Genomic DNA, 72089 nt, shown 5'->3' with positions numbered 1-72089 from the left:
TATGTATAGGAATGCAGAAATTAAAAAGGAGGTAAAGTCACCAAATATTCATCCACCTAAACTTGGTGCCAGTGAAGAATGAGCTTACTTTCTTGATGTTTTTGCTGTGGTGGATACAGCTGGTCATGCATACAACCTAAATGATGCCTCTCAGATCTGAGCTTGGCTGCTGCTAAGACTGATCCTTCAGTCAATTTTTTAAAGTAGGGAGTACATGAGCTGAGTCCATTTTCAAATTTGGACACAGCAGGCCTCTCCAAACTTTGTGTAAGTTAGTCACTATGTGTATTATCCTAAAAGTTTTAAGAGCACCAGAAGTGGCCTCTGGATTACCAATACATGATCTCATATTTTATTAATAAGAAGTGGGAGCATATTCCCTTAGTTTTTTTTCTTTAAGGCTTGCTTGTTAGAAACGATACCTGTTTTTTATTGTATTAACTACTGTTTATTGCTTAAGTCATTGAGAATAAGTAAGCACATGCAGTCATTGATACTATGCAGTATAAAGAAAAACGTCTATTTCCTTATTATTGCCTATTAATTTTACATAAAATTGGCTACTGGTCCCTTTATTTATTTCACAAGCTTGACAATCACAAACTCATCTTTCAAAACCCTTATATGTGGCAAGACCATGTAAATTACCATGTATGTGAGCTACTTTTCAGAGTATGAGCAATATAAGGAGCAATAAAACATAATATTTGAAATATAAATTTATTGATCTATAAATATATTGACTTGTATTCTTTGAAATAAAATATATTTTTATGCAAAACCTATTTTCAAAATTAAAATTGTCCTATATATATGATATATAAGGTGTATATATTATACATACCCACACAGGTATATTATACATTAAAACAAAACTCAAATTTAAAAACCTAGTTTATAACAATTTTCCAAATATTAAGACATGACATAAGGAAAATTATTGTCTTCACATACAGTCTTATGGCTTAATTAGTCTCTTACTTATATTTGTCTATAATACATTTTCACTGGTATTTTTCTAAAGACCATATTTTTATACAAAGTTTCTCTTTTTAAAACATTTTGTCTGAATAGTCTTCAAAATTGCATTTTAGGTTAGTTTGCAATTGTGGAATCTTCAGTTGACTCTTCTTTGCCCAACCGTAATACTTTCTTTTAAAATTTTTCTAATGTTTATTTTTCAGAGAGAGAGAGAGAAAGACAGAGAGACAGAGTACGAGCGGGGTAGGGGCAGAGAGAGAGGGAAGCACAGATTCTGAAGCAGGCTCCAGGCTCTGAGCTGTCAACACAGAGCCCAACGCGGGTCTCAAACCCACAAACTGTGAGATCATGACGTAAGCTGAAGTCAGACATTTAACAGACTGAGCCACCCAGGTGCTCCATGACCATAATACTTTAATTGAAGAAACAATTTATTTATAGGTATTGAGGTAAGTTCAGAGCAAATTCTGCTAAATTTTATTGATGGATATTATCATTTTTTTTTTAATTTTAGTATTGAAATATAAAAATATTTTAGCCCCAACATTCTTACAGTTATTTCTTTTTTTCATTCCACAAAACTTCAAAAACAATTTTTTATAATGAAAGAAACATTACAACTTCTGTCTATATTTAAGATATTTTGAATTTTTGCCAAACTTAAAAACCATAAAAATCACAGGAGTTCTCAACTTAATTCCATTCTGGCATAGACTATAAATGCATCCAATGAAAATGGGTGCTGTATCCAAACATTTATCCCACAAGTTAAGATATTAATAAAAAATAAATAATTTAAGCAGAAAATCTTGTATATGGTTGCTGATTTTCTCATTTTGCTTTGCATAAATAAACATTAATGTGTTCTCGTTTGCAAACTTTGTTTCAACAAACATAATTCTCTAAAGCTGACAAGCTAAAAAAATTTGGGTGCTGCATTCATTAACTATTTTGCTAAAATTTTCCAACTCATTTTAAACAGAAATTCTAAACTTGGAAGACAGAAAATGAGTATCATTGTAGAACATACTTAAGTGTGTTGAACAAATAGTTTATTCAAAGGTGCAAACATTTCTAAAGTCCAATTAATGGCAGCAAAAAGAAAAATGACTTTTTTATATTAAACTTCAGCTTTGTCCCCAAAATTTATAATGTAGTTATTATGTCTGCTTATAAATTATGTGTATATTTTTGATAAGTGCAGCTTCAATATTGATTGCTAGAATGCTGTATCTTATTGAGATGAACATTTTTGTGTGTATGACAAAGAATTTCAAGTGTCTTTCTGTTCCATAGGTTTCTTATTTTAGTAACCAGATGGTTTTTTCCTATAATGCTGTGCTCTACCTATATTTGTTTTCTGATGATCTTCTCAAAGACAAGTACTTTTGCCTTCGATGTTAAACCTATGAACTTTGCTTGCAATAGTATTTACAATAATAACAAATGCTTCATCTTTGAAGAATGATCTTTCAAAGGCTTTATAAGGATTCCATGGTAATTTCAAACCATTATTAAATTAACTGATTTTGCATTTGAAGCATCTGTTATATAATATGTTATAAAACTGGCAACATTTAGCGGTTCTGCTAATGATGCCAAGATGTTAAAAGCTATTATTTTATATTTCATATGTGCACGAGAAAAACTGGAATACAAAAAGAGCAAAATTATTTGTGGGAGTCATGGAGATACGCCGTTTGATCTGCCTTCAAGAAAAAAAAAATGTACCTTTTTTTCTGAGAGGAATGTAGTTAGATAAAAGTCTCCAGCTGCACTATTTGAGATCTCCAGCATTTGAGCCAAGGCGAGGCCCTGCTCTTTCAGAAGAGCCACAGGCAATGATTGAGCACAATGACAATACAAGGACCTGGTGATTTGTGCACAACTTGAGACTTGTCTATTGGGCAGCCTTTATTCTGTTCAATTGGTTTTACTGACACTTTGTCAGATGTACATTGCACTCTGTGTTACTCTTTGCCAGTTCTCGTCCTTCTCTGTTGTGGACTTACCAATGTGTTCCCCAAACACTTACGTTGAAGTCCTATACCTCCATAACTCAGAATGTGACTGTATTTGGAGATAAGGCTTTTAAGGAAGTCATTAACGGGGCCCTGGGTGGCTCAGTTGGTTAAGCCTCTGACTTTGGTTCAGGTCATGATCTCTCCATTTGCGAATTCGAGCCTTGTGCCAGGCTCTGTGTTGACAGCTCAGAGTCTGGAGCCTGTTTCAGATTCGGTGTCTCCCACTCTGTCTCTGCCCCTACCCCACTCGTGCTCTGTCCCTCTCTCTCTCTCTCAAAAACAAACGTTAAAAAAAAAAAAAAAGAAAAAGTTGTTAAGTTAAAATGAGGCTATTACAGTGGGGCCCTAACCCAAGACAAGTAGTGTCCTTCTAAGAAGAGAGACATCAGGTGCTCTTGCCTTGAGGGATGATCATGCACAGAGGCCATAAGGAGATGCTATCTGCAAGCCAAGAACAGAGACCTCAGAGGAAACCAGCCCAACCAGCATCTTGATCTTAAACTTAACAGCCTCCAGAACTGTGAGAAAAAAAAAAAAAAAGTAGTGTCACCAAAAATTTAGGTCTCCATATCTGGGGTATTTTGTCGTGATAGCCCTGGCAAAATAATTTGCTCTTTTTTCATGGTATCAGACAGTATTTGCAATGCAGTCTGAAGGCTTTCCTCTACCGCATTCTTCTTTCTTCACGGTTCCCTCTGCTTCTGTAACTAAGCACCACAACCTTCATGGTTTAGTACGACACCGGTTTATTGTCTTACAATTCTGGACATCAGAAGTACAAAACGGGTTTCGTTAGGCTCAAATCAAGGTATTGGTAAGATTGCATTCTTTCTGGAGGTTCTGGCAGAAAATCCATTACTTTGCCTCTTCTATCTGTTTCAGGCTGCCTGCACTCTTTTTCTCAACCTTACTCAACCTTTTCTCAGGATTACAATTAGTAGTACATCGTCATTTTGGGTGCCAGTACCATTCTTTTTACCACATAGACAGTACATCTCCACTCTCCAAATAAACCAATTATACTTCTGTGGAAGGATTCAGACACTTTACAGAAACAACCTTATTTTAATAGGGGGGAAAAAGTATGTTTTCTGGAGTCACAGGCCGGTGCATTTCCAGCAGTCATACACTTTACACAGTCTTCTCTCAATATAATTTTCAATGTTTATCTGTTTATTTATTTTTGAGATAGAGAGAGAGAGAGAGTGAGAGAATCCTAAGCAGGCTCCATGCTATCAGCACAGACCCCAATATCTGGTTTGAACTCATGAACTGTAAGATCATGACCTGAGCCCAAAATCAAGAGCCAGGCACCTAAACACCTGAGCCACCCAGGTGCCCTCTATTAAAATAGGAGGGACTTTTGAGGTAGATAATGATGCATCTTCAAACATTTACATAATCAACGATATTATTGAGGCCCCTATGGCAGATCCCCAATATCAACAAAAAGTTCTGTGAGTGTTGTACGTAAGTGATGAAACACTAAATTCTCCTCCTGAAACCAATATTGCACTATATGTTAACTAACTAGAGTTTAAATTAAAACTTTTGAAAAAAAAATAGTTACGTACAAATTTGAAGAATGAACTTTCAAAAGCTTTACAAGGAGTCCGTAGTAATAGTAAAAAGTAAAAGGTTCATGTTAAAATCAGCTTTTGCAAGAAATAGAAGTTTAGTAATTAATTATGCACTTCCCTACTTTTAAACTAACTGCTGATCAAAGAGTTTATTGCAGAATAAGATAGTGTTGCCAAACAATAAAATAAATTTAAAAATCTTGATTTATCCATAGAACGAGTGGTTAAAAACAAACAAAAGGCATGGTCCCATGAAGTCTAGACTTTCTTACCTTTTTTTTTACTTCTGTTTCCTGCACATATTTCACATTCACCACAAACTATTATTTCTAACACTTTCATTGATTCCTCTACCAGATTACCAGAGGCTTTGAACATCACAGAAAAACTGGCTGCTGCATCAAAGAACTGGCAGGGCCAATAACATTAGTTCTACCACCAACTCTCCCTCGTAGACCATGTTTATCAGTGAGCATCTTGGATGGAATGTTATTAGTTATATCAACGCCAGAAAGCAAAGAATTATCACGTTTTTTTTTCTTTAGAATTAATTCCTTTTTAAAGTGAGAAATCGGTTCATTACAAATACCCCTCAGATATCCCTACTTAGAATGTTGCAACAATTAGAAGTCTACTGAACTCATACCAGCTTATTTTTATTGTAACTACTAATAAAAATATCTTATTAAAAATAAAATATCGGGGAAAAAAATTAAACTGGACAGGAGGCCAAGACAAAGGAAACTAACCCTCCCATCCCTTCTTTTACTCACTTCTCCCAGTACGAACTATATTAGAGCAATTCTCCAGGGATTCCATTTCTTTCGAAGTAACTGATGTTACTTGACAGAATGGAGAGTCGATAAGTTGTCTATCTGCACCTCAGGTAGATCAGTCTTTGCTGTTAAATATGTAAAGCAGAGTCTTTCATGTTTTCGGCTTATGGATGGTTTTCCTCCTAATGATGAACTGGATCTTTTCAAGTGGATATGCAGTCAAGGGAAGGGTTAGAAAACTGTCTTCTTTTTGTTATCTTATAGTTAAGTCTTCTTAATCAAAAATTATTAATTTCTGCCCATCTTGTCATTAATTGAATGATTTATCATTGTGCATGTCAATGTATGAAAAAAGTATGCCTTCTCATACGTAATTTTTCATAGAGGAAGATTTCCAGATTCCCTATTGTGAGAACAGTGTGCAAATTTTTTTTACCTATTATGTAATTATCATCTGGTGGCCACTTTATTTATGATTCAACAATTTCAGTGACTCACATTGCTTCTGTGAGAATATCAGGACACTCATATATCTCCTTGTCATACATAGCACTAATAACGTCTTGATAAACCTCACTGGCTATGATATTGCCACTGCGCAAAGCTCTACTTGTCCTAAATGAATCTCTTTTATATTCTTGCATATTATTCCATAATATCATTTATTCTTAAATACTGAAAATTGCTAGAGAAGACTCTGTTTTACAGAGTTGTCCCCTTTGGGGACAGATTTTAGTCCAAAATCGTGACAATATAAGTTATCAAGAAACATTGTGCTCTAATTCCTTTTCCTATGATTTGTTAAAGAAAAATAAATCTATATTATAAAGTTTTTCACATAATTTATTTACATAGTGTATTTTAATTCTCAATAAAACCTTTGTAAACATACCTATTTTACGTATAAACAAACTGGGATTCGCAGATTTTGTTGAATTTCCTTAGGCCGGTATCTCTAGGTGAAAGGACTAGGAACAGAGGAGGATTTCAGAGCCTCACACACATGTGATGTCTGTCATAGTGAGGAGACAATGCTTTTAGAGTGTTACATCAAAGCCACATATAGGTATAATGGAATGAAAAAAATCTCTAAATGATTAATAAATAGTAATGTTAAAAAAGGACTATTAAAAACTTTGATTATTGGGGCGCCTGGGTGGCTCAGTCGGTTAACCGTCCGACTTCCGCTCAGGTCATGATCTCATGGTTTGTGGGTTCAAGACCCGTGTCAGGCTCTGTGCTGACAGCTCAGAGCCTGGAGCCTGCTTCAGATTCTGTGTCTCCCTCTCTTTCTGCCCCTCCCCTACTCTCTCTCTCTCTCTCTCAAAAATAAGTAAACGTTTAAAGGGTGCCTGGGTGGCTCAGTTGGTTAAGCTTCCGACTTGAGCTCAGGTCATGATCTCAAGGCTTATGAGTTGTGAGTTCGAGCCCTGCGTTGGGCTCTGTGCTGACAGAGCCTGGAGCCTCTTCAAATTCTGTGTCTCCCTCTCTCTCTGTTCTTCCCCCGCTCACACTCTGTCTCTCCTAGTCTCTCAAAAATAAGTAAACATTATTTTTTTTCAAATAAACTTAAAAAAAAACTTAAAAAAAACCCTTTTTTTTAATCTTTGACAAGAAATTGATGCCACTGGCTTAAAGGAGCAGAAATTAATAGCCTATCTAATGGTTAAGAAGCTCCTTATGTTTCTGCTCCCTAGGACATCCAGAGACAAAGCTTAACAGCGGCAACATCAAGAATAAAACCACTAATTTATTGTAAATCATGGCATAATATCCTGACTCATTGGGAAATCAGATGACAGTTTCCGAGAAATAAAGTCAACATTTTAAGAGACAAAACCACATGAAGCTAATCTGGAAATGTCTTGCTCTTCAGAAATGTTTTACTAAGAAATGACAGAGAGCATGCCAAGATTTGTCAAACCTGCCAACCCCTACCCCCTTCTGACTGGCGCAAGAACAAATGATAGAGCTAAAATAAACCTGCAGTTTTATCTAGTAAATTGAATTTATTTATAGGGGGATACAGCTGGTGTTTTTATCTCATGTTCCCATTGAATAGTATGACTTTGAAAGTGAAAAGAGTGTATTAAAAATGAAGTGTTGGTTCAGTGGATGGTGCTGAAGATGTGGATTTGGTCGGGAGATTTGGCAGGGATTGGACACTTCTCCCATAGCCTGGAAGGATGGATCTGGAAGGAAGTTGGTGATATGATTAAAAGCACTTCCTTTTTTTTCAATTTTTTAAATGTTTTTATTTATTTTTGAGAGAGAGAGAGAAGAAGAGTGAGACAGACTGTGAGTGGGGGAGGGGCAGAGAGAGAGGGAGACACAGAATCCAAAGCAGGCTCCAGGCTCTGTGCTGACAGCTCAAACTCATGAACTGTGTGATCGTGACCTGAGCTGAAGACGGGCGCTCAAATGACTGAGCCACCCAGGCACCCCTGAAATCACTTTCAAGCTAAAACGTGGAGAGAAGGCAGAAAGTGTGAAACTAAACGTGAAGTTATTCTATGGTTAAGGATAAAAAAAAAGGAAAAACAAAACAAAACAAAACAAAACAAAAAATGCCAGAATTGCCCATTAATTAGCTTAAAAAATTATTCAGAAAAGGTTATGCGATTTCACATGCTTATAAACAAAGTATTAAGAATCACAAATAATATATAAAATTTTCTCAGTCAGTTAGTAGAATTTAATTAAAATATGTGTTAGTGATTTACACGCCAGTTATCCATACGGAGGAAGCAAAAACATTAACAAATTAAATAAACGTATATGTTAAAATATATACATAGAATTTTTTGAAGTTTGATAAATATGCTGTTTTCAAATTGGAGAAATGGTTCTGTTAATAAAGTTACCATGCATTACGTTTAAACATTGTACATTCCTTATCTCAATATCATCTTCCTACATATTCTGTGTTTGGTATTTCAAATTCCCTCTGTTACTTACCCATTATGCAAATATGGATATATTTCTTATCAGAGAAAGAGGCTTACAGACAAGTTTTGGCTCCAAGCTTACTGAAGGTCTTTGTAAAAGTTCTTCCAGTATATGAGAGTCACTATGTTTTTCTGAAAAGTTTTAGTATAGTTCACAAGGGAAAAACAATAGCTAATATTTATTGAGTGTTTACCATGCAATAAATCCTATGTTATATGTTTTCATTTAGATCTTTAAACAAACATGATATAGATACAGCATTAAATACTTATTAAAGATAGATACATTAATTTTTATAAATTAAGTGGAAATCACACAATTAATTAGAAGCAGAGGCAAGGTTGGAATTCAGGCAACCTGACTTGAATACTTTTATTTTTAAAAAATTTTTTTTTAATGTTTATTTATTTTTGAGACAGAGAGAGACAGATCATGAACAGGGGAGGGGCAGAGAGAAAGGGAGACACAGAATCTGAAACAGGCTCCAGGCTCTGAGCTGTCAGCACAGAGCCCGACCCGGGGCTCGAACTCACGGACCGTGAGATCATGACCTGAGCTGAAGTCGGACGCTCAACCGACTGAGCCACCCAGGAGCCCCAAGAACATTTTTATTTTTAAAGATTACACTTTGCTGCATGCAAATATTACTGTATCATTTTCTTGACATAGATTTTCTATTTGTGAACAAATTTAATGTGTTTGCCAGGGTTTTGATTGAACTCAATATCACTAGAATTTCCAATTGACTGCACTGTGTGCCAAATCAGCTATCACATTTTCTTGATGCCTGGAAGGCAATGTAAGCAATAGTAGCTCCCATTCAATCACTCTACCACCAAAAGTGTTCTGATCCTCTGTTCGGTTTTTGTGCTGGATAGAGAAATTGGTCTAATTTATTTCTCTGTGTGTCTGTTACTTCGCTGTTAAAATGGGGATTTCACCACAATTTGTTTGTCAAGAGTCAATTAAAATAGGTTTTGCATATGTAAAATAAGCAAAATTAGAGACGTTCAGTAAGTTTATTTTTTCTGAACACTGAAAGTAACACAGATAATGGAATACATTTGGGGAAAATTGATGCATCCTTCGTGAAGCCATGAAAAAAATAGTAGTGTTCAGACTAATAATTATTGTCTCTAGGAATTCAGATTTGTGTCTGGGCTTAAAGGTGGCACATTGTCTCTTACTGTCATTCAGCGTCCTAAGAATGAATCTTGTGAACTGAACTATAAGCCTAGTAGTAGCCAAAAAATTAGAACAAATTTTGGCCAGCTTCCTATCCGTTAGTTTTCTTTTGCACTTAGCTTGTGTGTAGATTAATAAGTGTATTTGGAACCAAAAAAAAAAAAGAAAAAAGAAAAAGAAAGAAAAAGAAGAAGAAAGAAGAAGAAGAGGAAGAAGAAGAAGAAGAAGAAGAAGAAGAAGAAGAAGAAGAAGAAGAAAAGAATACTCATAAGTTATGGCAGTGGGTGAGACGAGTAGAGAGAGAGAGAGAATAATACTGTTATGAGAATTGAAAGAAATAGCCTACCAACTTATAAAAGTAAAGTACAATTTTGTATAGATTTGGAAATCGCCAGAAAATAATACATTAAACATGAGATAAATAAGAAAAGTATTACACAAAATGAAAATGCACCAAAAATCTTTAGGAGAAGTAGAGGTTGACATACGATGTTCCAAGAGTCTTTTCAACTGGATTTGAGGGCCTTTGGAAAAGCCTCAAAGACAATGATCATTCCTTACCTTTAATTCCCCAGCACTTTTCCAGCTTCTTTCTTGCATTTGGTTATCTGTCATAACTGTTTAAAAAGTGAAAGACTGAGCTCAGAGGTGGTATAAGAAAGTAAGAGAACTCAGTGGAGTTAAGCTACTTGGTTTCTTTATGAAAAGATAATTAAGATGCCTTTATTAAAATAAAGTTTTGTGATATATTAAGTTGATGATTTTAGAGTTTCTCTTAAAATTGAGCCTGTCAGATATGTAGACTTAGCAACTGTTAGCATTCACTATTGATGGTGAGGAAAGAAAGAAAAACAGTAGAAGTAATAATAATAAAAAGTTGCAATGAAGCTAAAAAAGTTGAACTCTTTGTTCCATTTCCTTATCATTATTTTCAGTATCCTGAACTTGAAAGGCTATTTTCTCTAGTCTATAAACATATTGAAACCCACTCATTTATTCATGCACTTTTATTTATTCAGGACCCTTTTTTTTCCCCTAATGCTTGTATAATACTCAACTGCTAGAGCAATTAAATATACAAACAGGCATTATACTATTTTTTCTTTTGTAATTCAAGTGGCCAAATAGTTTACTTAATTAATTATTCATTTCAATAAAATTAAGCATGCATGTGGAGCTAAAAATAAATGTGAATAAAACTGTAATGTTAACTAACTCTTGAGCAAAATGTCCAGGCCTTGCCAAATCATTTTCTGTACAGTAAGTTAACTCTCAGTCAGTAAAACTTCTTCAAATGGAAAGGGTAATTATAAATTGTTTTAAACATGTACATAAGTGCAGGGACTTCTAATAAAATATCTTGACCCAATAAAGTTACAAAACCTGCTGATCTCAACTGAGTGGAAAGTCTGCCAAACTTCAAATTCATTCACGAGGTGAAGATAGCTTAAGGGGTTTATGGAACAACATCAAATTACCTAAAATTTGCATCATAGGAGAAGAAAAGAGGACAAAAGGGAAGAAACTTTATTTGAAATATAATGGCTGAAAACCTCCCTATCTGGGGGGAAAGAAACAGGCATCCAGATCCAAAAAGTCTGGAGAGTTCCAAATAAGAGGAACTCAAAGTGACCCAATAACAACATACAGACTTGTGGAATCACTATTGTTGTATACATGAGACTAATGTTACATTGTGTGTTATCTACACCCAATTAAAACACACACACACACACACACACACACACACACACACACATGAAGTGGCTGAATGGATTTTAAAAAATCAAAATGTATTTGTGCCCTGACTGCAAGAAATGAATTATATATAAGAATACACACAGACTGAAAGTGAAGAGATGGAAAAAAAAATGTTGCATGCTAATGGAAACCGAAAGAAAGCTTGCATAACTATACTTATATCAAACAAAGTAGACTTTAAGATAAAGACTATAACAAGAGAAAAAGATTGTTATATAACAATAAAGGGGTCAATACAACAAGAGGATATAACATTTGTAAATGTTTATACACCCATATAGAAGCACCTGAATTTATAAAACGAACATTAACACCCAAAGGGGAGAAATAGAGAGCCATGCAATAATAGGAGGAATTCTAAATACACCACAACAATGGTTATATCATCCAGACAAAATTCAATAAGGAAACATCAGCCTTAAACAACGCGTTAGATGAGGTGAAATTAACATTTACAGAACATTCTATCCAAAAGGAACAGAATGCACATGTTTCTCAAGTGTACATGCAATGTTTTCTGAGAATGATCATGCATTAGGCCACAAAACAAGTTTTAGTAAATTTAAAAGAAGTGAAATCATATCAGGCATCTTTTCTAATCACAGTGGTATGGCACTAGAAATTAATTTCATGAGCAACACTGGAAAATTTACTAAAATTTGGAGACTAAACAACATGCTACTGATCAACTAGAGGGTCAAATAAGAAATCAAAAGAGGGGGCACCTGGGTGGGTCAGTGGTAAGCATCCGACTTTGGCTCAAGTCATGATCTCATGGTTTGTGAGTTCAAGCCACGCATCAGATTCTGTGCTGACAGCTCACTGCCTGGAATCTGTTTTGGATTCTGTGTCTCCCTCTCACTCTGCCTCTCACCCGCTGGTGCTCTATCTCTGTCTCTCAAAAGTAAATAAACATAGGTAGGAATGTCAACTGGTGCAGCCACTATGGAAAACAACATGGAATTTACTCAAAAAAATTGAAAATAGAACTACTATGGGATCCAGCAATTCCACTTAGGGGTATTTACCTGAAGAAAATTAACTCTTAACTCAAAAAGATGTCTGCACCCCCACATTGACTGCAGCATTGTTTATAATGGCCAAGCTAAACAACTTAAGTGCCTATACAGAATAGAATGTTTTATAGCCACAGAAAATAATGAAATTGCCACTTGCAACAACATGAATGGACCTCAAGGGAATCATGTTAAGTGAAATAAGTCAGACAAAGAAAGACAAATGCTGTATAATCTTTCTTATATCTGGAGTTTTTTTTTTAATTTAAAAACAAGTTTATAAAAAATTATTCACAAGGTGATTGAGTCTCTTATTTCTCTCATAGACTTATGACAGAAAAACTCTATTAACTTTCACATGTATTGGGGGAAATATTTATTCTGTATACTTGGTCATAGAACAAATACAGTAAATTCTAAAAGCATCAGGAGCACTTAAAGACATTTAATTAAAGATCATTTTTAACGTAGGAGGAAGACTTGCTTCCCAGACCTATATGACACCATAACAAATTGAAAGTAATAAATTACTTTTTTAATTTATATGGAAAAATAGTACAGCATAAAATTTGGACAATCTTATATAACTGAGAACTAATTTTAAATTACATTTGAATATTAGACATAAACTTTCATTTTTATTGAAGAACTCAAATTAATTATTCCAGTTTCCATAAACTCTAAATTCCCTCCAGCAAACATAAATATTTGAGATGATTTTGAAAGGGAGCTAGTCTTTTACAATCCACACAGCACTAACTAGGAAAACTATAGCGCTTATGCTACTAATATTTTTCCAATTAACCATAACAAAACTCATTTGAAACTATATGAAAGCGCCTTATTAAATTTTCTTACTCCTTTGTGGGCTTTTATAACCCAACATATTGTCTAAAGTCCTGTTTTTATGCAGATATATATTATTTGCAGGCCTACATAAATTAATTGCAATTAGGATTAGTTGACCAAACTGACAATTAAGCAACTCTTCAAACTTTATTTCATTTTGATATTTGAAATATCTCGTAAAAGCTTGCATCAAAGTAACTCAAGTTGAAGTATAAACATAGCAGGCTCTCCTGTTTCTTCAAATTCTTAAGCAAGTTCCTATCTCTTCTTTTGTTTTGCTTTTCTTGTTTGTTTGTGTAAGAGAGAGAAATATACACACTTGTATACTTTGGTTCCTATGAAGACAGTGCCAATCTACCATAGGCTGCTGGCTCCTTCCCTCAAAATCAATAATGAAAAGGATCTAGAAGCAAAAGGGAAAATAAACATGAATTCCAGGAACTCTGGAATTATAAAAACTTGAAAAGTCTCTGGGGATATTAGACAGTGTTTTGAATTAATATATTTTCGAAAATTGAGTTGCTATAATGCAGATAAGAGAAATTTCAGAGGTAGATATAACTAAATAAATTGGAGGAAAACTTAATTTTTTTTAACCTCTCTTTGCATTCCCTTTGACAAGCATTGCTGGTTTCCTCCAGGTAATATTAGTGTAGCACAAAATCTGTGCTTGGATGACAAGTTGAAGACAACATTTAATGACCAGCTGCCCTTAGGCATTCACTGTCACTGCTCCAGAATCTTGGAAGGCACACTGTGGAGAATGCCTCCCCCCCCCATTGCTGCTTCTCCCTATGTGTTTAAAGGTTAAACCAACCCTAGGATATTGCCCTCATCCACATGGTCCATGATACTTCTATCCTTATGCCTGTTCCAAATAGCAGAAAGGGAGAGAGAGAGGAAAAGGATTCATCTTATCCCTTGAGACCACATTATAGATGTTGCACTTCTCAGAAGTTACTTCACATCCCACAGGACAGAATTCACTCACATTGCATATGACAATACATGCTTACAAGAGAAGCTGGGAAATATAGCATATACATTTTTTCCTAGGAAGACATATGTCCTATAATACATTAGCGGGCTTAATTACTAAAGAAAAATGGAACATGTTTATTGGGTTCGACTAAAAGCTTTTTCCATAGTCCAAACTGTTCCCTTCCCAAGTATTTTTACACAATCATCTCATCTTTTTAAAGAATATAAAATCTCCCATCCCCTGTATAAAACAATACAGACCTCTTTTATTTACTACATCTGGCTCAAAGTTCAGGATTTTGGGGTCATGTGTGAACTTCCTCAGGTTATCTTCTCACAACGTATCACATATACAATTGTGTATTAGTTACCACAGTAAAATTTCATTTAGAAATGGGAAGAATCATACATCTCATGGTTACTGATCAATGTTACATTCCAATTCTTATGGAATAGCAGACTTTCGTGTCAAGAAGAAAAGTATACACCTTGGTTCAGCCGTCTGGCTGTAACTAGTGCCATTTTCCGGGAAGTTCTTCTTGCATCGTTCCCTCCATGGCCACATCTGTGCCAACATTAGAGAGCACATAAGTCTGGGCTCTGTGTGGCTTTCATGGCTTCGTTGCTACTGATTATCAGCTTGACAACCAGAAATTGGGAAATGCTACAAATCAGGTCTGGATAATATGTTAATAATGTGGATTAAACTTATAACGTTGTCATGTTTAATAATTACTTTGTAAGTGGTCCACAAATTTTTGAGGAGATATCTTTCCAATACTTGAAAACTATAATCTTTTTCAGCAAAGAAATCATACACATGGTCAATGAAAAATTGAAGTTCCAACATATGCTTTATTTCACTTACATCTTACTTGTTAATGTAAAAGAAGTATCAAGTTTTATGTCAAAATTATACTTCTTCAATCTTAGTTTGTTAATAAATATGAGAGCTTGGCCAAAATCAGCAACAGCAATCTGTAAGAATTGGTTTACTATTTGGAATTTTTAATGTGTTTCTATATTTTATAATCATTTATAAATTATATGCTACACATCTTTAATATCAATAATATTTGAATTCTATCACCTACTTGTAATTTCTCTATCTATATATCACCTATATGTATGTGAAGAGCTGGTTGTTAAACATTTATCAGCACACCATTGGCCATCAGATGGGTAGCTTATATAGCTTATGCATCTTCATTTATGAATTACACAAAATTATATTGGTTAAAAGAAGAATATACACAACATACTACTTATGTAAATGTACATAAATATCCAGAGGCATTATGTATATGTACATATATTGCCTTTTGTTGGAAATACATGTAGATAATAATTCACATGCATTATTAGCTATATATACATAATTAGCTTACATATATGTATTATGCATGCACATGATTAGCTATAATTCATGATATTTTTTGTTCAGCTGAGCTTTTGAGAATAAAATTGAGGTATGCTAAAAAAAGGCTTCAAACATGCTTTTGAAATTTTACTTATTAAGATGAGCAGTGGGTATCTGAGTATGTACTATATTGTTCCTTATCGTATATATGGCCAAATTGTTTCATAATATTAAAAACATAGGAAAGAACCTTGATCTTCAGTATGTTGGAGTCTTTTAAACAATGAAACTAATAAGAGTAATCTTTCTATTAATAAAAACTAATATTTCATTCAGAAGAGGTGGGAAAAAAAGCCGTTACTGTTTTTATCCTATCCTTCATTTCATTGAATGAAATGTGTACGTGATTAAACATTGAAGTCATCTTGGATATGGATGGTATAAGGGAGACCACATGCTAGGATGCTAAGGTAAGAAGATTGGGTGCTTATGGATCATGAAGTCCATTTTGTCACACAAGACTACTCACTTCAGAATATTTTTTTTTTCTCTAAAAGATAAATCATTGTTTTTCTTAAGACAGCGCTATTTTGTTATTCATTGTTGGACAAAGTTCTTAATTGCATATGAAATAATTAATTATTAGAATCCAAATCTAAGATAAAAGAAGACAAAGCAGATGGAAAGCAATAGTTCCAATACAGGTTTTCTTAACTAATAGCCTACAATTTTTAGAGCAGTCACGGGTTTTAAAAAATTGAAGAAAAGTAGAGAATCTCCATATTCCCCCTACTTTTCTTCCCCACCTTCAGTTTACCCTAGCATTATTGTATATTTTTTAAAATGGATGAATCAATATGGATACACGATTAACTGAAGTTCATAATATATAAGGGTCACTTTTTATGTTGAATATTCAATAGGTTTTGATAAATGTATACTGACAGATAAATACACTGTTATATGTGGAGTCAAACAAAATCAGATAAAAATATTAGTAAGATTAAGTGAATGTTGTATTTATTCGATTATGTGTTTGCTGTATGTCTCTTCCTACCAGAATATAAGCCCCTTAGGAGTAGATTCTTTGTATGTTTTGTTTACTGTTGTATTTGTAATGCCTACGGCAATTTCTCACACAGAACAGATTCTCAGTAAATATTTGTTGAATATACAAATGTAAAACAGAGTTGATATTCTCTAATACAAAACAAAATAAAACACCAGAACAAAGAAATTTAAACAATGTTTGAAAATCTCAGAAATTTTGGAATGGTGGGAAAGAAAATAATTTGAGGGCAGTCAAAGTATCTACAAAGGTTTGGGGAAGAGTTTTAAAAAAGAAGCAAGGGATAATGCAGTACCAATGCATAGTATAGTAACAATAAGGAGTTATTTCCACCTGTAATACTTAATGTGCTAGGAGGAAAAAAAAAACAACAGAGGGAGAGGGAGAGAAAGAGAAGGTTAGGAGGTGGGGAAGAGAAGGAGGGAGAGAGAGAGAGAGAGAGAGAGAGAGAGAGAGAGAGAGAGATGGAAAGAGCTACCACACAAAAACTCTCTTTTTTATAAGATTGAGACAGTCAACGCTAAGGGATCTGACATAATAGAAGATAGAGAACCAAATGCGTCTAACTTTTTCCATTTTGTAGATCCCCTGCCAGTATCTTTTTTGTTGATTTTGTTGTTGAAACTGAGTCATAAACTGAGAAGTAAGGTAATCTATCCATGTGGCCAATAACAGCCAACCTCTCAATTTTAGAACAAGTTGCAATAGAACAGCAGAGGATAGAGAATATAGAATATAGAATAGTGCATTGAATGGTAGAGAATGACTTTATAATGACAAACAGAAAATGTCCTTTTCAGTCCTGTTTTGTTTTGTTTTGTTTTTGTCTGACTCAAAACATTCTTTGGTTAAAAATTTTGTAGACCAACACAGAGGATACAAAATATCCTATTAGATACCATATCTTGTGGGGTGTTGGCAACTGCGTTGCATTCTCAAGTGAAACCAAAAATTACTCACCATTGATGTTCTTCATATCAAGTTAGTAAATAAAAAAGAGGATAAATAAATAAACATAAAACATAGCTACTATAACTGATTATAAGGTTTAAATTTATATTCATGTCTTTTCTACCACACATTCTGTTTCCTTTACCCTCTACAAGCACCTAGGACGGACCTGGCTTTTTATCTGGCTAAATGATTTAAACCACTTGAAGATTTGAGTCCTCGTTAGTGTTGTCTTTATATAGTCTCAGTACATTTTCATTGGCAAAGACTACCAGGTAGTAAGTGACTTACTGAGGCCTCTGGGCTCCATCCATAATTGGCATGGTACAAAAGCATAGAGTGGAGTAACTCATTTCCTACTTTGGAATCAGAACCAACAAGCCAACACCCAATTTAATGATCCTCTTCTATATTCATTGGCTCAATAGCATAAGAAACCTCTAATGGCCAGAAAATTGTCTCAGCTTCCAGATGAGATCATTGCCATAGTCCATGGTATTAAAGAAACTGAAGCATTTCTCCTTTACATTCTACATGGGTAGAAGGTTCAAACCCATGGAGTCTAGTGGGTTATTTGATCTAGTAGTTAAGAAGGGCTGTTCCCACCCTGCAACCCTTTATGGATCTATGTTTATGGCTATGGAAGAGACAGCACCAAATATGGCTACTGATTATGTTATAAACTGAATTATTTAGAAAAGCACTTCAATCCTGAAGGGAGTTGTCTGCCAGCTGGCATTGAAACTGAGCATTCTGTGGGTTATAACATAATTCTGTCAAACCAGCTGCTTTTGGATTACTGAGCACATGGTAAAAATATTCTGTGGGTGGGACTCTTTGTCTGTGCTCTCTTTGTCAGACAATCTGTCCCTTCAGTGGAGACAATGTTTTACAGGAAATTATGACAATGGATAAGACCTTCTGGCAAAAGCCATGTGAATACGGCTTGAAATATTTTTGCATGAGATATCTTTTCCCTAAGGTGGGTTGAGGTAGAGGTGGGGAGGATCATTGCCTTATCTGTGACAGAAAGTGCTCTTTCTTTACATATATATACATATATATGTAAATATATATGTGTATATATATATATATATATATATATTCCCACATCATATATATATATGGTCATATATGTAATCATACACTATATCATATATATAATTATACATTATTATATATAAAATACGTGTAAATATATACGTATATGTATATACATATACATACACATATACATATACATATACATATACATACATATACATATACATATATATATATATATATATAGTATCAGCTATTTCTTTTCCCTATTGACAAATGAACAGATACCCAGGTAAATAGGCAAAGACTGGTCCAGAAAGATGTAATGCAGGCACCAGTGGTCACATGCTAGGCCTCTACTTCAAAGTGAACCAGCTCCATTGGAGTATATCCTTGTCTGTAAACCAGCTTGGTTCTAGGAAGTGAATATGAGGTGAGTTCGATTTCTGCTAACCACACTTGGATATTCCCTCATAAATGTTTAGCACCGCTTTACCAGAGAAGTCATCTGTTATAATTTCAGGGACCTCATCTTCAGTTAGTGATTGACATTAATGAAGCTCAGGGCCAAAGATGAATAAGAACACAATGATAGTCAATCACAGTTATTATGCTTATTATTTTGCCTTAGGAGGGAAAAGCACATTGGAGGAATCACAACACTCTGCAGGAAGAGGAGATTATAGGATGTGAACTAATGGGGAGGAGTACACAATTTTGCTGTTTCCTCTTTTTTTTTTTTTCCTTTAAAAAAAGAAAGGTTTAAGGCCGCCCTGCTGGCCAGGGCGGGTGCAGTGTGGAGTTCTCCAGGAAGGAAACAGGGGTACCGTTGAAGGCCACAGGGTGCGCTACTTGGCTTCGGGTATATGGGAGTAGTGAATGCGGGTCCTGAATGAGAGGCAGGAGAGTGCCGGCTGGAAGACCTGATTGTCAGGGGCAGCTCAGACAATGACGCGATCAGGCTGCCACCACACTCTTCCCAAGAAGCTATACCGCGAAGTCAGATCTCGCGGGATCTTGGGAGTTCTGTGAGCGCCAATAGGGACTCCTGGGTGCGAAGCCCCTGAGAGCCCTCTCCCGAAACTTCTCCATGAGGAGTCTGGTTCACACCACCTATCAAGCCAACCCCAATCCCTCTCTACGCCCACGCAGCACTAAGTCAAAACGTCGCCAGTGCCTGTACCCAGGGGCATCAGCCGTGGTGTGCAAAACCTCTGTCCCAAAGGCCATGCCGGAACAAGACCTCTTGAGACTCACAACGAGGGAGTGAATGGCAGCGCCTACCAAATGTTCACAGGTATATATAGCCTTCCAGGAGACCCTGAACGCAAGGTTAATTTCTGAGGGTGTATAAATAGCATCTACAAATCAGGCTAGGCAGTCTCTGAAGAGAGCAAACTGGTTCCAGTAGCAAGGATCGCTGCAACGTTGGTTTCCCCTGGTGAGCTTTTCAATTTGACAATTCTAATATTATTTCGGTGAAAGCATTTTTTTTTTTTTTTTTTTTTTTTTTTTACCTGGAGTGGAGGTAAAAACCAATACTTGTAAGACTGAAGTTTGAGGTTGATAATGATAGGACAATTTATATATCACAAGAAACCTGTTGAAGAAAATATGCTTTCAGAGTGGTGAAAGGAATAGTTACTGAATTTGCGTCATCAGCATCACATGAAAAATAACAAATTTGGGCATCAGTTAGATTTAGAGCAGAAATGATAATCTGAGAAAAAGACCAGAGTTTTGTTTTTTCTTTTAAAAAAAAAATTTTTTTTAATGTTTATTTATTTTTGAGACAGAGAGAGACAGAGCATGAATGGGGGAGGGGCAGAGAGAGAGGGAGACACAGAATCAGAAACAGGCTCCAGGCTCTGAGCCATCAGCCCAGAGCCTGACGCGGGGCTCGAACTCACGGACCGCGAGATCGTGACCTGAGCCGAAGTCGGACGCTTAACCGACTGAGCCACCCAGGCACCCCTGTTTTTTCTTAGGTGAAGTAAGTAAGGCAGAATGAAATGAAGAATAATATGGTGGAGATATGTAAAAACACCCATCAGAGGCCAAATGGCCACAAAGAGGTACCAAAAATACAGTAGTAACTGGAATAAGTAGTAAATAAAAGGAAAAAGCAAGTTGATTTAAAAATTGTGTTTTATCATTTTGCGTGGAAGCTGTTTTGTCCTACATCTGCTTCATCCAAGAATCTTTTTTTTTTTCCAGCGTTATTGAGCTGTTATTGACATAACATTGTGTAAGTCTAAGAGGAATAATGTGATGATTTGATACGTGTGTATTGTGAAATGTTTACAATAGGTTATTTAATACCTCCACCTTGCATAATTACCATTTGTTGCTTATATGAAGACACCATTTAAGATTTACTTCCTTAGAAACTTTCATATATGCAATATAGTATTGTTAACTATGTTCACCTAGAATTTATTCCTTCTTTAAATTTGTACCCTTTGACCAACCTCTCTCCATTTACCAACCCCCTCCCCCCAGTAATAACCAATCTCTCTGTTTCTATATAGTTCAGCTTTTTAGAATCCATGTATAAATGAGATCATACAGTATTTGTCCTTCTCGCTTTGACTTTACTTGACATAAATGTCTCAAGATCTAATCTTGCTGTGGCAAATGGCTGGATATTTTTAATGGATAAATAATATTCCATTGTGTGTGTGTGTCACATTTTCCTTGTCCATTCATCTGTTGATGGACATTTATGTTGCTTCCATGTGTTTCATATTGTGAATAATTCTGTAATGAACATGGGTGTGCAGATATTTTAATGAGATAGTGATTTCATTGCTTTCAGATAAATGCCAGAAGTATGTTTGCTGGATCGAATGGTAGTCTTATTTTAATTTTTTGAGAAACCTCCATAAGTGTCCTATAATGCAAAGACATCAATAGTATAAGGATTCCCTTTCTCCACATCCTCACCAGCATTTGTCATCTCTTAAATTTACAATAATAACCACTCTATCAGATGTCAGGTGATGTCTCATTAATGGTTTACATTTCTCTGATGCTTAATGATATTGAGAAGCTTTTCATATTCTTGTTGTTTCTTTTGGAAAATATCTATTCAGGTACTTTGCCTATTTTTAAATCAGATTGTATGTTTCAGTTGGTATTGATTTGCATAAGTTTTTAATATATTTTGGATATTTACCTCATCAAATATATGATTTGCAAATATGTTCTCACATTCTGTAGGTTCCATTTTAATTTCGCTGATGGATTCTTTTGCTACACAGAAGCATTTTTTTTTCTTAAGTTTGTTTACTTTGAGAGAGAGAGAGAGAGAGAAAGAGAGAGAGAGAGAGAGACAGAAAGCAGGTGGGCTTGTGAGTAGGGCAAGGGCAGAGAGAGAGAGGGACAAAAAGAATCCCAAGCAGGCTCCACACTGCCAACACAAAGTACAACGTGGGGCTTGATCTCATGAACCAAGAGATCATGACCTGAGTTTACATCAAAAGCCCAACACTTAACTGACTAAGCCACCCAGGCACCCCAACTGCACAGAAGCTTTTTAGTTATGAAGTTTATTATTATTATTTTATTTATTTATTATTTATTTAGTTATGAAGTTTATTATTATTATTACTTGATTGTGATTTCAGTGTCATATCTAAAAACTCATGGTCAAGACCAATGTCAAGGAACTTTTTCCCTTTGTTTTGTTTTGGCTTTTTGTTTTTCCTTAGGATTTTAACAGTTTTGCGTATGACCTATTAGTGTCTAATCCATTTCAAGATAATTTTTTATGACTAGTAGAAGATCGGATCAATTTTGCCTCTGAATATCCAGTTTTGTGAACACATTTGAGGAAGAGACTACTGTTTCCCCACTGAGTATTCTTAGACCCCTTGTCAAATATTACTTGATCATATATGCATGGGCTAATTTCTGGGCTCTCCATTTCATTGGTCTTTGTGTCAGTTTTTTTTATACTGATATCATACCATTTTGATTACTATGTCTTTGTAGTAAAGTTTGCAATTAGGAATTGTGATGTCTCCAGCTTTGTTCTTTTGTAAGATTGCATTGGCTATTTGTGGCCTTCAGTGGTTCCATATGAATTTTAGGATTTTTTTCCCATTTCTCTGCAAACTAATCTTGGAATTTTCATGGAGATTTCATTGAATCTGTACGTGAATCTATTATATACATTATGGATGATAGCAAATGCTAGTATGACACGTGCACGATAATATTTTGGGTTCCAGAGGGAGCAAACCACTAATTCTAACAATGTCAGTAATGTACATCCTGGGAAAAAAGAAAGTTATCTTTTTCTCTAAATTCTAAATAATTGCTATTATTTATGATATAACTTATATATGTAAATATGTGTTTAGACATAAATATATGGGTATACACACAAATATGTGTATTTATATGTGTATATCTAAATATATATATATATACACATACGTGTATATGTAAGTATATATATATATACATACATATATTTTATATATATATATATATATAATATGAAAAGCTCAAATTAGTTAATCTCACTACTTCCATTAATCAGATTGTATTCTACATGGAAGTTAATTCAAAGAATTCCAACCCATGTGGTACTTCATATTTCTGTTTTACATAGTAGAGCCAAAATGAGCAATAATGGCACTTTCATTATTTTGTGAAATACACTGTTTTGAAATTTTCTTCTTTTGTAACTTTTTTTTACCTTTGGAAGGGAAAATTATTCTTTTCAGTCACCTCATCATTAAAAAATTCTGCAAAATGTAGGAGTACTTGTGAAAGTATTTTCCTAGACCAGATGTAGTACTTAGTATTCAGCTATGTTCATGATAAAGATATGTTTCGGACAACTCAACATTAGAAGTATCATCTGAAATATTTTTTTATTTTTTTAAGTTTAAATAAACTTTATTTTTGACATATATAGAGAGAAAGAGGGGCAAAGAGAGAGAGGGAGATAGAGAATCCCAAATAGGTTCTGTGCCATCAGTGCAGAGCCCAAAATGGGGCTCGGTCTCATGAACCACGAGATCATGACCAGAGCAAAGATCAGGAGTCAGACGCTTAACCAAACAAGCCACCCAGGTGCCTCTCATCTGATGCATTTTAAAATGCAGACATGAGAATATTAGAACCAATTGTGGTCTCTGCTATATGCAATTTTTCGCTTCTGAGAAATTTTTTCTGACATGGAATTTTATTTATTTATTTTTTTTTTTTTTTAACGTTTTTTTAAATTTTTTTTTATTTTTTTTTATTTTTGAGACAGAGAGAGACAGAGCATGAACAGGGGAGGGGCAGAGAGAGAGAGGGAGATACAGAATCAGAAGCAGGCTCCAGGCTCTGAGCCATCAGCCCAGAGGCCGACGCGGGGCTCGAACTCACGGACCGTGAGATCATGACCTGAGCCGAAGTCGGATGCTTAACCGACTGAGCCACCCAGGCGCCCCTGACATGGAATTTTAGATGAAGTGAATCAGACACAAATATTTGTCAATAGCCAGATTTAATCTTCAGTAATGCCCAGTGAAATGCAAATTTTAAATAGTTTATTGAATATTGATGTGCACAAATTGCCCAGAGTTAGCTATATAACAATAGCATGTAAGGAAAGGACAATTTACATACATTAAAAAACAGAATTCATGGACTTATATTTTTAGGAAGGAAAAAATCAACTGTCAGTGTTTGAAAGCTTCAATTATTTACATTATGCACTGGATGCTTTTATTAAAGCAATTAATCAGATGAATGTCAAAGTTCACTCTAATCTTTACCTTTAATATTTATTTTGTAGATTAAAAAATCTTTGGAAGTTTTTAACTTAATAAATATAAATTTATGATAAATTTTCTGGTGAAGCTATATTAGTAGAAAATTTTCAATTTAGAAGATATTTGAAAACTGTTAGAAATAGTCCCAAAGAAAAATAAACATGGGGAGTATTACAATTTTAGAAATTTATTATCAAATGAAACTTACAAACACAAACTTATTCTCATGTTTGAGACTTTCCCTGATTATTTTTGTACCTGCTGCTTTATTTGGGAGAAATCTTTGAGAAATAAAATTTATGAAACCTGTTTGTCAATCAATTATGAGAGAAGATACATTGATTACTCTGACTCTACTGTCTACTGAACATGCATGTGCAAATAAAACTAATTTTGAGAATTCCACTGACAAATTTGCACGGGTTAAGTTATAAAAAGAAAAAAAGACCCAAAAATAAATAAAAACATTAAAAAAATTTTAAAAAAAGGGGCGCCTGGGTGGCTCAGTCGGTTGAGCAGCCGACTTCAGCTCAGGTCATGATCTCGCGGTCCAAGAGTTCGAGCCCCGCGTCGGGCTCTGTGCTGACGGCTCAGAGCCTGGATCCCGTTTCAGATTCTGTGTCTCCCTCTCTCTGACCCTCCCCCATTCATGCTCTGTCTCTCTCTGTCCCAAAAATAAATAAAAACATTAAAAAAAATTAAAAAAAAAAGAAAACGGAAACTGTAATGTTGCTATGCATTACTGCAACAGACCATTGTGAAGGTATGTTTTCCACCCTTTCTGAAAAAGAATAGTGTGATTATTACCTCCTTTCCTAGAACTATAATTTTCTTTTTGTCCATATTTATGTTTTCATAATCTCTACTGGCATTATTATGTATACAAACTTATGCATAAGAAGATTATCAGTACCTACATTTCTTTTCTGTACATCGTCATAATTGTAATTTTATAATTATTGCTAAAGATAATTTTGCTTTAGAGGTTAGGGTTGTGGGGCACCTGGGTGGCTCAGTTGGTTAAACATTTGACTCTTGGTTTCCACTCAGGTCATGATCTCAGGGTGTGTGAGTTTGAGCCCTGCGTTGGGCTCTGTGCTGACAGTGTGGAGTCTGCTTGGGATATTCTGTCTCCCTCTCTCTCTGTCCCTACTCCACTCATGCTGTCTCTCTCTGTTAAAAATAAATAAATAATCATCTAAAAAAAAAAAAAAAAAGAACATATCATAGAGTTTTGGTTTCTTTTTTTGCAACCATTTAGACTTCAAATATATTACATATGCCTCTGGTTGTAGGGCATTTTGTAGGTAATAAAAGCCTTGCTCTTGTTTATTTTCCCAGAGTTGAGGTTCATAAACAGGAAATTTGCCTAGATTATATAAAGAGGATGATTGTGACCTCAGAAAAATTTAGCACTTAGAACCAGCAATGCTCAGCTAGTCTTAGACATCTACAAAATTAATTTTTGGTCATTGAACTAGGAACATTTTGAATAGCTTGTAATCTCTTAGGATTCTATATTATTATTTTTCATCTTGGGTTACACTATGTTTCAAATAATGAATTTTTTTCCAGCAGAATTTCAGTTTCTCTTCTGAGCCTTCCCTTCCCTTCTGAGGTAAAGCTATTAACAAAAGAATCAGTTGCAGAACTTGTTTTTTTTAAGAATACCAATAGGCTGTTTATACATTGTATTAAAGAAGAGTCTAAGAGAATGTTAAGGTCATATATCTTGATCAAGGATTTGATAGAATAAAATGGGGAAATGCTACAGACATTTCAGTCCAAGAATATTGTTGATTATCCTATGAGAAAGCAAACAAATACTGATTGTGTGTATTTAAGTGAAAAACAAGGAAAAACAAAAGTCTACTGGTCCACCAAAAATGAATGGCTACAAGAACAGAATTTTTGTCTTAGGTCACCAGGAAGTGTAAGCTCTTAAGTTTGTTTATAGCTCAGAAATCTGAGAAGCTTTTTGACAGGCCACATAGGAGTATTCAAGATCTAATGAAAAAATTATGTTGCTTTTTTTATGAAATCTTCCACAATAGGTCCAGTTCTTTGTGTTTGGATCCAGTTGATGTACAAATGATTAATGTATGGAAGTATCCTCGACTATTTCCTGAAAGAACCTGTGAAGAGCTTTGAATTCACTGCCATATTTCCATAAAAGTTTTCTTTCTATTAAGTTTTCTGGAGTGGTGTCACAGAGAAGGAGCATATGTTGGCTAGAGAGAGGGCCAGGAGTTATAGTTACAGGCTTTTTAAGGGATTAGCCATAGGGGCACTTTAAATCTCTACCACCTGAAGTATTCTTGTGACTCAAAAAAGTGGTACAAACAATGGTAGGAAAATCATTGTTTCAGGAGAATCAATGGACATTAGGTACCACAGTCCTGCTTAGAATGAATTCATATTCCCTCAGGTTTAGGAGCTTCTATTACTTTTTCTACCCAGTGAAGACACATCGAATAAATTTTCATTGGCCATTTTATTAATAATGTCAGCGAGTTTTCCTGTGAAAAACACTTAGTTGTTTTTGTTACTGTTGTTGCCCATTAAGGGAAGAGCAGATTTATTAAGCTGCTTAATTTTTAAGGCCATTATTTTATTTTGAGCTGTATTTAAAAAGCATTTTTTTTAATCTAAAGTCTCTTAATACTGTTTAGCCAAATGCTGAAATTCACGTAGTGAAGCAATCTGCCAGCCTATCATTTGTTTACATACGAGAACTGCAATTTCTGTTATTAAGCCATTGACAAAAGAGTAGAAAGAGCTCTGAAAACATCCACATCACAGGCCTCCCTAAAGACTCTCTCAAGATTATCATTAATTCTACCGGTTTGCCCTTTTGCCATTTGCAAGACTGGATTAATATCCAATCTATTCTAACAGGAAAGTCATGCAGTATAGTTCCTTAAAGTTCTTCTATCAGATATGCTCTGAGATATACTAATTAACTAAAATTTACTTAATTATCTTCAAGTATTGTCAGTTGTTGGCTCTTTTAGGTTGAGGGGCCTTTTTGGCCATGTTAAGTATGTCAGTTGAAACCTGTTGGAAACACTGCCTGATAAAGACCTGGGACCAAAGACCATGAGGTCTTTGAAACGTGTCTGTAATTACATAAATTTGAATGATTACCTGACTGCAATAAAGAAGAACACACCAGAGGAAATGTGGAACATCTTGGTAAGAATGGATTGGGGGCAGGACAATTGACTGCTTATCTTAATAAATTTTGTTTCCCAACTAGGAAGAGCTAAAGTAGAATAAGTGTTTTCATTGGAAAAGATACAGTAGTCAATCATGTTAGAAGAAAGAGGGAGATGTTTGGTTGTTTTGTGGCTGCATGATGTGGGTGCAGCTGTCCACATTCGGACATGATCAAGGTATTGTCTTGTTTTTGTCCTGCTTTAACAAGATAATGGAGTGATATTGTCTGACATTATTGATATTCTCAAAATTTGTTTTCTGTTCTGTAGAGAGTGTAACTGTTAGCTTAACTGTCTGCTAAATGGAAGACGTTCTTTTTTCGAATCTCACCACAGATACCTGCTAGTGAAAACACTGCTTGTAATTCCATTTTACAGATGTTATTACATCCATTTTCTCTATGATTATTAACAACTGCCCCTGTCCTCTGCCAGTTTGGGCTTGCAATATTCTCACTGATGTCATGGAACTGACATGTGGAGTATCCCGCACAGTAATACTTTTCATAACTTGTAACTCCCTTCGTAGTTGTCAAAATGCAGAAACTTACTGATTCACTCAGTAATTAATTTACTAATGACTCGGCAAAGGGTGTGTTTTCCATCTCCCCCCTCAAAGGGTTGGATTAGGAGTCACTGAAACATTTCCTGCATTCCTGAACCTTGGACTTTAATATAGCATAAGCCAGGATATCTCATTGATTCTTGGCCACTTTTGAGTCCAGATAATAATTAGTCAAACTAGCAGATTATCTAACATTTCCTTCTGTGTGAGCCAATATGTTAAATCCAGAAACACATGTCAGTATATGTATCCCAACATAAGATTATATTTTGTCCTTCTTTGTCTAATACTCTTAGAAATCATTTCAATACAGGCTCCCACAGACTCCTGTTGATACATATTAATAAATTACATAAGTATTTCTATGTAGAGGCTATTTACTTCCAGCATTGGCCTTGAATCTCTGTTTTATGTTGTGATCTTCTGCTATCTTTGAGACTTTGTTACAAGGATAGGAATAATGCCAATGGTAGATTTGGATTGTTATGAGTATCTGAATCCCTTGAGGGAACTTCCCTTGGGAAAGGGAAAAAAAAAAAAACAAAAAAAACTTCACGAATCAGAAAGCTAAATTGTTCAGAAGAGGTATGATGGGTTACCACATGGATAAGGCAGATTAAAAATGGTTCAAAGTTCTTATCCTAATATATGTAAATCCAAATATCCCTGTACCAATTTTCCTTTATTACTAGGGTATTCATCTTAGAGTGAAATGCTTAGAGTTGTTTTAACACTTTTACTGCACAGCATTTAAATAAAGCCCTAGATTTGAGCCTTTGACTATGAGAGGCAAGGGACTCATGAAAATATGTCATTGATGGGGCGCCTGGGTGGCGCAGTCGGTTAAGCGTCCGACTTCAGCCAGGTCACGATCTTGCGGTCTGTGAGTTCGAGCCCCGCGTCAGGCTCTGGGCTGATGGCTCGGAGCCTGTCTCTGATTCTGTGTCTCCCTCTCTCTCTGCCCCTCCCCCGTTCATGCTCTGTCTCTCTCTGTCCCAAAAATAAATAAAAAATAACGTTGAAAAAAAATTTAAAAGAAAATATGTCATTGAAAGTTTCTCGTTTTTCTTTTGTGTTTTAGAGTAAGAAATTTACAGCGTGTAATTTATCTTTTTTTCAGATACATTAACTGTTACAATGAAAAGAAGTCATCTGATAATATAACCTGTATAATCTGTTTCCCACATAACAATTAAGTGTCACAGGTCCTTAACTACCAAAGGTTTTTTCTTCCATTTATACTTTATTCCATACCACTACTGTTGGTATTTTAAACACTGTGATGCTACTCTTTACAATAGATTCTTAATGTCTGCTTCCTCCTGGGAAGTAAAATATCTCAGTACATCTCCATATTGAGTATGGTGTGAGAACGTGGTCCAGTTTCATTCTTTTGCATCTCGCTGTCCAGTATTCCCCACACCATTTGTTGAAGAGACTGTCTTTTTCCCATTGGATATTATTTCCTACTTTGTTGAAAATAATGTACAATATAGTGGGTTCATTTCTGGATTTTCTTATTTTCTTCCTTTGACCTTATGTGTCTGTTTTTGTCCCAGTATCACACTGTTTTGATTAGTACAGCTTTGTAATATAACCTGAAGTCTGGAATTGTGATGCCTGCAGATTTACTTTTCTTTTTCAAGAAACCCTGTTTTGGTTATTCAGGGTCTTTTGTGGTTCCATGCAAATTTTAAGATTGTTTGTTCTAGCTCTGTGAAAAATCTGGGTGGTATTTTGACAGATTGCTTTGGGTAGTATAGAGATTTTAATAACATTTGTTCTTCTAATTCATGAGCAAGGAGTGTATTTCCATGTCTTTGTGTCCCTTTTAATTTCTTTCCTTAGTTTTTTTGTTTGTTTGTTTTTGTTTTGTTTTGTTTTGTTTTGTTTTGTTTTTATAGTTTTCAGAATATAGATCTTTCACCTCTTTGGCTAGGTTTAGTCCTAGGTCGCTTACTGTTTTGAGTGCACTTGTAAATGGGATTAATTCCTTAATTTATCTTTCTGACACTTCATCATTGGGGTATAGAAATGCAATAGATTTCTGTATGTTGATTTTGCATCCTACAAGTCTGCTGAATCTGTGTATCAGGTCTAGCAATTTTTTGGTGGGGTCTTTCAGGTTTTCTATATAGAGTATCATGTCATATTCAAATAGTGGAACTTTTACTTTTTTCTTGCTGATTGAGATGACTTTTCTTCTTTTTGCTGTCTGATTGCTGTGGCTAGGCCTTCCAGTACTGTGTTGAATAAAAGTGTTGAGAGTGGACATCCTTGTCTTGTTGCTGTTTGTAAAGGAAAAGCTCTCAGTTTTTCCCCATTAAGGATCATGTGAGCTGTAGGTTTTTCATATATGGCCTTTATTACATTGAGGTATGTTCCCTTCAAACCTTATTTGTTGAGGGTTTTTATCGTGATTGGGTGTTGTATTTTTTTCTAATGCTTTTTCTGTGTATATTGAAATGATCATACAGGGCTGCCTGGGTGGCTCAGTCAGTTAAGTGTCCAACTTCAGCTCAGGTTATGATCTCACAATGAATGATTTCCAGTCCCACATCAGGCTCTGTGCTGACAAGCTCAGAGCCTGAAGCCTGCTTCAGATTCGGTGTCTCCCTCTCTCTCTGCCCCTCCCCCACTCATGCTCTGTCTCTCTCTTTCTCTCAAAAATAAACATTAAAATAATTAAAAATAATGAAATTATTGTGTGGCTCTTATCCTTTCTGTTATTATTATGTTGTATAATGTTGTTTGTGAATATTGCACTACCCTTGCATCCCAGGAAGAAATCCCACTTGATCATGGTGAATGATTTTTTTCATTTATTGTTGGGTTCAGTTTGCTAGTATTTTGTTGAGGACTTTTGCATCTAAGTTCATCAGAGATATTGGCCTGTAGTTTTCTTTTTTTATGGTGTCTTTATCTGTTTTTGGTATTATGGTAGTGAGGGCCTCATAGAATGAATTTGGAAGTTTTCCTTCCTTTTCTATTTTTTGGAATAGTTTGAGAAGAATGGGCATTAACTCTTCTTTAAATATTTGGTAGAATTCACCTGTGGATCCACTGGTCCTGAACTTTTGTTTGTTGTGAGTTTTGATTAGTGATTCAATTTCTTTGCGGGTAGTTCATTGGTTCAATTTTTCTATTTCTTCCTGTTTCAGTTTTGGTAATTTAAATGTTTCTAGGAATTTATCTATTTCTTCTACGTTGTTCAATTTGTTGGCACATAGTTTTTCACAATATTCTCTTATAATTGTAATTCTGTTGATTGTTATTTTGTCTCTCATTTGTGATTTGAGTCCTTTCTCTTTTTCTTCTAGATGAGTATGTGTAGAGTATCAATTTTACTGATTTTTCAAAGAACTACTTCCTTATCTACTTGTTTCTTTGATCTGTTCTTTTTTTTTTTTTTTTTTTTAGTTTCCCTCAGCATGGAAATCTTCCATTTAACTGTGCTTAAATCTTTTATGTTTAATTCAGTTATTGATTTGGTTGGCTTTTAGTCTTTTTTTTTTTTTTTGCTATTATTTTTGCTATTTTGCTACTTGCTTTCTGTTTGCCCCACTGCTTTTTTTTTTTTTTTTTCTTTTCTCGCCTATCTCCATGTCCATTTTAGATTTTTTAAATATCACGTCTCTTTCATTCTTGGCTTACTAGCTATGTTTCATTGTTTTTTATGGGTCACTCTAAGGCTTAAAATATTTATATTTAACTTAACATATCTTCCTTATATAAGTATTCTTTGGCTCTTACTTCTCATCCTTGTAATGTTGTTTAATAATTTTAGTTCTGCATGTATTTTAAATGATACAATGCATCGCCATTATTTCTACTTTAAAGAATTATCTTTTGAAGAAATCTTTTGAAAAAGTTCTGTTTATTCACATGTTTACTAATTTGGTTAGTCTTCTTTTCAGTGTGAAGTTCTGAGTTTCTACTTACTATGATTTAATTCATCTTGAAAAACTTTATTTAGTATTTATATATTGTACGTTAGCTGGCGACAAATTGTCTAAATGCTTTGCTGGAAATAGTATTTAATTTTCCTCATTTTATGCAAAATATTTTTGCTGGTTCCATAATTCTAAATTATAGAATTGCCCCATGTGGCCTTACCTAGCACCTTACAGATGATTTTTCTTGTCTGTGTCTTGCATTCATTCCAACAAGAAGAATTTGAACGTATCAATCTTTATTTCCTAGTATTTAATGGAGTCTTACTGAATGTTTTCATTATTCAGTGAGATGTCTCTGGTCTGTGCAGAGAAAACATGAATGTCCTCTAGCCCTGTGTAAACTCTGGACATGATTAAGCTTATTACTTCCTGACATTTATTTTCTCAGTCGGTTAGAGTTTTACCTTCTGCATAGATAGTTTAATGTTTAGCAGTTTCCTTCTGGAGCTCTTCTTCATATAGTTTCCTCCACAAATGAAACTCTGCCCTGCAAATGCCAGCTTTCCCCTTTCTAAATTGGACCGCTTGTCTTCTCAACTCAGACCCTGGCACAGACTGTCTAGATTTCTTCTCATGTGCTACAATCCTGAGATAGAGAGAATGGGCTATTTTAAGGCTCACATCATTTGATTACAAAATCAGTTCCATTGTTTTCTAGTTTTTGAAAGAAAACTCTCTAGAATTTAGGAATGAAGAATGTATCAATCTAGAAATTTAGAAAGCAAAATTTAGAATTAGAATTTAGAAAACAGACTACTGACTTTTAAATTACTCAAAAAAAAAGTGAAGACACTTGAACAGAGTGAAAAAAAAAGGAAAGAAAGAAAGAAAGAAAGAAAGAAAGAAAGAAAGAAAGAAAGAAAGAAAGAAAGAAAGAAAGAAAGAATTATGGAGATATGTTAGGTAGATAATACAAGTATGTTATTTTCTGATGTTTGCAGAATTAGCAAACTTTTTAAAACTTAAAATTTGGTATGAGTTATTTTCCCATGCTAATTAAATATTTACTTTGCTTCTATTTTCTAACCATGATATTGTATTATTTTACTTAAAATAATGCCATTAAATTATATAATGTTCAATCCCACAAACCTAGACTTACATTAGAGTGAGAAGTATACTGTTACCTGCAGAAAGGTACCAGAGAGTAACCCTGCAGGCAATGAAAGCCAGGTAAAGAGGGCAGTAAATACTCTGAACATGTCACCAGTAACTACAAAGTTAAATTTCAAGTTAATGTGTCCATAAAGTTCTGAAATTCCTATCCCTCTTTTAGTGAAGTAACTTTTAAGCACACTTATTTTTTAAATATTGGTCATATTTGTCACAGAAACTATTTGTTCTGTGTATAAGTAAATTATATTATTTAATACAGCATGAGTTTGCTTGCATATTTTGAAAAGTTGTTATATTTCTCATTTGGACATAAGCACACAAAAGTTCTCAACTTTTTTTTTTTTATATTTTTAAACACTGGTTTAATTGATTTCTCTTTATCTTTCTTTATCTCTCATTTATCTGCTTATCTTTTAATAAATATAGAAATAAAATATATTCAGTTTTTTTTTTTCGTCTGCTTCAAGGAATATAGTAAAGCAGCGACAGCAAGTGTGAAAATAACAATAATCTCCAGTGTAAGCAAGATTAGTGGCAAGTAGTGAGGACGGTTGCTCTGGTCACCGTAACCATAAGAGAGTAAGGATCACCTTCCGAACCTTTTTTTTTTTTTTTTTCTCTATAGAGTCCAGAAAGCTAGAGTTTTATGTTACATGGCTTAACTTTTAAATGTTAACTTATTGAACATTATCTACTGTAAGACCATTTTATTCAGTGCATTTAGTCTGAGAGGCCTTAGATTGTAACTCGGCTGTTCAAGGGTCCATGTTTGTATGTATTTCTCTTGCCATGGTTTTCTTAAATTGATGTCGTTTAGTTTAAAGAATGCAATTGAAAAGAGATGCTCTGCTGCTAAATGATAACTATTTGTGCAACATAGTTCCAGAAATGTGCAAACTGTTATCCCCACATTTGTTATTCAATTAATGCTAGTATAACTACTACTTCAATAGCTGCTGAGATTTAAGTAGCATCAAGTAATTGTCAAAATCTAATGAACTCAGTTACAGTTGCCAGATCAAAATGATCAATAGTGTCTCGTGTCTTCCTAATCTCAATGTGCTCCTATTGCCAACAAGCAGCCAAAATATCCCATCAAGATATAAAAAGAAAGTTCTGTTAATTATGCAGCAACAGTGTTGCTATATGTCACTGACCTTTTCACAATTTTTTTTGGTAAGTGTTTTATAAAGCATTTCTGCAGACATAAAATGTAAACAACAAAAGGTCATTGTTTTAGGCTGTTTTTCATAAACGATTAGGGAAAAGAGAGCTATCTTAGTTCTGCATTTTTGCAATCTTTTGCAAATTATATTTTTTCAGTACAACTTTCTTGGAAATTTTGTATTAAGTATAAAAGCTAATTAAATATGTGGCATAACAATCGCTCAGTTTTCAAGCCCTTTGGACCAGCTACTAGGATAACATAAACCTTTGCTGGGTTTGCATGTTAAAAGAAATCTGCCTTTTATTTTTGATGTGAAGACTAGATTTTTTCAGAACAGAATTTTGCACTTTCACTTACTGGTTTAGTGAAATGTGGCTGAATAATTTTTAAGGAAGTTTATAAAAAGAAAATGTTTTATTAATTTTACAGATGAGCTAATAATAAAGTATATGTTTCACATATGTGTAAACACATATTTTTATGTAAAATCCTTGATTTAATACATTTTTATTGAATATCTGTCAAGTAAAACACTGTTCTTTGCACTGGAAATACTGTATTGAGGTGGGGGCAGGGGAGACAAAGTCCATGCTGTAATAAGAATCCATTCCAGTATTGAGAAAGAAAATTTATAAATATGTATATGTAATTTAAAATACATAAAGACCCAAAGGTTTAAAGAAAAGAAAAGAGATTTCAGATGGAGTGGGCAGCAATCACAAATGCTCTGAGGTGAAGAGAAACACACCTGGAGTGTTCCAGAAATAACAAGGAGACTGATACAGTTACAGGGTGACAGAAATAATAGGGGCCAGATTATATGGAACCATGTAATTCATAGAAAGAACTTTGACATCTATCCTGATATTCTAATTTGAGTTAAACCTTAACAAAGTCACTTGAATTGCTATGTCAAAAATGCATGAAAGGCATTCAGGGGTAGAACCACTGTAACAATGAGGAGACTATTACATAACACAGAAGTGTGATGAGAATGTGGCATTCTCCAGGATAGTGACAGATGGTCAAATTTTGGATATATGTACAAGGATAAGCCTGCAGGATTTAAATTAAGACATGAGAAACGTCAAATAGCCTGCTATATAGATATCTGGGGAAAGAGTGTTCTAAACAGAGAGGATTTCACCTGTCAGGGCCTTGAATGGGGACACACCTCGGAGTACAGGAACAGCAGTAAAGCAAAATGGCAGGAACAGAGTGAATGACTGAATGTTGGAAGCTTAGGGGATGAGGTCAGAGAAATAACAAAGGCCAGGTTAAGGAGGACAAAGTATGGTGCAGGGAGGAAGAAGACATCTAAGATAGCAACCAGGGCTTTGGTAACAAGAATTGTGTTGGTAAACTGAAGTGAGTAAGGCTACAGGTGGTTGCTGTTGGTTTGGAGGAGAGTATCAGCTTAGTGTAGCGAAGGCTGTTTGAAATGTGGAAGTTTCAAGTATGCCGTTAGGTATTCTGATATAAAGTTTTTATAGGGAAGAATTTGTCAGACAATATAAATAAGTGAGTTATCAGTATTTAAATGAGATCAGGTAGAGAGTAAGATAGAAAGAGAAATCGTACCCAGACTGAACCCTGAGCATTCCATTATTTAGACACTGAGGAGATGAATAGAAGTGAGAAAAAGAAACTGAGAAGAGCTCAAAATAAGTGAAACCAGTAATTCCAGATTACTTCCTATTCCTACTGCTTTGATCAATTTTGAAACGATATGCTAGCCATATTATGTGTGTTGATGTGCTGCTTTCCATATGATTTCATAGTGTTTTAAGATGTAAAAATATTTAATATTTAAACAATAAGTTTGTTCTAGTATTTTCCTGAAGTTTAAATAAAAAAAGTAATTCTAAAAATGTTGCCTGTAGATTTTGGAGAAAGTAGGGGGAAGTAGGGAATGCTGCAGTAAATACCTTTTTATATTCTTCTTGAATTTTGAAAAAGACAAATCCATTCAAAAATAAAACAAAAAATTTAGAGCCATGTTTACATTCTTAATGTTAACAATAGCTGATCTTCCAAGGCATGTTTTCCTGGTAGTTTTATATTAGAAATAAAACCCAATTCTGCTCAAAACACATTATGAATTTAAGAGATAATCTACATAAAGTAGTGCAAATTGATTTCAAGTTTAAATGATTTCTCACGCTTTTCTAAACTATATGTTTAGCATTTAAAGATTATATGTTTAGAGATGTTTTAGCAAACTGTTTTGATTCTCTATGAAGAAAGGTCCAATTATCTTTTCCAGTCATGTATTTTCTATTAGTTTTGACTTCTTTAAAGGGTGGGAGAAACACATTTTAAATACTTGGCCTTTTCTGTGTGAGGTGTTTTTAAAGGTAACAGACTTACGGTTTCTATTTTGCATGCTTTCCACATTTATAAGCTTACTGTTAACTATTTTGCTGTTTAAATGAAAGACTGTACTGACAATTAAATGGAGGCTCATGCATGCTTCACTGCCGTATCTTATTATCATCCGTGTGAAAGGAAGCAGAATGCTGAAATTACTGGTTTTAGCCTGCATCTGCATTGCCTTATTATGCCTACCAAGGTGAAAATGTCAACTCTGAAGAATGTAATTATAGAACTTAAACTGCAATAGTGGCAAGGTTAAGTTCTTGCTTTACTGATCTTAAAAGGAACGAGAACTTCTGGGTCTGGAAGTGCCTTTTGTTTATGAATTTAACCTCCCATTTTATCCCTTCTGCTAAGTTTCTCTTAGATAAGGTTTTCAACACAGGTGTTAATTCAGTATAGATTTTTAGATTTTTGTTCTCTTTAATACATACTGTTTCCAGCAACCAGAAAGCATGTAACACATTTTTATATTTGGCTACTGCCATTTCAGGAGATAAAGTGTACAATGCATTTGAAGATGCTTTGGGGTAGAGCAACCCAGGTTTTTGCTAATAATTTTAATTTTAACATGTAAGTTATAGTCTAGGTTAGTAAATACTTTTGAAAGAAACAATTGCTAAATAGTAAATAAATGTCTGTAATTGGCATTCAATTATATATTGGAAACTCAATTATGCCAATAAATTCTTTCACGTGGGGTCTTTTTTAGTAATTTAAAAACCCTAAAATTTTCACTATTATACCTGACTTGATTTTGCAACTGCAAGTTTAGAAATAATAATTTGCAGTTAAATATGAATTTAAGATATTGGAAATAATTCAAACTTTCTTAATATTTAATGGAAAAACATTATGACTTTTAAATATGTTTCTTAATAAGCATATAATTTATTAAATATAACATATTTAATACATGCTCTTGGCCCATCACTGTGGAAAATACAAGGCTGATAGTCCCATTCAGATGTTATTACTTAAATGATGGGGGTAGACTTTAAATATATTGCAAAGACATACAGATGAAGAAGCATATGAATAATGTAAAACACAGTAAGGAATTCAAGGAAGGAAGACTGTACTTCTAGCCAGGAGGATCCATGAATGGTTATTAGAGTAAGTGTCATTTAAAACTAGTGTTGCTTGATAGGTCATTCTGCACGTAGGAAATGGGAAGAATAAAGGTATGGTGGCTAGAAAATATATTAGAGACTTATTTATTGTATCCCTAGTCCTAACATAGGACAACATATGGAAAAAATGTTTGACCACAATACCTCGTTAAAAACAAATGTGTAGATGGTATACGTTTGGGATGTATAAATGACAACGAGAAATGGATTTCTGGAACTAGCCAAAATATGGTCTAACAAAAAAAATTAATAACTGATTTATTTTTTTATTTACCTTTCAATAGAACACATTTTTAAAAACTATTTTATTTTAAAATAAAAAATACTCAAAGATGAAAATGCAACTTCTTCAACTTTGAAATTTATATTTAAATGACAAGCATATTTACTAAAACGATAAATATTTTAAATATATTAATATATATTGTGCATAGTTTTATGTTGTATCCATATTCAATCAGAAACACCCTCTGCCTTACAATTGAAAAACAATGAATATAAACTTTTAATTTCAAAAATAGGAATTTGAAGTGAAACATTTCTGAGCCAGTATTATAGGTCAAGTTTTGTTAAAGAGAAATTGAGAAGTTTTCTTACTACATCTATACCTATACTTATTCCCAGAAGTATGCCTATATCTATATCATCTATATATCATTTATATCATTTATAAGATAGAATATGATGTTGTAAAGGAGTATCTACCATCTTAGAGAAAGCCAGAAAAACTATTCCAGCTGGTGAAAGGAGAGAGTGCTTTAGAGGGAAAAGAATGGAGGCAGATGCTGTCTGGGCCCCTCATAATGTGGAATATATATGTTCATAAAGCTAGACGTGAGTTCGAGTATGTGTTGATCAGGAAAACAACCGAAATCTGAATTCCATTAGTCAGAGACAATCTGCAGACAGAAAGGGCTTCTGTTCTGTTTCCTATTAAGCAATGTGCTGATCATTTTCCAGTTTGCTCTGAGACCCATTCTACTTCCTTCCTAGCCTTTCATTAGCAAAATTAAAAGTGTAGTTTTTCCCTGAACCCCATGAGTCCCACCTGTACCACCATCAACAGAATATAATGAAGGAAGTTCCTTTTTTTTACACTTCTCATTAAAATACAGGCAGGTTTTGGATATGAAGCAAGTATCACAATAAAGTGAATCAAATGACGTTTTTGGCTTCCCAATGCATATAAAAGTTATGTTTATACTATAATGTAGTTGATTAAATGTACAATAGCACTGTGTCTAAAAAACAGTGTGCATACCTTAATTGAAAATATTTTATTGCTAAAAAGTACTATCTGAGCTATCAGGAAATCATAATCTTTTAGCTGGTGAATGGTCTTGCCTCGATGTTGATGGTTGTGATCAGGGTTGTGGTTACTAAAGGTTAGGGTGGCGGTGGCAATTTCTTAAAAGAAGACAACAATGAAGTTTGCCATGTTGATTACTTCTTGCTTTCACAAGTAATTTCTCTTACCATACGACAGTGTTGGATAATATTTTACCCACAGTACAACTTCTTTCAAATTTGGGAGTCAATCCTCTCAAACCCTGCCGCTGCTTTATTAGGTAAGTTTATGTTTATTCTAAATCCTTTACTGTCATTTCAATAATCTTCACAGCATCTTCACTAGTAGTAGATTCCATCTCAAGAAACTACATTCTTTAATCATTTCCATGAGAGGCAACCTCTTTTTCCATTAAGGTTTTATCATGAAGTTGTAGCAATTCAGTTACATTTTCAGGCCCTACTTCTAATTCTACTTCTCTTGCTATTTCCACCACATCTAAATCGGGAAGAGGGTTGGAGTCAGCTTCTCACAAACTCCTGTTAATGTTGATATCTTGACCTCTTCCCATGAATCATGAATGTTTTTCTTGTCATCTAGATTGGTGAATCCTTTCCAGGATATTTTTAATGTACTTTGACCAGATCCATCAGAGGAATCACTATCTATGGCAGCCTTACAAAATGTATTTCTTTAATGAGAAGTCTTGAAAGTGGAAATTACCTCTTGATCCATGGGCTGCAGAATGGATGTTGTGTTAGCAGGCATGAAAACAGCATTAATCTTGTTGTACATCTCCGTCAGAGCTCTTGGTTGGAAACCAGTTCAATGCATAACATCCGCTTATTTCCACGTACAAGAATGTCTCTAGTATAAGTGCCCCTCACCTTGGGTCCACAACTCAATAATTTTTCCCCATAAAGGAGGAATGAGATACCAGCTTGGTGAGCAGTAGACTTGGACCCATGTCTGTCATTGGATCTCTTCCACTTAAAAGCCACACATCTTGTGATTTTATTTATTTCTTTATTTATTTGATTCCTTCTTACCCTTGGGCTAGGAGAAAGAAACTGCATGTTCCAACTTCCAGCAGATGGCAGCTTCCAAGCCTGCTCAGAGAGAGAATAACAGGTAGAGAATAGTAACAGGCCCATTAGCCCCTCCTAAGCCATTGTTTTAAAATAATTTTATAAAAACAGCAGTTGTATTTGGCTTTCCTATGCCTGGCATGTATCTATTAATTAGAATCACATTTCTGCAGAGAAAAACATTGCTCTTGGTCAGACCCTATAGTTTAATTCATTCTGATATTTCCTTTGAAAATGCAGTTTAAGATCCAAACATTTGTCTCATTCATTTGCAGCTCCCCTTCTTTTATTCATCAATTCGTGAAAAATTAGTCTGCATGCCATATGTGATCTATGTACAATAATTTGGACTATTATAAATTCTGAGTTTATAAGACAAGAGACATTATATTTCAGTAATAACAATTATTTGCAACTATAGCATGGTTAATAGAAAAATGCATTAATGCATATATCAGTAGTAATTTTAATTGCTTTATTTTATGACCTATTTTCTGCTTTTATTTATTTTTTAATTTTTTAAAAAATATTTATTTATTTTTGAGACACAGAAAAAGAGCGGGGGAGGGGCAGAGAGAGAGGGAGAAACAGACTCTGAAGCAGGCTCCAGGCCCTAAGCTGTCAGCACAGAGCTGAACATGGGACTCTAACTCACTAACTGTGAGATTATGACCTGAGTCAAAGTCGGACGCTTAACTGACTGAACCACCCAGGCGCCCTTATTTTCTGCTTTTATATGCCTTTAATAAAAACACAAAATGTTTTTTATTGCTTTTGTCATCTACAGATTATCATGCAATTTAGAGGAAAAATTTCACTGACATTTATTTCTTCAAAATTGATGTTAATATCTCATGGGGCATACATTTGATAAAATATAATCTGAAAAAATTATCTGTCATTTCATGTACTGTTGGAAAATTCAATGTCTACTTCTGTGACAATTGCAAAAATAAATGATATATTTCATAAAGATTTTTAATACTACCATTTATATGTATATATGTATACGTAAATCAATAATTAGGAATTCTTTAGAGTACTTAAGGTGGATAAATCCATAACCTTGTGTAAATTGAGAGCCAGTTGAAGTAGTTTCTAAAATCCCTTAGTGTTGCACTGTCCAGCAACATAGCCAATAGCTACATGTGGTTACTTAAATTAAAATGTATTAAAAATATTTAAAAAATTATTTCCTTAGTCACTCTAGCCATGTATAAAGCCACATGTTGTTAATATCCATCAACGGACAGAATAGTTTGTAAGACAGTTCATCATCACAGAAAGCTTTATTGGGCTGTACTTCCTTGAACTCTAAATAGTCTATGGATTTAATTGAATATTAATTCTTTAAATGATTTCTAATAAATAGGTTACTTATAAATGTCAGAGTTATTTCAGCATCCTTTTCTTATAATACCACACCTAATGGAACTCAGACTCTAGTGGGGGTTGTCACTTTAGAAAGCATATGCTATATTAGTTCTAAGATAATGAGGCACGGTAGCCATCATGCATCATGCAGTGCTGCTCTGAAGGTATGTAGAATTTAAGAAGATGTGTAAGTTTTCTCAGGGTATCATGACATAATGAATTTTGATTTCAGCCTATGCCCCAAAACACAAATGGCCTTTCCTTTCTATGAAACAGAATATCATTCTCTTTGATGAAGGATGATAGAAAATGCAGATCACAGCAAAGAAAATATAGATGTAACAAACATTTAGGTCACAGAGAACAGCTGGACAAACACAATTTTCTCCAAGTGTTAATGAGAATAATACGCCACCAGCTTTGTAAAGACCGTGTTTCAAGGGAGCAAAAGTCCATGCTTGCCGTTTACAAATGCAAAGATTACAAGCTATTCACATCTATATAACAAGACTCTAAAAGACATTGGCATCTGAGGGAAAAATGTAACTATTTATAGAGGATGCCAGATAGCACATAGAAAATGGAACCGAATTTAAAAAGAGCCAAGCGAAGAGGAATTTATACAGAAAATACAATGGCCATTATTATCTGACCCTTAATGGGAAAAACTAGAGGTTTATACAAAAAAAGTTTAATAAATCTGTTACATTATTTTAAGTCTTTGTGTGTAGAAGCTGTGGGTTAATGCATAATTTGCATCTAGGTGATTTTGTTAAGATTCCTTTAATTAGTTATTCCCAATAACCTGTTTTGTTTATTTTAGAAAATGAATTGACACATTGCCTTATGCAAGACACATTTCCTTCCCAGACAACTAGGGGGACCGAGCTATATTTGACCATTAAAAATAAAAAATTTCCTTTTTGAAAAGGAAACACGAATCCTTTTCTTTTGCTCTTTATAAAATGGCTGTTGCATTGTGGAACACCATGATGTGTTATGCTATACAAGCGTTCTTATTGAATCTTATTGAAGAACTTGGACTTTGTAGTAATGAAGAACTCTGTTTGAATCTTGGCTGTGCTCTTCACTACTTGATTGACCTTTGAAAATGACTTAAATCCCTGAAACTTGATTTTCTCATCTGGAAAATAAGGATAATAATATCTCCTATCTAACTAACTTGTTATAATATTTGAATAAGGTAATGATTATATACAAAAATTGCTAAAATTAACACTCACGTGTTCCTTTTTTATTTAGACATATTATTTTGTAGTAATTATAACAATACATATTTTGTTGCATGATATAAATTATTTGAAGAAGGAACTATTCTGGGACTTTGAAAGGAGAGTGTTGTTACAGATATTGGCTTGACCCACATTGACAGGTAAATCAGCTACTCCTTTACTCTCCCAAGGTCATTCCTTCCAGTTGTGCATTCTACTTGGTATTCAGGCTTGCAAGCCATCCTTTGAAGTTGTAGATTTGTCTTATTCCTGATAGATCTTAAGCTTCTTTTAAACTGGAGTGAAGTTTGGGTAACATTTCTAATCACCGAAGAATTCTTTCTAAGGAGTGTGATTTTTTTGCCCCTAAATTTCATAGGCTTTGCATTATCTTATAAAGGAAGAAAAGAGATTTTAAAGATGTACTACGCATGTGACGCTTTACTTAAACTTTCAGACTTATGATCATTCTAAAAATGATGTTTTGGGAGGAAAATAAAATAAAACCATAGGTCTTATGATGATTTCTGATATTCCACAATAAAAAATCAATCACTTACATTTACTTTTTGACACAAATAAAGACTGGCATTGGAATACTTTGTTTTTCATAGCATTAAAATGAACTTAGTTTCTCCTATAATCTTTGTGATCTCCTAGGAATCCTAAGAAAATCTTACCTCTACTTTTTCTTAGATCCCGGTTATATTAACCAGGAAACTCTTTGTAATATAATTAAAGGACAGAATTTTAAAGCATGAATAATTTTCGAGTATTTTGTATTTCAGCCATTTTTGAAGTATTATGTACTTCAATTTATGGAAGAGAATACCATAAACTTACCAGACATATTAAAACTATGTGCTAGAGCTAGGATTTGGACTTGGTTTAGGGGTGTGTGTGTGTGTGTGTGTGTGTGTGTGTGTATCACTTTTTTTCTTTCACACATATCAAATGTGTGTGTGTATATATATATATGCTTTTATACTTAGTAATGTACAAAATATAAGTATATTCTGTAAATCAAAGCACATTAGTTCACAAAGACCTTCAATTTTTATGCCTTCATTTACCTCCTTTTAAATGTGCCCTTATTTTTATTTGTTTACATACAGCTTGTAGTTACGTTTATTCAAACCATTGATAGATGGTTAAGAGATTTCCAGTTGCTTGTAATTTCCAGTGATGACAACATAAATAACTTGAAAATATGTTATTTCATGTGTTGGAGGTGATTCTTCAGTACAGATTCCTAAGATTGAGATTTTATTTTGTTCCTCTGATAGAAGAGCCTTGTTCAGGAAACAAAACAAAACAATAACAACAAAAAATGTGAGGAAATGTATCTTAGCCAAAAGAAGTCCCACCTGTACCTTCTGCCAAATAAACTCTGATGGCCCTCCTTTGAGAATGGTTTCCTCTTCTGCATAAGACTACAGCCTCCAACTTCATGGAGGCTGTAGTCAGCATTCTCTGAATCATCTGAATAGGATTTGCTGACTCAAACATCCTTATCATTTATCCCTAAACATTAAATCCATGTAGGGAGAAAATCATTATTAGCCTGACAATGAAAAAATAACCAAAATGAAAATTCAGTATGTTCTGATACACAATAAAAGGTATGTTTGCTTATTGACAAACTGATGATGAAGTATGGATATTTATATAAGCAGTAATGGCTGTATGGTTCAATAAAAACTAAACCTATCAACAATGAACATAATCCTCTTAAGTTGCTTAATAATAGCTTTTGACATTGACATTCATGGTTTCATAACCTCTCATCTTGAAGATTCTAACAAGCTTGGTAACATTTTTTAAGCATGTTCTAAAAGACAAACCAAACAAAGGGATTACTGCAACACACTCAGAAATAGAAATGCTCACCACTACACAACTGTACATGACAGAAAGTAAAGAAGCATGCAACATCCAATTGAAACCACATTAAAAATTTAGGTGAACAGGATTATCCAGCTTGGAATGCAGCCAGGAGAAGGATAAAGAATTTAGAATTATCATAGAGGAATAATGTGAAAATGCTAACTGCTAAACCAAAACATCAACTTCTGTTATTAAAATAACTTTCTGGCACTGAGGATACATGGTTTATGTGTTTTTAATTTAGTATATTTGCGTGTTAAAATTATTGCAACACTGTGGATATTGTGAAGGATTTACTTTTTATTGTAATTCAATCACAGTTAATAAACATTACATATAAAAGACACTATCTAAAATTATTTAACCTGAATTATATTTTTCTTCTAATTAAACTAATTTCATTGTTTAGTAAGTTATAGGTTTAGAATTGGATGATACAACTTTTAAAGTAAAAATTATAAAAAATTGCATATAGTAAAGTAACCTTAAAATTGAACATGCATAACCTTAATGCCTTAACTATTTCCACTCCATATTTTCTTATCTGTATCTATGTAAGCATTTTATATAATTTCATATATATAGGGGAATATAGTTTTGAATCTTAATATATTTGTAATGAAATATTTTACATGAAATCTAAATAAATTTCCTATGACCTTCAATAAGGACTCTGGGCTCCTATTTAGCTGGTGCTAAACATCTAACATGTTCAGATATTGAGAGCTTTTAGGTATTACTTTTCATCTGACTAAGTAACAAAAGAACACATGATCTCTCCTAAGGAAGACATACAATGTTTATTTATCCAAATTCAAAATTTTGATTGATGAATCAAGACCTAGCCTGTCTTAATTTGTCAAGATAGGAAACAGAGTCTCAGAAGAACTAGATGGTAAGTTTAGAGTTAGCAAGTGGCAGAGTCTGGACTTGGACTCCTACCATTTGTAAGAGCTCTCTGCATTACAACACAGTCTCTAAAAGAAAATTAATCTAGTTAAATAACTTTGTTATCCATTAAAAAACTACTCTAGAATAAAATTATATGGAAGAGAAAGGTTTTGAAGAAATGCTTTATGCCAGTTGTTTCATGGAGAAGGCCACATCAACTAGTTGCTACGTTCACTAGAGTACTGATGTCTTTAGTGGAAAATGCCGTCCATTTCTCTTTTCTTTCTTCAGTTAAGCCTACCAATAAAGACAATATTTCTGGATTTATAAATGCCATCCTCAAAGATCAAATATCATGAATATTAAAGGCATACAAAAACTAATTCCTTGAGTAAATTGTAAATTAGTGGCAGAAGGGGAGCAGGAGACAGGCATTTATGAAACAGCTAAACAGCATTGCAATTCAATGTGATTACTTAATACAATATTTACATAGTATTTTGTAGTTAAAAGTTTTGCTCATGTTAGTTCAAACTTGGCCTCTTAAAGGAGAGAAGTGAGAAGAATCAAAGAGAGCAAGACAGCCCATCGTCATAGTTCATAAAATTCAGGCTCCCAAGGATGAGAGCTGCAGGGAGCAGGTGGAGTATAGATCTAGGATATATGTGGTCCACAATATTTAACTGATAAATTCCAACTGTGATAATTTCTTGCAGTAATTATAATCCATCTGTGAGATGACATTAGGCTACCTACTTTACTGGAAAGAAGCATTATATCATGTGAGCTCCTGTGGGTTTTCTATCAATGCATTATAATTCAAAAAGACATCTATGGTCAAATAAATTGCACAAATGTTGTTGTAAAACAGTCAACATGGTGAATAGACAGAAGAGGATAATATATAACTTTTTCAACCCAGAAACAATCTAGTTCTTTATTCACAAAACTCTTTTGTGGTTATGTTCTATGTTTTGGTACATTTTTAAAAAAATAATGTTTGTAAAAACATCTATACCATCTGTAGACATCTATACAATGACAAATCCAGTATGAGAAACAGCAGTTCTGTTTTGGCCTCCGTATTGTAAAGAGGTTTAGAGATTATAAAACAAACAGACACCTTATTTTATAGGCTATTCAAAAGTATGTTTTTCTTTAGTGCTCATTGTAGGAAATTATTTCAAACACTAAAACATTGTTTTACAGTTATAGTCAACATAATTTTGCTGATGTAATGAGAAAACCTTGTTTTAATTAGTTATGTATGCCAAACCTATGTACTATATTGTTGGGCTGGACAAAAAAAAAAAAAAAAAAAAAAAAAAAGGACCTTCTCATATCTGATTTTACAACATATGTGACCGTGACAATAGTGATTCTAAAAATCCATATCATTGTTAAAGAGGATCAGATAGGGGCGCCTGGGTGGCTTGGTCGGTTGGGCGTCCGACTTCGGCTCAGGTCATGATCTCACAGTCCATGAGTTCGAGCCCCGCGTCGGGCTCTGTGCTGACGGCTCAGAGCCTGGAGCCTGTTTCAGATTCTGTGTCTCCCTCTCTCTCTGCTCCTCCCCTGTTCATGCTCTGTCTCTCTCTGTCTCAAAAATAAATAAACGTTAAAAAAAAAATTAAAAAAAAAAAGATCAGATTACTAAATAGAATCATTAAGAATGCAAGACTTTCTAAGAATACACTTTTCATTAAAGCAGTGATACAACTTACTGTTTCTCAATTTGTAAAAAGTGGTCGGGTCATGGCATGATTTCTGTTCCATGAAAGATAAGAATTCTGTGTTATCCAAGTAGCTTGCCATGGAACAGATGGTGAGAAAAGGAAATTAGAATCTATATATTTAAATGAAATATTTTTATTAGGGAAAAAGTCTGACTTCTGATAATTTATAACTTATGAAAAAATATAAAAATATTTAGCTACATTTTGATTTTTTCTTATTTATTCATGTATTTAGACAAACTGGGAAATTTTTACTCTTAATTTCCACTATTACACACTGATATTTAACTTTTTACCATTAAATTATCAGTTCTTTGTTGATCTCATTCTTCTTACAGTTGGATCGTTTATTACACACTTGCTCAACATGCTTGGAACTAAATTTAAATGTCTTTATATAGCTTTTTCTCATTGAACATATCTAGAATAAGTATATGTTTAGAATTGAACCTCAGAGATGATTTACAGAGGGTTATTGATACCCATTGTTTTTGATGTCTGCTTTACAAATGATCATTCAAAACATTAGGTTAATTGTTTTTTAGTTTCTGTCATTCCACTTAAGCAGGCAAGGAATTTCTTTCAATATCTAATGCTAATAAGGCAACCTTATAAAACCTAGAAGAAAAAAAATGTCAAGTACACTGTTGGGGCCCACAAATCTGGAATGGAATGATATTTGTAGTTTAACATGTTGGCAAAATAAGAGCTAATGTCTACCATATACCAAGTAGAGCTAGATATTCCATGTAGGATGTGCATGATGTTGTGTGCTCCTTCATGTACCACCAATTCCAGGACTTGCTCTGTTGAATGCAACACAAATTGAAACTCTGATGTATAGAATGATTCTGTTGCATAGTCTCTAGTAATAAATGTAATATAGTTCTTTGGAAGTTCAAAACGTCACATGGGAGTGCATGATCATGAGCAACATACCAAAGCAAAAGCAATAGTGCATTCCATGTGATAATAGGCTAAATTGGCATTAACGTTGATTCTTTTCTTTTAATTTTTATTCATTTTTAAATTTAAATTCAAGTTAGTTAACATACAGTGTAGTTTGGCTTCAAGAGTAGAACCCAGTGATTCATCTCTTACATATGACACCCAGTGGGCATCCTGAAAAGTGCCTTCCTTTATGCCCATCCTCCCATTCACCTCCCCTCCAGCAGCCCTCAGTCTGTTCTCTGTATTTAAGAGTCTCTTTTGGTTTGCCTTCTTCTCTGTTTTAATCTTATTTTTCCTTTCCATTTATTCTTAAGAGCAACACTAGCTGAATAAAATATTTTAGGAAAGCTATCATTATTGTTTGCAGACAGAGAAAGGACTTTCTAACTTAGTTTATAGGGATTAATGCTAGGTGCTACAAAGGTGGATTTACAAAACGCTATACACACACACACACACACATTCTACTTTTAAACTATTCTGGTGGTTCATAACTGTTATATCTAGTTTCATCTTCTAATCTTAGTTCTCTGAATTGAATAAGAGAAGGAAATGGATGATGAGAAAGGTGTGATCCTAGAGATAGAATAGTGATGAAGTCAGGCAGTGACCTGTAGAAATAAATGGTCATTGAAATTTATGAACTTAATGATTTATTTATCTTTTATGGATGCAATTATACACGCCTACAAATTTTTTTTCCTTTTTATCTTTAAAATTCCTTTAAAATTATTTGACTTCAGGAAATATTTATGGTAACAGTGGAAAATTATTAGGTTATTGATTTAGAGCCATCAAGCTAGCCATATTGAGATTTCATTCAACAAATAATTTAGGAGGAAAAACAAGTCTCTAAAACTGTATGTGATTGTTCATTTATTTTTTTCATTACATGCCTACAAGTATGAAGAAAAAATTATGTTTTCAAAAATTATTATGAAATACCTGCCATCATTTTCTATGTATATTCTAAGGTTATAATATATTGATGTTAGTCATATTAAAATATATATTTGATTGTTCTATTTTAATATAAATAACTTTGTCCAATAACACATTCTTTTTTTTTTTTGTAAAGTTTATTTATTTTGAGAGAGAGAAAGAGTGCAAGTGCAAGTGGGGGAGGCACAGAGAGAGAGAGGGAGAGAAAATCCCAAGTAGGCTCCATGCTCAATGCAGAGCCCAACACAAGGCTCAATCCACAACTGTCAGACCCTGACCTGAGCCATCAGGAGATGGATGCTTAACCAACTGAGCTCCTCAGGCGCCCGTCAAATAATCCATTCATATTCTATAATACACATTCACTCTTCATTCCTATTAAAAAATATAGAGGGGCTCTCAGCATGGAGGATGCTTAGGATTCTCTCTCTCCCTCTCTTTCTGTCCCTCCCCTGCTTGTTCTCTCTCTCTCTCTCTCTCTCTTCCTCTCTCAAAATAAATAAATAAACATTTTAAAAAAGAAAAAGGTACATTCCTAGTGGTTATTATATAAGAAGGCAATTTCAGTTCATGTCAATTTTAAAGTATAGTTTTATGTTGTTTTATATTTTCTAGATGATATTAAATCAAAAATATTAGGATCGAATACAGTTGACTAGAGAATCAGGTTTTCTTATATTTATTTTACAAATTTGAGGATTTAAAAGTAATCAAGATGCTTGCTTACTTAAATATTTTAAAGTAAGATGAGAATAATTTGAGTCCTTATCATTTCCAGTATAAATGAATTCTTGAGGATTTTTACATATCACTGTAATGAATTAGCAGAAAAATTGTTGCCTATAATGTGTGAAAAGTTTAGTAAGTTAGTAATTAATTTGTTTTCTATTTCATTTTATTCGTTTTGTTAATTTTATTCTTGCTACAATGAATTTTTGAGGTTTATTAAAATAGTTCTGAGCTAGACATAATGGATTACTTAAATTGAATAAAATTGACTGTTGAATTTACACCACCAAAATGATGACTATTCCATAACCCCATAGATTTTTTTCCTTTGAAAAATATTGGCAGATCTGAAAGTAAACATTAGCTGTGAGAAGGAATGATTTTATAAGTAACTCTAAAAATGATTAATTTATAATTATCTGTAATGTAATCCTGAAACTACTGGTTTTATGAGACTATCTCTACCTAAAAGGTCCACAATCCTATGACTATCTCATTCTGTTTTTAGTAATTAGCTAACCTGAGAATTTCCCATTCTCTCTGTAAATTAAGAAGAGCTGTGTTAAACTCAGTTAAGCAGTAGTTGTTATTGATGAGAAACAGTAATCATACCAAGCTTGTATACTATCAGCTAATATTCTGTACCTACCCATAACTTCCATATGTTAGACTCAAACTATTATATTTTAAAGTTAGCAGACAATCTTCTCCTATAGGATGATTTACAATATATTTTCTGTAAATAGACGAAATATGCTTATTTGGGTAGTTTTCCAACACGTGAAAAACATTAAGACATCATGTCACTAATCGCATTTTTAACTTTGTCTAATTTGCTGAGATCAAAGTTTATATAATTGAAAAGCACTATGCAAAGTTTTTTTTTCAACTTTCTATAAAGAGAGACCCTTACCAAGTTTAAACAAGATAATTTCATCTCATAAGCTGTGTTGTTGCCATCATTATTGAATTTGTTTGATCTGAATATGTCACTGTATTAAAATATTATCTCCTCTTCAAAAAAAAAAAAAAAAAAAAGAGAGAGACCCTGTAAAATACTTCTGTAATTAGGTCTTTATAAAGGTCTGAGTGGAAAATACAAGTTTGCTCTTTGAAATAGATATAAGTATTTGAATCAGTGTTACTTATTTTTCCTAGTGTGAATAATCAATTTTCAAATATAAATACTAAATGAGTATTATGATTCAGGCATTTACTTACTTCACAAAGTTGTACCACAAACTAAGAAAGTGCTTTTAGAGACTTAAAAATATAAAATGTAAATTCTGCTTATTTTTAAAATTTATATCTGTCTAAATTTGCACATTTCTCACTTGCCATTTCCCCCACTTCTCTAGACTCCCTGCAGTGTTTTAGAATGGTTGAACTTTAAATTCTGTGCTCCAAGAGATCTTTAAATTGTCTTCTGTTGCACAAGTACTAATGCATAATGCAGAAGACTTACAAAACGTCAAAGAATTTCAAAACCACTGCACCTACAGTTGAATGGTTTGTAAAGTATACCAGTTGCCTTTAGCCACTAATAAGAAAATCATTTTTTACTTGGTTTAAATAGGTTCCCTCATTTGAGGGCAGTTCATCAAGCTTAAAAATGAGCAGAATAGCCAAAGGTGCAATAGACCAACGTGATGGTCTAGAGAAGGGCTTGCAGGATTCTATGGGACACCCTTTCTTCAGTTCCCAGTTCAAGTTCTCCATTCTTTTTCTTCAAAGCTTCTTCTGCATGTTTAATTTTAGTTCATTGCCTACCCATTCCTGGAAAAAAAGTAAAGATGGAGAAGCATGTGAAAGCTCAACTGGCAGTTTCCTTTTTATTTGACCCCATATTCTAACCTATAACTCAATTTATAATAATTACTAAGTAAATAAATATGGCAAAGATTTAAAAGAATATATTTTTGTATGTATTGTTTGATTGACCGATAAACAAATTAATCAAATTAAATCCGGCATAGAAAGAATGTCCTTAGCACCTTTTTGACAGAAAATTATAATAAAAAATATTTACTGCAATGATAGTTTAAACTATGTCCTAAGACATCAGTTGCATATTTGAATACATGGAATGTTTTACCACAAAGTTCTCCTTTAAAGGGGAAAAATTTAAATAACTATAGCTTTAGGATAAAAGTCCTAAAATTAAAAACAATTATTTTATTAAAAGAAGATGGCTGGTGGATGATATCCATTTGCAGCACAGAGAAAATATAAAAATAGGGAGATTTAGGGGCGCCTGGGTGGCGCAGTCGGTTAAGCGTCCTACTTCAGCCAGGTCACGATCTCGCGGTCTGTGAGTTGGAGCCCCGCTTCAGGCTCTGGGCTGATGGCTCGGAGCCTGGAGCCTGTTTCTGATTCTGTGTCTCCCTCTCTCTCTGCCCCTCCCCCATTCATGCTCTGTCTCTCTCTGTCCCAAAAATAAATAAAAAAGCATTGAAAAAAAATTAAAAAAAAAATAGGGAGATTTAGGATTCAAATATAAAACATAAAATTTCTACAGTTTACTCTATTCATACAGTTTCATACAGTTTACTATGTATTGTCTTTTTCCCATGAATCATTTTTTTATGAAAGAATAAAATTCACTTTGCTCTATATAGGATTGAATCCCACATTTTAATAATTTTCTATACATCTTTTTGCTTTAGTTTTGTATTCCACAAATGCTATTAGTGTTGTAAACTACTCGTCTTTCAATGACTCATAAAGATACTTAAAAATTATAACAAATATTGGAGGGGAGAAGCTAAGATGGTGGAGTAGTAGGAGGACCCTAAGCTTTCCCTCGTCTCTCAAACACAGCTAGATAATTGTCAAATCCCCTGAATACCCAAGAAATCGATCTGAGGACTGACAGAACAAATGGCACAGCTAGAGGGAGAGAAGAGACCGCACTGTGGAATGTGGGAAGTGCAGAGATCTGGTTTGGGGGGAAAAAGGATTGAGGGTGCTGCAGAAGGATAGGAGCCCTGATTACAGAGAGAGACAACAGAGAAAGAGGAACAGGGAGAGAGGAAGGGTGGGGGAGAGAGAGAGAGAAGAGAGAGGGCTTGGCCAAGGAAAACACTTCCTGAAAGCAATTGACTAAGAAAACAAGAGGGGCTGATTTTCATGAAGTTTTGCAAACAGTGGGGCTCAAACACTGGAGGTTTAGAGTTTCAAGGTGTGGATGGTATAGAGAGCTCTGAGGGAGCTACAGTACTCCTATAGAGAAGGCAGGCAGAGCCCAGGGGTAGAAGGCACAAACTGAGGATGCCCTGGGATGCACTAGGAGAGATGGTTCCCCCTTCTTAGAGTGCATCTGAAAGAGGTAGCATTACCTCTCCTGTGACAAAGGAGGTGGTGGGCACCATTTTCCTCCCCTGTCCCTCAGCATAAGTGAAGAGACCCTACTGAGGGTGGCTAACCCAGACGCTGGTTGTTTACTGTGCTTTGCTCCAAATCTCATGCTCCAATGGTTTGGTGTGACAGTTCTTCTGGGTCAAACCTGCATCAGTTCCAGCATGGTGAGACCAGCCCCCAGAAGACCAATGTGGGTCCCTTCCACACCAGGTCCCTAAACTCATCTGGCCTGGCTGGTCTGGCTGGGATAGAGACCAAAGTGCAGGACACTTCTCCAGGCAGGCAAGCAACCTGGACACAGTGTGAAGACAGCAATCTCAAAGACACCTATGACACAGAGGGAAAATTGTTTGCTCTTATGGAGGGGTCTCAGATGGCAGCAAGTGTGACTCCTCTCTTGGGAGATGAAGGAGCTGGCTGGTGCCATTCTTCTCTCCCAACCCTCAGCATAAACTAACTTCAGTGACAGCACAATGCCAACACTGGTGGCCTAAACTTGCTTACACCAAGCCCCATCCTTCTGCACCCTGCAGGTCCTGCTTTTCTTAGGCAAGTATGCCTGAAATTCAGCACAGCAGACTCCTCTCCCAGAAGACCAGCACAAACCCCCTGCATGTACTGCATCTACTGACCATGGAGCTCTGGAAAGTCAGCTCTAGGGGAAGTGGCATCAGGTTTCTTTTAACAAGTTGACCAAAGCACACCTAGTTAAAACTCGTCACACTCTGGCCAAGGTCCACACACTCCCCCCTGCAGGCAAAGAGAAACTCTGCAGAGGACTGACCTGAAGGATAGAGCAGCCAAAACACAGCAGCAGAGTTCATACAGCATACACCAGAGACACTTCCTGAAGAACTAGGCTCGGAACAATATATGACCTCTTCTTCATAAAGCTATTATTCTCAGGAACAGGAAACATAACAAGCTTTTCTGACACACAAAAGGAGATAGAGACCTGGACAAAATGCTAAGACAAAGGAATTCATCCCAAAAGAAAGAATAAGAAAAGGTCATGGCCAGAGATCTAACCAAAACAGATATAAGTTATATGCCTGATCCAGAATTTAAAGCAACAATCATAAGAATACTAGCTGGTCTTGAAAAAATCATAGAAGACACCAGGGAGTCCCTTACCACAGAGATAAAAGAGCTAAAAACTAATCAGGCCAAATGCAAAATGCAGTAACCGAGATTTGAAACCAACTGCATGTAATGATCACAACGATGGAAGAATGAGAGGAACAAATAAGTGATATAGAAAACAAAATTATGAAAAATAATGAAGATGCACAAAAGTGAAGAAAAATCCTGCATCATGAAAGTAGACTTAGGGAACTCAGGGACTCTATAAAGCATTACAACATTCATATCATAGGAGTCCCAGAAGAAGAGAGGGAAAAGAGGGCAGAAGGTTTACTCAAGGAAATTACAGCTGAAAATTTCCCTAATCTGGGGGAAGGAAACAGACATCTAAATCCAGGAGTCACAGAGAACTCCCATCAAAATCAACAAAAGCAGACCAACACCAAGACATATTGTAGTTAAATTTGGAAATATAGAGATAAAGAAAAAATCCTAAAAGTAGCAAGTCAAAAAAGAAAGTCCCTAACATACAAGGGAAGATGAATAATATTAGCAGCAGATCTCTCCGCAGAAACTTGGCAGGCAAGAAAGGAGTGGCATGATATATTCAACATGCCAAACAGGAAAAATCTGCAGTCGAATATACCCTGCCCAGAAAGATTATAATTCACAATAGAAGGGGAGATAAAGAATTACCCAAACAAACAAAAACTAAAGGAGTTTATGACCACTAAACCAGCCCTGCAAGAAATTTTAAAGGGACTCTTTGAGTGAGAAGGAAAGACCAATAGTGACTAAGACTAGAAAGAACAGAGAACATCTACAGAAACGATGAAAAAATAAGTAACAAAATGGCACTAAATTGATATCTACCAATAATTACTTTGAATGTAAATGGACTAAAGACTCCAATTAAAAGACATAAGGTATCAAAATAGACAGAAAACAAAAACAAAAACAAAAAAAACATAAACAATAACAGACCCATCTGTATGCTGGCTACAAAAGACTACTTTTAGATCTAAAGAAACCAGAAGGTTGAAAGTGAGGGGATAGAGAAACATTTACCATACAAATGGATGTCCAAAGAAAGCCTGAATAGCAATACTTATATCAGAAAAACTAGATTTTAAGCTAAAGACTGAAATAAGAGACGAAGAAGGGCACTACATCACAATAAATGGGTTGATGCAACAGGAACGTCTAACAATTGCAAGTATTTATGTTTTCATCTTGGAGGCACCCAAATATATAAAACAATAGCAAACTTAAAGGAGATTATTGATAATAAAGGTGAGCCAGGTCTTGGGGCACCTGGGTGGCTCAATTGATTGGGCATCCGACTTTGGGTCAGGTCATGATCTCATGGTTCATGAATTTGAGTCCCACCTTGGTGTCTGCAGTAATGGTGTGGAACCTGCTTAAGATTGTCTTTCTCCCTCTCTCTGTGCTTCTTCCTCATTCATTCTCTCTCTCTCTCTCTCTCTCAAAATAAATAAATAAAAAACAAATAGGTGAGCTAGGTCTGGATATTAAGGAGGAAGTGCAGCAAAGACAGGTGGAATAGTTTCTGAAACCAATTGATGTGGAGGACATAAGGTCTACAATGGGTCCTACCTATGTAGACATAAGGTCTACAATTGCTGGGTCCTACAATAATAGTAGGTGACTTAAACAACCAATTTACATCAATGGACAAATCAACTGAGCAGAAAACCAACAAAGGATACAGTGCTTTTGAATGATGCATATGACTAGGTAGATTTAACAGATACATTCAGAACATTTTGTCCTAGAACAGCAGAATACACATTAATTTTTTTTTTTTTTTTTTTTTTTTTTTTTTTTACGTTTTTTATTTATTTTTGGGACAGAGAGAGACAGAGCATGAACGGGGGAGGGGCAGAGAGAGAGGGAGACACAGAATCGGAAACAGGCTCCAGGCTCCGAGCCATCAGCCCAGAGCCTGACGCGGGGCTCGAACTCACGGACCGCGAGATCGTGACCTGGCTGAAGTCGGACGCTTAACCGACTGCGCCACCCAGGCGCCCCTACACATTAATTTTGAGTGCACATGAGACATTCTCCAGAATAGATCACGTACTAAATCACACGTCAGCCCTTAATAAATACAAAAAGATTGAGATCATACCATGCATATTTTCCAATCACAATACTATGAAACTTGAAAGTCAATCAGAGGAAACAATTTGGAGAGACAAAAATACATGGAAGCTAAAGAATATCCTACTAAAGAGTGAAGGGATCAACTGGGAAATTACATAAAATATAAAAATATACATGGAAACAAAGGAAAATGAATGCATGACCATCCAAAACCTTTGGGATTCAGCAAAAGCAATCATAAGAAGAAAGTATATAGTAATACAGGCCTACTTCATGAAGCAAAAAAAGTCTTAAATACACAACCTAACTTTTCCCCTAAAGGAGCCAGAAAAAAAAAAAAAAAACAATAAATAAAGCATAAGTCAGCAGAAAAAGGGAAACAATAAAGATTAGAGCAGAAATAAACGATACAGAAACAACACCAATAGCAATCAATAGCATCAATAATGATTTTCTTTTTTATACCTGCTGGACATTCCATGGTTTATATAATATAATTTGCTTAAGTATTCTGCTATTGATGAACATTCATATCATTTAGTGTTGATATTCTATAAAGGGGAATTACTGATACAATTATATGTATTTAAATTTAATAAACATTTAAAAAAACCCAAAATCGCTTATATTTACCACTCGACTGAACAAACAAACAAAAATCAATAGAGAAAACTTTGGTGCAAAATAGTCTCAGTGATCTGTTGGAGAACTGAGAACAATCCTCCTTCCCTCCTCTCTCTGACTATCTTACATACATATTTTTAGTTTAAAGTAGTATTCTTTGGTTCCAAGAAGGCAAACAAAAAATGATTAGAAATACATCAACTACACACAAGGAAGAAACAAAATGTTTTTCTAGAGATTTTTTTACAGCCCACTAGAATAGTTGTTTGTAATTAGCACATTTGCAATTGATAAAAAGCTAAATGGTGATGGTGTAATGCCTAAGTGACATTGGTACATAGGTAATTTTTTTCTATACAATGGAAACAGAAATAGCTAAAATAGATCATGTTTAGCAAGGCAGACTATATTCGCAGCAGGAGTACTTTTGACTGTACTCTGGGTACACCACTTTAAGATTTTAGTTCATATCATCGCCTCCCAGGTACACCTTGAGAATAAAACCACGGGCTCATAACTCTACTCCCTTCTATGTTTTCAGCACCCACTAGCCTTACTGTCGTTAAAAAGTTGCCATTATTGGGGTGCCTGGTTGGCTCAGTCAGTTAAGCGTCTGACTTTGACTCAGGTCATGATCTCACAGTTTGTGAGTTCAAGTCCTGCATCAGGCTTTGTGCTGACAGCCTGGAGCCTGCTTTCAGATTTGGTCTCCCCCTCTCTCTCTGCCTCTCCCCTGCTCACACTCTGTCTCTCTCTAAAAAATAATAAATAAACATTAAAAATTTTTTTAAAAGTTGCCATTATTTTCACTTCATTTCATTTGTTTATCTGAGACGCTTTCTTGGTCTGAGTTATCTCACAAGGTGCTAAAAATAATTGTTTTTAAGTGCTTCGTCTAGAAAGTTGTATAGGCTTTGATTTATCTGCTCTGACTCTATCATATCATAGTATACTGTTACTTCTATCACTTGGGTTTAGTGGAACATAAATCTTTTGAAGGAGCACAGCTTGGTAGGCACCTTGATTTTGGACTGCTGGCCTCCTGAACTTTCAGAGAATTAGTTTCTGTTGTTTAAATCCACCAGGTTTGTGGTAATTTGCTGCCATAGCCACAGTAACTAATAGAATTTTGTTTAAAAAAAATCAAATTTACAGAAGAAGATATCTGAATAGCTTATCTAAGCCAAGAGGAGGCAGAACAACTTGACTATAGACTTTCCACATACCCTAAAATAGAAGAAGGGCATTTCCTGAAAGGAATTCAGGAAGTAATAAAAAAACAGATAATGGAGAGACTCTAGGAAGAAGAAATAAGCAAATAGACAAAGGAGTTCTGAATTCATTAAAATACAATTTAGAAGTTTTGATTATTAGACTTACAAAACTAACATGATTTTAGATATATCCTTCAGAAATACCGTATTCAAAACATATTAAAACTGGTATTATGGCAAAATATATATATCTCATTTTTATATTTATCCAAGAGATACTAAATATATTTTATTACTTTTAGTTGCATATTTTAAAGGTGTTTATGTATTGTTTTCAACTTGATTACTGATCTTAAAGATTTGACATCTCCACAATAGATGGTTTAATCAAAATCACCATTATGATCTTATGATCACTACTTGCTGTTCAAGGCAAAAATATTAAGTTAATCTTTAAGGAAGCTTCAATATTTATGAGTTTTGTTGCTTTTGATGTTTTTGTGTTGCTTAAACTGACAATTGTCTCTTCAGTTAAAAAAATGCTAATGATTGATCTTAAATATCACTATCAGAATATTTCAGAGTTTCTTTTTCCAAGCTTTCTCTCATAATACACCAACGTTAGGATAATTTGTATCTCCCAATTAAAGAAAATATACTTGAAAAGAATGTTAAGTACTTTCTATAAATTTTAAACCAATTACCACTTAATACTATTTAGTAACTGTAGTTGGGGGCGTGTAATAATATTCTTTATTGTCATGGGTGCTATGGAAAACTTAGAATTTGTGTGTCAAACCTCTCAAATTTTTCAGAATATTTTTAATTTTTATTATGATATTAAGCACTTTATTTTCAAGATACATTGAATATTCCTCTTGTAAGATTGTATTTTGCATTTAAAAAACAGATTTACACTTAAACATATATCAAAATATAATAAAAAATCATACAAAAGCTAGTTTTTTTCCCCAAAACTCATGTTACCAAAATATTTACTGAGGTGGAAAGGCAATGAAAAATAACCATGTGTATATAAACAAAACAATAAAATAGATATTTCTACATTCAAAAATTATATAGAATATATTCAATAGAGAGACAGAGTTAATTAGCAAATTTCTACCTATACAACCTCAGCCAAACCATTGATATTCACACATCCAAGCCAAAATTAATTTTGAGTTCACATCAATTTAAAATCATTTCCAAGAAATCTACATATTCAATGCAATCCCTATCAAAATAACACCAGCATTCTTCACAGAGTTAGAAAAAAACAGTTCTAAAATTTGTATGGAAAAAGAAAAGGCCCGAAATGGCCAAAGTAATGTTGAAAAAGAAAATCAAAGCTGAAGGCATCACAGTTCTGGACTTCAAGCTGCATTACAAAGCTGTAATCATCAAGACACTTGATACTTGCACAAAAACAGACATAGAGATCAATGGAACAGAATAGAGAACCAGAAATGGACCCACAAATGAGTGGCCAACCAATCTTCAACAAAGCAGGAAAGAATAACCAATGGAAAAAAGAGAATCTCTTCAGCCAGTGGTGCTGTGAAAACTGGACAGCAACATGCAGAAGAATGAAACTCGACCATTTTCTTATACCATACACAAAAATAAACTAATAATGGATGAAAGACCTAAATGTAAGATAGGAAACCATCAAAATCCTAGAGAAGAAAACAGGCAACACTTCTTTGACCTTGGCCGCAGCAACTTCTTACTTGACATGTCACATGAAGCAAGGGAAACAAAAGGAAAAATGAACTATTGGGACCTCACCAAGATGCAAAGCTTCTGCATAGTGAATGAAACAATCAGCAAAACTAAAAGGCAACTGATGGAATAGAAGAATATATTTGCAAATGACATATCGGATAAAGGGTTAGTATCCAAAATCTATAAAGAACATTATCAAACTTAACACCCCAAAAACAAATAATACAGTGAAATAATTACATGCAAAAGATATGAATAGACATCTTTCCAAAGAAGACATCCATATGGCTAACAGACACATGAAAAAATGCTCAACATCACTAATCAGGGAAATACAAATCAAAACCACAATGAGATACGACCTCACACATATCACAATGGCTAAAATTAGCAACTCAGGCAACAAAGGATGTTGGGGAGGATGCAGAGAAAGAGGATCTTTTTTCCACTGCTGGTGGGAATGTAAACTGGTGCAGCCACTCTGGAAAACAGTGTGGAGGTTCCTCAAAAAGTTAAAAATCGAACTACCCTACCAATTGCATGAGTAGGTATTTATGCAAAGGATACAAAAATGCTGATTCAAAAGGGCAAATGCTCCCCCAAAGTTTATAGAAGCACTGTCAACAATAGTCAAATTATGGAAAGAGCACAAATGTCCATCAACTGATGAATGGATAAAGAACAGGTGGGGTGTGTGTGTGTGCGTGCGCGCGTGCGTGCGTGCGTATGTCAATGGAATATTACTTGGTGATCAAAAAGAATGAAATCTTGCCATTTGCAATAACATGGATGGAATTAGAGGGTATTATGCTAAGTGAAACAAGTTAGTCAGAAAAATACAGCTATCATATGATTTTACTGACATGAGTAATTTAAGAAAGAAAACAGATGGACATAGGGGAAGGGAAGCAAAAATAAGATAAAAACAAAGAGGAAGACAAACCATCAGAGACTCTTAAATACAGGGAACAAACTGAGGGTTGCTGGAGGTGTTGGGTGGGGGATAAGCTAAATGGGTGATGGGCATTAAGGAGGGCACTTGTTGGGATGAGCACTCGGTGTTATATGTAAGTGATGAATCACTGAATTTTATTCCTGAAATCGTTATTATACTATATGTTCACTAACTTTGTTTTGAATACATAAATTAAAATCGCTTCTCAGCCTTTTGGCTAAGATCAAGTGTAAATAAATAAATTTAAAAAATAATATCATTTCCATAGCTTTAACCAAAATTGATACTTCAAGGGAAATATATTGTTTGCACCACCGTATACACAAGTAAAGTCTTGTATATCAAGTTTATCATGAGAATTTTTTGAAAGCATGACCTATTTCCTATTCTTTCAGTAAAGTCTGGTACAATTTTGTAATAAATTTCTAAAGATCAAGTATGATTCCTGGTTAACAATATGGTAGAGAGTCACTGTTTTCCAACAATGGATTTATTGATTTTATTGAGATGATACTAAGGTTGCTACATATGTTCTAGGTGAAACCCAGAGCATACCATTCCAGATACTCAACCTGATTCAACCACAAAAATATACAGTTTTAAATTTTTCATATAATATTGGTAAGGCATTCCTACTTTATTGGTAGTTTTTCTAAGGTTTTTATTGAAACCTTAAAATTTAAAATTCTTAGGAAAATTAATCTAGAGTTTTCAATTAGGATTTCGAATTTAGAATTTTGTTTATACTAAAAAATAAAATGTGAAAATAGAATGTCCATATTTTTTCAGCAAAAAAGGAGAAAACTTGAACCAAATATAAAATAGGTGTTAACTAACCTAAACCTCTAAAACATATTTTTTTGTTTTTCAAACCTAAAAAAATAAGTATTAATTCTGTATTGTTAAAAAAAAAAGCAAAGAAATGAAAGTATCTTTTACGCTAATGAGAATATAGGAAAAACACTCACTAAAGAAAAGCAATTTTTTTACAGTTATTTTAGGCAGAAATGATAAGTCAATCGACTAGGCTAATAAACAAAACAGGAATATATACTCTTTCATGCCACAAACTATTGAAAGATCAGGAAACATGTGAAATGACTGCATCCAGTATTCCAAACCATGTTTCTCTCTCCCTCTCTTACTCTTGCTCTCATTCCCCATCTCTGTATTCCATGTTGGCATATGTCTAATTCACAACTTCAGTATATTCTAGCGAAACTAAGCTTTCTGCATTTTGCAGAAAATAGGACTACAAGCAGTTCTGTGGTAAAACCCGTATCCTCCCCACATTTCATAATTAGAGGGGAGCAAGAAGTATTCCTACTAGCCTTGGTAAATGGGTGGAGGAATGTGGTGGAGTCTGATTGCACTGGCCTGTGCATCCTTGTATCACAAAGTTTGAAAACTAGGATACTGTGATTGGTTCAGCTGGTGTCATTCACCCATTCTTGAGATTGGAGGTGACAAATGCTGTCTGCTTCCCCGGGAAGGGGTGGAGTGGCAGAGACAAAAACATTTGTCAGTCGCTATGCCCTGAAACACTACCAAGTTTCTTACAATAAGTATAAAAACTACTTGAAAATTTGACTTAATCAAAGGAGCAGAAAACTCCATCTATTTAATCTGTTTCTGTATTGATAGGAGGATGAAAATTGGGGTAGTTTTCCATAATTTAGCTATTGTTGAGAGTGCTGCTATAAACATTGGGGTACAAGTGCCCCTATGCATCAGTACTCCTGTATCCCTTGGGTAAATTCCTAGCAGTGCTACTGCTGGGTCATAGAGTAGGTCTATTTTGAATTTGTTGACATGCGGGAGGGGAAGGAAAAAAAAATGGTTAGGGAGGGAATCAAAACATAAGAGGCTCTTAAAAACTGAGAACAAACTGAGGGTTTATGGGGGGTGGGAGGGAGGAGTGTGTGGGTGATGGGTATTGAGGAGGTCATCTGTTGGGATGAGCACTGGGTGTTGTATGGAAACCAATTTGACAATAAATTTACTATTAAAAAAATTTAAAAAAATTTAAAAATTAAAAAAAGGAAAATTGGGGTAGTTTTTTGTTTGTTTGTTTTCATTTTTGTTTTGAGGATGCTGCTGGCACAAGCCTTAGAAATGTGAATTCCCTTTGTCACAACTTTTAGAATTTTATCCTAAGGTAATAATGCTAGATAAATACAGGCTCACTTGTAACCTTTTTTGTTTTGTTTTGTTTTGTTTTGTTTTCATTCAAGGATAGCTCTCTTAATACAGGAACAGGTAATGGCATGGAAAAAAAATTTTCCTTCCCTGATTAGATATTTAATGTTAGATAACATCAATTACTCCTGAGACCCTCATCCCAAATTTTATTATGCATTTCTTTCCTCATTTCCTTGCTTTCTAAACCTTTTGTGTAGCATTTAGTTAGTATTATTCACTACTTTTTTTTTTTCCCCCTGAATGGTGGGAGAAATCTCCTTGCACAGTAAAAAGGACCAATCTATCACCTTTTTACAGACTGAGGTCAGTATGGCAATGTTATTCCGATTAGTCTTCTAAAAACATCACTTTAAAAATCAGGCTTTGAAAAAAAAGAAGTTATTTTTCTTTTACAAAGTACCAAGTGGGAATAGTGCCTTCTACTGATTGCTAGGTTAACAGCTTTACTCACCTTATCTCCATTATCCTCTTAAGGACTAGATTTTTAAACAACTTTACTAGTGTACCTGCTGTGTAAAGCCTTTTTCTTCTTTTGAATTTGATTCTGAAGGCATATCTTGAGTTTCAACAGTGAACAATGGATCCTTGATGGTGGGAGCAGATAATAGTGTCCTGGAAAGATTTTAAGGACTTGACTATGTCTCTCAGAGTAGCCTTTAACCTAGCACCAGACAAGCAAGATTCAGAAATTAAAACAGATAGAGTAAAACATGGAAGGGAAGCTGAAATAATGAGTCACAAATGCATGCAAAAAATGGGTACAATAAATGTGAATAAATCTACCTCTTCCATAATTTACCAAACGTGACAATTTATTAAAACATTGTTATAAACATGTATTTTATTTTCCTCAACATATAAAAAACACTGTTCAGATAAACATGATTGACAAATACTGGAATTTTTGTCACTTTTTTTATTATCATAATTTGAAGTAAAAGTCTGTTATCTCTAAGTTAAGCTCACATTTTACAAACTTGGGATATTATTCTTTTAGTTATATTGAAGCTGTTGATGGCATGTCCAAAATTTCATTATAAGAGTTTGGGTAATAAAGGGGTATTTACTCTAATTGATTTTGATAACTTAATTTTTCTAAGCCATATAGTTTACCATCACCCTTAATTTCATTGTAAACTTCTTTTTGCTAAGTTAAAATGGTTATTGTTTGTTTGCTGGGGTTTTCTTCTGTTTTAAGGAAATTGAAAGTGTGCCACTGTCCATCCGAAAGGGTAACAGAATGGGGAAGGAAAAACACATACATGAAAAAAAAAAAAAAAGCCTTAAAAAAATAGTATAGGTAACCAGGTAGTTAATCCTGCATAATTCTCTTGAGGAAAAATTGCTGCTCTTACTTAAAAGCCAAGTTTACTGTTCTTTGGAATTTTTCATTTCATTCACCAAGGTCCAAAATACACATGTAGGAATATATCTGATATTAAATATTATAATGATACTGGGGTGCCCAGGTGGCTGTGACTAAGCATCTTCGGCACAGGTCACGATCTTGCAGTTCATGAGTTCAAGGCCCACATCGGGCTCTGTGCTGACAGCTTAGAGCCTGGAGGCTGCTTTGGATTCTGTGTCTCCCACCCTCTCTGCCACTTCTCTGTTTGTTATTTCTCTCTCTGTCTTTCTCAACAATAAGTAAACAATAAAAATTAAAAAAAAAAAACACTATAATGATACTAACCTCAAGTTACTATAGAAAGATTGTTGATTAATGGCTACTAAAAGTCTTATCTTTCCTATGACCCAGCAATTGTACAACTAGGAATTTATCCAAAGGATACAAAAATGATGATTCAAAGGGGCACAACACCCCACTGTGTATAGCAGTGCTATTAACAGTAGCCAAATTATGGGAAGAGCCCAAATGTCCATCAACTGATGAATGGATAAAATAGATGTGGTAAATATATACAATGGAATACTACCCAGCAATGAAAAAGAATGGAATCTTGCCATTTGTAAGAATGGAATCTTGCCATTTGTAACAATGTGGATGGAACTGGAGTGTATTATGCTAAGTGAGTTAAATCATTCAGAGAAAGATAGATATCCTATGATTTCACTCATGTGAAATTTGAGAAACAGATGAATATAGGGGAAGGGAAGCAAAAATAAGATAAAAACAGAGAAGATGGCAAACCATAAAAGACTCTTAAATACAGAGAACAAACTGAGGGTTGCTGGAAGAGGGGGTGGGTTAAATGGGTGATAGGTATTAAGAAGGACACTTTTCGGGATGAGCACTGAGTGTCATATGTAAGAGATGAATCATTGGGTTCTACTACTGAAGCCAAGACTACACTGTATGTTAACTAACTTGAGTATAAATTTAAAAAAATAAAATAAAATAAAATAAAAGTCATATCTTTCCAATGTCATTTATGAATAACTTGAATGACTATAGCACCAAGCCATTGATTCAAGATAGGAAAACCTCCAAAAGGCTTCTGCTTTTCCACTGCCCTTCTTACTTGAAGGTAGTAAACCTTTTAATAAAACTTGAAACTGATAAAATTGTGAACTGATAACGATTCAACTAAATTTTAAAAACCCACTTCCTCCACCTCTCTAAAAATATCGTACTCCCTCCCCCACCACTATCCACAATAGAATTTACTAAATTTATTTTCTCACCGTAGGTTCTGAAATCCCTGGATTAAGTAAATTCAAGTCTGAGAATTATGTGAATACATGAAAGCCAAAACAAAAATGTAGGGTATTTTCCCATTCATCTTAACACACAATTAAAGTTTTTTGAAAACACAATTGGCTGAAAATTTAGACTACATTATGAAAACTGTAAGTGCTATCAAGTAAAAACAAAATGAGATAGATTGGTATAGAAAACAAATCCAAGAGGGGCGCCTGGGTGGCGCAGTCGGTTAAGCATCCGACTTCAGCCAGGTCACGATCTCGCGGTCTGTGAGTTCGAGCCCCGCGTCAGGCTCTGGGCTGATGGCTCGGAGCCTGGAGCCTGTTTCCGATTCTGTGTCTCCCTCTCTCTCTGCCCCTCCCCCGTTCATGCTCTGTCTCTCTCTGTCCCAAAAGTAAATTAAAAAAAAAAAAAAAAAAAAAAAAAACGTTGAAAAAAAATTTTAGAAAACAAATCCAAGAGTCAAGTTCTTAAATTTGGCAATGTTTATTTATTTTTGAGAAAGAGAGTGTGAGTGGGAGAGGGGCAGTGAGAGGGGGACATAGGATCCAAAGCAGACTCTGCGTTGACAGTAGCAAGCCAGATGGAGGGCTTGAACTCATGCACCTTGAGATCATGAGCTGAGCTGAAGTCGGATGCTCAACCAACTGAGCCACCCAGGCACCCTCATTTACATAGCATTCTTAAACACACAAAATTAAATGGAGAACCAATTATTAGTTGCTAGGGGTTAGTAGGGAAAAGGAGAGGCTGGATGTCTCTGTAAAATTGTAGCACAATGGATCCCTGTGATGAAACTGTTCTGCATCTCATTGTGGTGGTGTTCATATGAATCTACACATAAAATGCATAGAATTATACACATACAAGCGCGCGCGCACACACACACACACACATATATATATATACATACATGAGTGCATGTAAAACTGGTGAAATCTGAATAATTTTGGTGAATAGTATCAATGTCATGTGTCTGTGATATTATACTGTAGTTTTACAAGATGTTACCATTGGAAAAAATGGGTAAAGATATGTGAAATCTATTTTTCATTATAAATGCATGTGTGTCTGAACAACTCAAAATAAAGTCAAATAATATGACCTTTAGGAAGCAAAAATTAGCTCTTTGAAGTCTTATGACTCATGAAAAACGTTACATGGTCTAGCCTGTCCAGATACAAACCTTTTTTTAGTTTAGTGCAGTAACAGCAACTTTAAGAACAGCGCAATATATGTTGCAAAATATATGAAATATTTGGAATAGTCCATTAGCCAAGCTATTAGATTCTGTGGTAGATTAGATCATTGTTCCATAAATATTTTTCCCTTCCTCTTTCCACTGTGGACTTTGGCCATGAGACTTACTTTGACAAATAGATTGATAGAAGAAATGTGAGGAGAGACTTGAAATGTACTTGTGTGGTTGGGCTTGCCCTGTTCTACCATTGTCTTTACAATTAGAAGAGCTTGCCCCAGGAAACCCACTGGTCCCAGAAGAATGAGAAGTACCAATAAGAGACCTGAACCAAACCCATGCTCAAGAATTGATCACCGCCTTAGATCATCTCCAGCCAAACCACAAGCATAAGAGTAAGAAATCAAACTTTGATTTGCATGCCACTTGTTTTAGAGTGGTTTGTTATGCAGCCTTACTGTGGCTCTAGTTGACTACAACAGAATAATTAATAAAAATAGATTTCTGGATAGTTGGGGATTATGGCTTAGCTAAAACAGAACATGGTACAGAGCATATATAGTAACTATCAAATATCTGCCTTTTCACAGTTGAATGTGACAATATTGTAAGTAGAGATCTTGACATTCTTTATTTTCCTCTCTTATCTCATAATGCTTTATTTTCCCCCTGTCCCTAAAGTCTTAGGCTTTTAAAAAATCTTATTGGATTATAATTACACTTTGACTTTTCATTGAAAATGGAAGAAGAGTATGCATATTAACAACTTCTCCCCCAAACAAGTTGATTTTGATTTTTATACTGACATAAGAGCCATGAGGGGAAAAAAACTTTTTTGTTGTTTTGTTTACTACAGTTTCACCAGTACTTAAGCATTTAGTAAATATAAATATATATTGAATGATTATTCACTCTCCTTAGTCTCCTGTTCCCCTAGTAGTGTGTTTACTGAGTCGCTATGTTATTTCACTTTATTCTTCTATAGTCTATATTAGTGATATAAAAAGTGCCTGCATTTTCTGGAGAACATTATTGAAAATTGTGTTTATTGTGTTACCTTGTATAATCATCTACGTGGCAATTTCTCTTAATTTTTATTGGAAAGAAGACAAGTATTTCTTATATGAATTGACATGATTTATCCGTCAATAAAAGAAGGAAAAATGTAACATTTCTCTAGTTTGTTTTGGCTTCCGGGAATATGAGTTCAATTTAATGCTCAATAAAAGTAATTCTAGGGGCGCCTGGGTGGCTCAGTCCGTTAAGCGGCCGACTTCGGCTCAGGTCATGATCTCGCGGTCCGTGAGTTCGAGCCCCGCGTCAGGCTCTGTGCTGACAGCTCAGAGCCTGGAGCCTGTTTCAGATTCTGTGTCTCCCTCTCTGTGACCCTCCCCCATTCATGCTCTGTCTCTCTCTGTCTCAAAAATAAATAAACATTAAAAAAAAATTTTAAAAAAGTAATTCTATCGTACTGCTAAATATATAAAATGATTTTAATTGCCATAATTGTTTATATGTAAGTGGAATAAAATATTTTTCTAATTAAAAATACTTATAAATAAACCAAAATCTAGAATCAACTTTTTGAAATAAATGTTATTTTATCAATATAGTTATTTTATCTTTCTGATAAATACTTTTGTTTCTAATTTTCTTTAATGTTTATTATTTTTGAGAGTGACAGAGAGACAGAGAGTGAACAGGGGAGGTGCAAAGATATTTAAGTAATTTAAGTATGTGTCACAGACTATGAGTCTGGAGTTCTCTCTTGTCCAGCAAGAGAGTGAATGAAGAATTGAATACAAGAGAGGCTATCCAGGAAGAGACAAGAGCCCCAAACAGGGCTTTCATCACTGTATTTATTGAACTCACAAGATATTACCCACACGAAGGAAACAAGATCTTACACATGTGAATGTGGAGAAAACAGACAGTAATCATTAACTTGCGTGTGTACGAAGCAAAGGGGCTGGATGGCAAGTGGAGTTTGTGATCAGAGTAAAATATTATATTGGTTTCAGGTGGAAAGCAATTTCCTGCAGGTGATATAACAAGTCACTTGTGATCCCATTACAATATCTCACTAGCTATCCTTGGGCACTTTAGCCCTGTGGTGGCAGCTTTCCACCCTAAGCTTTTTTCTAACGCATTTATGTAAGTAGAACCTATTTCCCCATAAGTAAAGAAATTCATAATCCTACTCATGGTTTCTTAAAGTGACTGCTGTTGTGGGGAAAAACTATTGGATCAGAATAAATAAGAAACTACTACAGGCACCCACGCGAGAGATGGTGATGGTCTGAACAAGGTTGACGAGAGAAGGAAATTTTAGGTCATAAAATGTGACCTAGAATACGTGAGAGTATAAATACAACTAAATAAAACTATTAAATTGAGTATTTGTTTTAATCCATAAACTTAAAGTTTTTAAATAGTTTAGGAAAACTAATTCAAATATGTATTTTTTTTCTGGATTTTTTAAAACTGGAGTACAGCTGGTACAGTATTACATTAGTTTTAGGTGTACAACTTAGGAATTCAGCAAGTTTATACGTTATGCTGTATTCACCACAAGTATAACTACCATGTGTATCTCCTGTCTTGTTACATAGCTTTTATGATATCACTGACTGTATCCCTAATGCTGCCCCTTTTACTACTGTACTTATTCAATTCCATAACCAGAGGCCTGTATCTCCCTGTCCCCTTCATCCATTTTGTACAAGCTTCCCCCTTCTTCTCCTCTGGAAGCCATCAGTTTTTTCTCTGTATTTATAGGCTGATTCTACTTTTCATTTGCTTATTCGTTTGTTGTCGGTATTGTTTAGATTCTACTTATGAGTGAAATCATATGGTTTTTGCTTTTCTCAGTCTGACTTATTTCACTTAGCATGATACCCTCTAAGTCCATCCATGTTGTCTCAGATGGCATGATTTCAACTTTTTATGGCTGCATAACATTCCATTCCATACACATACATACACACACATAACATTATATATATATATATATATATATATATATATATATATATTTTTTTTTTTTTTTTTTTTTTTTTTTACTGATAGACACTTTTAGGTTGCTTCCAGATCTTGACTATTGTGAATACTATTTACAGTATTCAGTATTCATAGGAGTGCATATATATTTAAAATTAAATCAGAGCCAAGTTAAAAAAAAAGATGATGAAAATCTTACTTAATGAAACAATTATCAGGAAATTTTAGGTGGTAGACCTCAAGTTAATAATTATGACGTTAATTAATTAATTAATTAATTAAAATTATTTTGAGAGAGGAGAGAGCAGGCAGAGGAGGGTCAGAGACAGAGGAGAGAGAGAATCCCAAGCAGGCTCTGTGCTGTCAGCATGAAGCCCCACACAGAGTTTAAAACCATGAACTGTGAAATCATGACCTGAGCCAAAATCAAGAGTCAATTGCTCAGCCAACTGAGCCACCAGGTGCCCCAAATGATTATGACATTTAATATTCAATTGATGATTAATATTGGAGGGTATTAGTAATCAACTGATTAATACTGGTATAAGCCCTTGTGTTTTATCTGCATCGAGTAACTCCAAATAAAATTCCAGTTTATTCAAGAGTTATTGGCAAAATATGTTATGGATAGACATAGTAATACCTATTAAAAAGGAAATTTAATTTAAAAACTTACTGGTATGATATTTTCAGCTTTCTTAAATGTATCTGAAGGCAGAAATAAGGAGTAAAAGTTAACACCATTTAAGAGATCACTTATAATTCGGACCTTAGGGGATATTTTTACCTCTGGATTTAGATGTAAAGAGATAAATGCCAGTTGAAAGTAAATGCGTTGAACTCTATCTCCATTTAGTTAATAGAACTATGTTCTGGTAAATAGATCAATGGTTTAGTCAAACAGACTGACTTAGTTAGTTCCAAGTTATAAAGCAAGTGTTGATATCCTCAGATAAGAGACTGTAAAAAAAGGAGCCCTTAAATAGAATTTCTACATGATTTATATTTAAAATTCAGATTATTTCCTATGGGGAAAAGTATTTACCTTGGTCTATAAACTATTCACCAGGGCTTTTTTCTAGTAAAGGGGAAATGTAGGAGGATTTAAAATCTATCATATTTAAGATTGAAATTAAGTGCCTACAAATATATTTCCCATGCAACCACATTTAAACCCTTTAACTATCACACCTAACAGTCAAATTTATAATAGTGGAAATAAGTGAAGAGTCTTAATCAGAAAAATATGCTTAGAATATATTATCAGTTTTGACAATTGGCTGAATACAGAATTATTATCCTCACCATGGTTGTGCCTAATGTGAGGTTATAATTTCTTCAATATTTTTAAATATTTTATTTTTTAAATATATTTGCTATTTGGAAAACCATAATTTCTTGTGAGACCTTTGAATGTATATAGAAAGACCCAAAATAAGTCTTAATAGGGGCGCCTGGGTGGCTTAGTCAGTCAAGCATCCGACTCTTGATTTCACTCAGGTCATGATCTCATAGATTCATCAGTTTGAGCCCCACATCAGGCTCTGCACTGACAGTGTGGAACCTGCTTGGTATTTTCTCTCTCTCCCTCTCTCTCTGCCCCATCCTCGTGTGCTGTATCTCTCTTTCAAAATAAATAAGTAAAACCTAAAAAAGAATAAGCCTTAATAGTAATTAGAAATTTTCTCTCTGCAGCTGAACTTAAAATTGTACTTCTAGTCTTAAAATAATAACAATAATATTAAATACCAAATACGATTGTTTTTGTAATTTATCAAGTTATTTTGCCATAAGTTTTGAAATACAGAATCAGATAAGGAGGTGAGAAATATCTGAAGTAAACTAAAAAGACCTCTACAGAGGTATCTATTTAACTTACAGAAAAAGGCAGTGGACTTCTGTGATGGTTGATTTTACATGTCAACTTGACTTTGTATGTAATATAGGTGTGTATATATTTTATATGTCTATATACATATG

The 72089-nt window shown here is 34.4% G+C and overlaps 1 long non-coding RNA gene across 1 annotated transcript; it reads left to right on the top strand.

The window, feature by feature from the left end:
* The first annotated feature begins 19562 nt into the window (after window positions 1-19562).
* LOC131506135 (uncharacterized) lies at window positions 19563-44228 on the top strand. The gene is made up of 2 exons (XR_009258750.1): window positions 19563-19823; window positions 44049-44228. It is a non-coding gene; the product is annotated as an uncharacterized LOC131506135 (long non-coding RNA).
* The last annotated feature ends 27861 nt before the right edge of the window (window positions 44229-72089 follow it).

Source organism: Neofelis nebulosa, chromosome 3 (assembly GCF_028018385.1).
Source record: "Neofelis nebulosa isolate mNeoNeb1 chromosome 3, mNeoNeb1.pri, whole genome shotgun sequence".
Lineage (NCBI taxonomy): Eukaryota > Metazoa > Chordata > Mammalia > Carnivora > Felidae > Neofelis > Neofelis nebulosa.
Note: the sequence above shows the minus strand (reverse complement) of the source record. Positions and strands in the feature narration are given on the sequence as shown.